General features: G+C 39.1%; 8 protein-coding genes, 1 long non-coding RNA gene, 1 other non-coding gene and 1 pseudogene across 12 annotated transcripts; 6 read left to right on the plus strand and 5 right to left on the minus strand.

Annotated features, from left to right (window-relative positions):
* Positions 1–12388: 12388 nt before the first annotated feature.
* Positions 12389–12495, minus strand: LOC147948564 (small nucleolar RNA R71). Its single transcript, XR_015585943.1, has one exon. It is a non-coding gene; the product is annotated as a small nucleolar RNA R71 (small nucleolar RNA).
* A 2981-nt stretch (positions 12496–15476) lies between these two features.
* Positions 15477–21142, plus strand: LOC104749281 (uncharacterized). The gene is made up of 14 exons (XM_087482869.1): positions 15477–15691; positions 16159–16224; positions 16696–17549; positions 17665–18030; positions 18108–18242; positions 18336–18410; positions 18504–18596; positions 18683–18922; positions 19000–19158; positions 19251–19538; positions 19652–19941; positions 20029–20107; positions 20249–20645; positions 20735–21142. The coding sequence occupies exons 3-14, from the start codon at positions 16698–16700 to the stop codon at positions 21028–21030; spliced, it is 3270 nt and encodes a 1089-aa protein (XP_087338995.1). The 5' UTR covers positions 15477–15691; positions 16159–16224; positions 16696–16697; the 3' UTR covers positions 21031–21142.
* Positions 21143–22566: 1424 nt separating this feature from the next.
* LOC104749272 (uncharacterized) lies at positions 22567–24400 on the minus strand. Its single transcript, XM_010470867.2, has one exon. It carries the CDS (start codon positions 24397–24399, stop codon positions 22567–22569), a length of 1833 nt encoding a protein of 610 aa, XP_010469169.2. The 5' UTR covers position 24400.
* A 1343-nt stretch (positions 24401–25743) lies between these two features.
* On the plus strand, positions 25744–29957 carry LOC147948565 (RNA-dependent RNA polymerase 2-like). Its single transcript, XM_087482883.1, has 4 exons — positions 25744–26484; positions 26772–28681; positions 28774–28924; positions 29012–29957. Exons 1-4 carry the CDS (start codon positions 25927–25929, stop codon positions 29801–29803), a joined length of 3411 nt encoding a protein of 1136 aa, XP_087339009.1. The 5' UTR covers positions 25744–25926; the 3' UTR covers positions 29804–29957.
* On the minus strand, positions 29899–30547 carry LOC109128206 (uncharacterized). Its single transcript, XR_002034747.2, has 2 exons — positions 30410–30547; positions 29899–30263 (listed from the first exon to the last, which is right to left on the minus strand). It is a non-coding gene; the product is annotated as an uncharacterized LOC109128206 (long non-coding RNA).
* Positions 30548–34983, plus strand: LOC104719237 (putative cyclic nucleotide-gated ion channel 20, chloroplastic). Of its 3 annotated transcripts, XM_087482887.1 has the most exons (12): positions 30548–31137; positions 31234–31413; positions 31513–31680; positions 31788–31886; positions 32558–32695; positions 32785–33036; positions 33164–33415; positions 33548–33693; positions 33807–33884; positions 33978–34107; positions 34286–34523; positions 34649–34983. In XM_087482887.1, the coding sequence occupies exons 1-12, from the start codon at positions 30958–30960 to the stop codon at positions 34900–34902; spliced, it is 2115 nt and encodes a 704-aa protein (XP_087339013.1). In that variant the 5' UTR covers positions 30548–30957; the 3' UTR covers positions 34903–34983. The 3 variants fall into 3 exon arrangements, with proteins under 3 accessions (XP_087339013.1, XP_087339016.1, XP_087339012.1); XM_087482890.1 differs by lacking the exon at positions 31788–31886; XM_087482886.1 differs by having other exon boundaries at positions 30859–31413.
* Positions 34984–35381: 398 nt separating this feature from the next.
* Positions 35382–36513, minus strand: LOC104719227 (methyl-CpG-binding domain-containing protein 1). Its single transcript, XM_010437094.2, has 2 exons — positions 36337–36513; positions 35382–36000 (listed from the first exon to the last, which is right to left on the minus strand). The coding sequence occupies exons 1-2, from the start codon at positions 36379–36381 to the stop codon at positions 35521–35523; spliced, it is 525 nt and encodes a 174-aa protein (XP_010435396.1). The 5' UTR covers positions 36382–36513; the 3' UTR covers positions 35382–35520.
* Positions 36514–38818: 2305 nt separating this feature from the next.
* LOC147948566 (RNA-dependent RNA polymerase 2 pseudogene) lies at positions 38819–39548 on the plus strand (annotated as a pseudogene).
* Positions 39549–46818: 7270 nt separating this feature from the next.
* Positions 46819–48366, minus strand: LOC104719218 (ethylene-responsive transcription factor CRF1-like). The gene has a single exon (XM_010437083.3). The coding sequence runs from the start codon at positions 47943–47945 to the stop codon at positions 47034–47036; it is 912 nt and encodes a 303-aa protein (XP_010435385.1). The 5' UTR covers positions 47946–48366; the 3' UTR covers positions 46819–47033.
* A 10760-nt stretch (positions 48367–59126) lies between these two features.
* On the plus strand, positions 59127–61065 carry LOC104719204 (V-type proton ATPase subunit E1). The gene is made up of 6 exons (XM_010437071.3): positions 59127–59436; positions 59587–59687; positions 59883–60039; positions 60270–60466; positions 60593–60692; positions 60797–61065. Exons 1-6 carry the CDS (start codon positions 59335–59337, stop codon positions 60830–60832), a joined length of 693 nt encoding a protein of 230 aa, XP_010435373.1. The 5' UTR covers positions 59127–59334; the 3' UTR covers positions 60833–61065.
* A 322-nt stretch (positions 61066–61387) lies between these two features.
* Positions 61388–65903, plus strand: LOC104719197 (uncharacterized). The gene is made up of 9 exons (XM_010437062.3): positions 61388–61674; positions 62082–62127; positions 62852–62984; positions 63095–63164; positions 63284–63641; positions 63779–64261; positions 64410–64979; positions 65070–65216; positions 65307–65903. Exons 2-9 carry the CDS (start codon positions 62101–62103, stop codon positions 65739–65741), a joined length of 2223 nt encoding a protein of 740 aa, XP_010435364.1. The 5' UTR covers positions 61388–61674; positions 62082–62100; the 3' UTR covers positions 65742–65903.
* Positions 65904–69415: the final 3512 nt, after the last annotated feature.

Genomic DNA, 69415 nt, shown 5'->3' on the forward strand with positions numbered 1-69415 from the left:
TCAAGAAATGAAGCAGATGATTCAACAAATTCTTCAGGGCCAAGCTAGCGGTTCCATGGATACTGCAAAGAAGTTTGCTGACCTTAGTCAGAGGATGGAATGTTCCTATAATGATCTGAACGTCAAATTTGAAACTCTGAATTCGAAGATAAGGTACATGGAGGGCTAATCGGCTTCTACTTCTGCCCCAAAGCTTGGCCAATTCCCAGGTAAAGCTGTTCAGAACCCCAAGGAGTTCGCCAATTCCATCACGCTGAGAAGTGGGAAAACATTGCCTCCCAGACAAGGAGTTCCAGACGTCACTGAGGACTGTGAGGAATTAGCTGGGGAGGATTTTGGTCAGGATGACGCTCAGATGGAGAACCTAGACGAAGCAGTCAAAGACTCGGTTGAACCAGTGATGCAGTCCGAATATGAAGCGGTTAAGGAGCCTGTTGTTTCTGAAGACAGACCTGCGAGGTTCATCCCTCCACCGTACAAGCCTCCTCTACCATTTCCAGTGAGGTTCAAGAAGCAGCTTACTGAGAAATACAAAGCCTTGTTCGAAAAACAAGTCAAGGAGATTGAGTTGAGGATGCCATTGCTGGATGCATTCGCACTTGTTCCTCACTACCAGAAATTCCTCAAGGACTTAGTGATGGAGAGATCAAAAGAAGTTCAAGGCATAGTTGTACTAAGTCTTGAGTGCAGTGCAATCATCCAGAAGAAGGTTGTACCCAAGAAGCTCAAAGATCCTGGATCATTCACTCTACCCTGCTCCATTGGACCTATGTCTTTTGAGAGGTGCTTACGTGATCTTGGCGCTTCAGTTAATATGATGCCATTCTCTGTGGCTAAGAGGTTGGGTTTCACAAGGTTTAAGGGATGCGACATCTCCCTCATCCTTGCAGATAGATCAGTGAGACTTCCACATGGTATCTTAGAGGACTTACCTGTTAGGATCAGAGACGTGGAAGTGCCAACCGACTTCGTGGTTCTGGAGATGGATGAAGAACCTAAAGATCCTCTGATTTTAGGAAGACCGTTCCTAGCGACTGCTGGAGCCATCATTGATGTCAGAAATGGCAAGATTGACCTCAATCTGGGCGACGACTTCACTATGAAGTTTGACATCAAGGATACCTTGAAGAAGCCAACGATAGGAGGACAAGTCTTCTACATTGAAGAGATGGATAAATTGGCTGATGAGTTGTTGGAGGAACTAGCTGAAGAAGATCATCTCAAAACTGCTCTAACCAAGGATGGAGAAGAAGGGTTTCTGCATGGGGAGACCACTTGTTACAAGCATCTGCTAGATTCCCACAGAGAAACGGATGGATCAGAGGAATTCGAGCAGCTATCTAACGCAGAGGAGTTACGTGCAGTTGAGACAGAGAGTTCAGAACGTGATATGTCCCACTCGACCGACGTCAAGACCCGACTCGAGACACCAATGTCCCGTTCGATCGAGTCGCACCCCTCTCACTCGACCGCGATCATTCCAGACTCCCATGCTGACGACTGGTCGGAACTGAAAGCTCCAAAGGTAGAACTCAAAACTCTTCCTTCCGGGCTCAGGTACGTCTTTCTGGGAACCAATTCTACTTATCCTGTTATAGTGAATGCTAGGTTGAGTGATGATGAATTAGGGATGCTAGTAACTGAGCTAAAAAAGTATAGAAAGGCTATTGGTTATTCTTTAGATGATATCAAGGGAATTTCACCTAGTCTTTTCACCCATAGGATCAATCGTGAAAATGAATCATATGCTAGTATTGAACCCCAAAGAAGATCGAATCCTAATCTGAAAGAGGTAGTTAAGAAAGAAATCCTAAAACTACTTGATGCTGGAGTTATCTATCCTATCTCCGATAGTACTTGGGTATCTCCAGTGCACTGTGTACCTAAGAAGGGAGGCATAACTGTGATCAAAAACGACAAAAATGAGTTAATCCCAACTAGAACCATCACAAGACATAGGATGTGTATAGATTATAGGAAGTTGAATGCTGTATCTAGGAAATATCATTTTCCTCTTCCTTTCATTGATCAAATGTTGGAAAGACTAGCTAGTCATCCTTATTATTGTTTCCTTGATGGGTATAGTGGGTTCTTCCAAATCTCTATCCACCCAAATGATCAGGAAAAGACAACATTTACTTGTCCTTATGGCACTTTTGCCTATAGACGCATGCCATTTGGTTTGTGCAATGCTCCTGCCACCTTTCAAAGGTGCATGACATCGATTTTCTCGGATTTGATTCAGGAGTCAGTGGAAGTGTTTATGGATGACTTCTCTGTATACGGTTCCACTTTCTCCTCCTGTTTGTTAAATTTGTGCAGGGTATTGATGCGATGTGAGGAGACGAACCTGGTGCTGAACTGGGAGAAGTGCCATTTCTTGGTTGAAGAAGGGATCGTTCTGGGACACAAGATTTCTGAAATAGGAATTGAGGTTGACAAAGCAAAGATTGAGGTCATGGTTCAGCTTCAACCGCCTAAGACAGTGAAGGACATCAAAAGTTTTCTAGGACATGCTGGGTTTTACAGGAGATTCATCAAGGACTTCTCAAAAATTGCAAGACCTTTGACAAGGTTGCTGTGCAAGGAGGTTGAGTTCGAATTTGATGCAGCATGTTTGGAAGCCTTCAGCAAGATCAAGGAAGCCTTGGTTTCAGCACCCATAGTGCAAGCTCCGAACTGGGATCATCCTTTTGAGATCATGTGTGATGCTTCAGACTTCGCAGTTGGAGCAGTTCTCGGACAGCGTATTGACAAGAAGCTTCATGTCATCTACTACGTGAGTCGCACCTTGGACGAGACTCAGGGAAGGTATGCTACCACAGAGAAAGAACTCCTAGCAGTTGTGTTTGCATTCGAGAAATTCAGGAGTTATCTTGTGGGTTCGAAAGTCATAGTGTATACCGACCATGCTGCTCTGAGACACATCTACTCGAAGAAGGATACCAAACCGAGACTGTTGAGATGGATCCTGCTTCTTCAGGAGTTTGACATGGAGATAGTTGACAAGAAAGGAATAGAAAATGGAGTTGCAGACCACTTGTCAAGGATGAGGATTGAAGATGTTGTTCCAATAGATGACTCAATGCCTGAGGAACAACTTCTGGTCGCCCAGATTTGTGAGCGGATGCATGACACCGGGGTTGAGAACCTAAAAATCAACTGTATGGCAATTACTTTGGATATTGCACCATGGTATGCTGATTTAGTGAATTACAAGGTCTGTGGAGAAGTTCCTGATGACATGGATCCTTACAGGAAGAAGAAGTTTTTCAGAGAGGTCAACCACTACTTCTGGGATGAACCCTATCTGTACAAGAGAGGTTCTGACGGCCTGTTCAGAAGATGCATAGCAGAGGGGGAATTGAAGGGAGTGCTTGAGCACTGTCACGGTTCCACCTATGGAGGTCACTTCGCCACGTTCAAGACAGCTCAGAAGGTTCTTCAAGCAGGTCTCTGGTGGCCAACCTTGTTCATGGATGCTCACAGTTTCATCACCAAGTGTGATGCTTGTCAAAGAATGGGCAACATCACAAGGAGGAACGAGATGCCCTAGAATCTGATCCTGGAAGTAGAGATATTTGATGTTTGGGGGATAGACTTCATGGGACCATTCAACCCCCATCTAATGGGAATGTCTATATTTTGGTGGCAGTTGATTACGTTTCTAAGTGGGTCGAAGCCATAGCCAGCCCTACCAATGATCACAAGGTTGTTCTGAAGCTGTTCAAGAGTATAATTTTTCCAAGGTATGGGATACCCAGAGCAGTGATCAGTGATGGTGGAACTCACTTCGTCAACAAGGTGTTTGAGAGTATGCTGAGAAAGTATGGGGTCAAGCACAAGGTGTCTACTGCGTATCACCCTCAGACCAACAGACAGGTTGAAGTCTCGAATAAGCAAATAAAGGGGATCTTGTCAAGAATTGTTGGGGTTTCGAAGAAAGATTGGTCTGTCAAGTTGGACGAGACTCTCTGGGCGTACAGAACAGCATTCAAAACGCCAATAGGCAGAACACCATTTCAGTTGATATATGGTAAAACATGTCATCTCCCTGTGGAGGTTGAGTATAAGGCGCTTTGGGCAATCAAGTTGCTGAACTTGGATATTGATACGGCTCAAGCTAAGAGGTCTCTGGACATCCACGAGTTGGAAGAAATCAGACTTGAGGCCTATGAGAGCTCAAAGATTTACAAAGAAAGAACCAAGAATTTTCATGATAAGAAAATTATTGTCAAGGAGCTCAAGGCTGGAGATCAGGTTTTGCTTTTCAATTCCAAACTTAAGTTATTTCCTAGAAAGCTTAAGTCTAGGTGTTCTTGACCTTTTGACGTCAAGGAAGTTCTGCTATTCGGAGCCATCACTCTTCTGAACAAGGATGGTAGTGAATTCACTGTAAATGGTCAGAGAGTCAAGAAATATTTACCTGATCAAGTCCGACCAGAAGGGTCTTCTGTGCTCCTCTATGAACCCCCAAAAGCCTAAAAAGCTGAAAAGTCAAGCTAGTGACTTTAAACAAGCTCACTTGGGAGGAAGTCCCAAAGGTATCACTGTAAAAAAAAAATTTTTTAGGATCCTTGTGTTTTTAATTTTTGTTTTTGGTTTTTTTGTGTTCAAGAATCTACATAAAGGAATCTAAGCAACATAAAAAAATGCAGTCAAAAGAGTGAGTTTGTAGTAAAGCCGGGTATATTGAGTTTTACAGAAGAGATTGAGGATAATAAATATAAGAGAGAAGCATAGTCAAAAAGAGGGTGTCGGATTCAAGGGGAACAGAAGAAAATAAAAAGAGGGAATCTTTATTACAGCCCACCCCTTACTTTTTCTCACTCACCCACGTGAGTTTTCAACTCTCCTATCAACTCACCCCATCTCTCTTGCTCCCTTTCACCAAACATTTCATCTTTATGTCTCATCTCCCATCACCCCACTTGCCACGCTCTCTCTCTCTACTTAATAAACCTTTCCCTCAATCTTCACTCCCACCAACCAAACAAGCTTTCATCTCCACACTTCACTTTCGCTGACCAAAAAAATCCAGTTCACTCGACTTACTTCGACGAACCTTCAACACATTCCATTTGACCTTCACCACTACTCCACTCGATCGAACCTGCCGTGAAGCCCCCCCTCTCGCAGCTCGACTCGACCGGATCTCACTGTCATCTCATCATCATTGAGAAGTTCTCATTTAAGCTTCAGCTCAAGCAAGTTGTTCACCGTCTCTCTCGATCCACCCTCACGGTCCACCATCAGGCCAAACTCGACTCGATCGACCGTCCTGAGTAAGCTCCATAACACAAAAACTGTAACTCGACCGACATCCCTAGAAGCATTGCCGTGTCGATCCTCTCACATGAACAAACAAGATCCGACTCGATCGACGACGACTTAGAGCTGCTCCCGGAACCAACATTCTCTCCGACTCGATCCACCGTCCTAGAGCACCCGCTAAAACAGCCTCTTTATTCCGCTTGATCAAAAAACAAGGTTCCGACTCGACCAACGGTACTGCTTGCCGTTCTTACGACTCGATCCAGTATCACCACACCCCCATTCACGCTCTGCTGACACGCTCGAGTCACACCATTCATCAAAGTTCCTTTCGTTTGTCATCGTCATCACCACACAAAGTCACACGACCAGAGCTGCAATAGGTTTGACTCAGTCTAAGGCTGCTGTTCTTCAAGCAACTTTACCAGAATACTCCCAGATACCACCGTTTCACTCAACTCGATCCGTCCCCTGCGTGCTCCAACTCGATCAAAAACGACGAACGTCTCTTGACCTGCTTGACTCGATCTACCGATGTTGTTATTCACACGTCTTCACGCCCGCCACTCGATAGACGTTGCTTGCTTCTTCTCAACGACACCACTCGCCTTCTCCAACTCGATCAACGCTCGACTTGCCAAACACTAACACTTCAAACCCGACTCAATCGACCGTCCCAGAGCTGCCTTTCGAGATGCCCTTCTTCGATCCGTTGCGTTTGACAACTTCTAATACCATCCGCATTTCACCTAAACACGTCTTCTCTCTTAGCTCTCTCCTTGATTTTGCATTTGGTAAAATTGTTTGGTCACTAACCTACTAATCTTTGATTTTGAGTTTGAATTGTCTCAGCTTTACTATGTCTGGCAATTTTTGGGATGAGATGTATGAGAAGTATGGTTGTCAGGTCCCAGGACGTGCTGTTACTTCTACGCCGCCTACGGAAGGCGCTGAGTCAAGCAGAGCAGTAAAACGATCTAGTAAGGACAAAGCTCGTGGGAAAAAGCCAGTGAAACAGAGGGATGAAGGTAGCGATTATGAGATGGAGCAGGCTCGTGAGAGTGCATCATCAAGGAAATCTGTCAAGAAGAAGTCTAAATCAAAGCTGTCTGCCAAGGAATACTATGATTTGTTTCAGCAACATGAGTTTATGGGAACAAGATACCCCCACAGTCAAACCATGATGGACCTTGGTATTGCAGCGGATGTAGAATATCTTTTCGACCAATGCAACCTTAGCAAGCTTATGAACACGCCAAAGAAAGCTTACAGAGAGGAAACCATCCAGCTTTTAAGCTCCTTGCAAGTTCACATGTTCGCGGATGCGCCTGAGATGGAGTCAGATGGCAGTTTAGGCTATTTCACGTTTATGACACATGGTTGGACGTACAGCCTTACTGTGAAGCAGCTTGAGAAAGTTTTTGGATTCACTAGTGGGACAGGCACTGCAGCGGAAATCGACAAGGAAGAGGCGTCGTCATTATGGGCTTCGATTAGCACTGAGCAGCGCTTCAGTGCCTCAAGGTCGAAAGGAACGCTAATAAGAATCTAGTGTTGAGATACTTCCACAGGGCTATTTCGAACGTTTTCTACGCAAAGGAATTCACTGGCCTTGTCACCAAGGCAGAGCTTGACATGTTGGATTTGGCACTCAAGGACCTGCTAAAAAGACTACAGAAGGTGTTATGCTTAGAGGCAACGCTTCAGACACATCGTTCGCCTTCTTCCTGTTGAACCATCTGCTGACTTACAAGACATGGGTGGTGAGACTGAACAACACTCATTCACCCGGAATTATGTGTATGGGAGGGGTTGTAACATGGATTTTAGAAGCAGCAGGCATCCCTCTCCCTTCGGACTCGTTGCCGCCATGCTGGATGGATATGTACCACCTGAAACAGATTCACACTTTAGACTAGGAAAACAAGCGTGGAAAGTTTGTCTACGAATTCGTTCACCCAGAGGTTGAAGAAGCAAGGATCCTTCTCCCTTGTGCGAGTCTAACAACGATCCTAAATGGTGAAAACATTGAGTTTATCCCTGATTGAAGCGTTTTGTATGTTGAGGAAGAGGATCAGAGAATGGAGATCTCAGCAGAAGAAGACAACCCGATGGAGGAGGATTCAGAAGACTATCGCCCTGAGAGGTATCACTTTGACGAGTACAAAGCACCGAGACTAGGAAAGGGTGTTAGGGAGGCTCATGATCGTCTAAACAAGCTTCAGGATTGGGGCAAGGCACGGGACAAGTTGCTCAGTGGTTTCAAGAGGATGTTCATGAATTTCATGAGTTAATTCAGTTGTTCGACATCCACTGCCGCTATCCCAATGTCTTTCCAGGATGTCATGCCAGTACAGGGACGCTTGTCTACACGTCTCGAGCCAACTCGCCGAGCACAACCATCTCCAGCACGCCGGTCTGCTTACACACTACAAACGCAGAAACCCTCTCCAGCTCGACCACGGCATTCCTCTCATGAGCCCCGGGAGAGAGCGAGGAAGTCGTTGAAGAAAGCCAAGAAGGGACCTTCATCAAGTCGTCCAGCCGAGCATCACCAAGGCGGTCCTTCTGAGCACTTACCTGCACCAGTGGTTGAGCAGCAGTATGAGCCTCACGGTGACCTTCAGCATACAGAGGATGTTGTGATATTATCAGAGCATGGTGAATCTCGCGTCGAAGACATGCAGTGCGACGGACAAGAGAGCGTTCATCCAAACACACAAGCGATTGATGAGCAAGTCGACCAACCAGCTGAGGCCACTCCTGATGACCCTGAACAAGGCGAAGGACAAAGTCAGTACCACGCTCCTCCTTGGGCGAGCACCAACTCCTTCTTCTACTACTGAGGTACTCCAACATTTCCTTTGTACATATCATTTCATTCCTGCATTATTTCTGTTGTGATTCTTAAATTCTCCTGCAAATTTTTCTTACACAGGAGACTGTGTAATTTAAGTTTGGGGGAGGGTTTGAGATGATGTATCTGATGATATTTTCTGTGATTCTTGTTTCAAATTTTTGCATCATATCATGTTTGAGTCCGCATTCATCTATTTGCATAAAAAAGCCATAAAAATTTGAAAAATTTCGAAAATTTCCACAAAAACAGAGTGTTCATGTAGTTTGCATTTGCATATTTGGATTGAGTCTAGTGTTGTTCATTTAAGAATGTTGCATTTAGCATAGGGGTTGATGATGATTGTAACCTTGTTAACACGCTGAATTCAATAGGATAGGATCAAGGCCCTTGTTATTAGTTCTTTGATGCATGTTGATTGAACTTGAAATGTAAGACTGGACCAGGTTTTGAATTCTCAAAATTGCATTCTAGTCTTGATTGAAGCTTGTTTTGAATTGACATCATTCCCTATCTACCTGAACCTAATCCTGACTTGCAATTATCATGTTATGCATTGAAGTTGAACTCATGGATACCACATACATACTTGGATTATCTTTCTCCGTTTTACCACCCTTAATAATCCAAGTAGCTGATTCCCATCTTTGGAACAGTTTCCCGCACCCTTAACCAATCGTTCTATCAAGCCAATTGTATTCTTGAGTGTGAAGCCTTTTCCGAGTTGAGCTTGTTAGAAAGTGTTAGGTTCTAGCCGACAAGAGTAGGATCCTGTGTAGTTCTAGTTCGCACTATCCGGACTAGTAGGACTAGGTGAGAACTTGATTTTGGGTTTTGAGATTGGATTTGTTCTGAAAAGAGAAAGAAAAAATGGGTAAAGAGTCTTTAGGAGGGGGAATGTGTTTTCAAGGTTTACAAGTCTAGTAAAGGATGTTGGTTGTGCAATGTAAAAGAGTTATTGGTTCTGGGCATAGAAAGAAAAGTTTAGACAAGGAAGAGAAAACAAAACGCTTAAGAAGTCTAGAATTCTAAGAAGAAAAGAAAGAGAACCATAGTGATAAAAAAGTTTCCCATCCGCTAGATTGAAATCAAGTAACCTCCTCCTAAGGCTAAGTTAAAAGAATGAGAGAATGGGTTTTAGAGGAGATATCGACGAGGGGTAGAGATAGGACCAACTTCTGGGTTAGAAAGTTAGAGCTAAATTTCCTTAGGACCTTTGGGTAGACGGGGTACTGCTTTTGTATGTATCAGTTGGTTTCAACCTTTAGCCTTCTCTTAAGCTCAACTCATTTTTGTGAGAGATCCCTGTTCTATATTGTTAAAACCACTTGCAAAGGAGACCATTTTTGTCTCCACCCCTTCACCCCAGCCAAATGAGTTTGATGACATTGCATAGCTTGATTCATGGTTCTTTGTTAATGAATGTTAAAGGGAATGATAGAAATGATGGCATGTGTAGACTAAGGTTCGGAATCGTTTCAGGTTGTGATGAGCTTGTCTAAAGTTTTTAAATAGAGTTCCTTCACCATGCATCATAGAACTAATAACAAGGACCTTGATTCTAACTACTCTATTCAGCATGTTTTAGGTTCTGAGACCCCATCTTCAAACCCCTCTTCCATACTTTGTTCTTGGTTGTTTGCTTGAGGGCAAGCAAAGAATAAGTTTGGGAGAGTTGATATGTATATACTTTACACCTTTTCATGATGCATTTGTCATTCATTTTGTTCTCTTAACTCATTGCTTTGTATTGTTTTTAGTCTCTTTTGCATAACATGCATATCTAGGTAGTCTTTGCATTTGTCTTGCACGCATCTTGCATTTTGGAGTTGTTTCAGGTGTTTTAGGAGGTGTCCAAACCATCAAATGCAAACAAGGATCAGGAGAGCAGTTAAGCGACTCGATCTACACTACCCAGCGACGCAAGCTTCCACGTCTTTGATCGAGTCGAGTGAAGATTTTACTTTGGGATTCAGCTTTCGACGTCTTCATCAAAGGTGTAGAGAATTGAGTCATCTTTCCAATGCATTTTAATTCAAACCAATCGAAGGCGTAGTTCATGAGTTATCTCTGTTTTAGTGGATGCATGTACGTTCAGAAATCCGACTCGACCCGCACGCAAAGGAGAGCTCCCACTCGATCGGATGTTAGCAGCGACTCGACCAAGACGTCCTAGGATGGCTCCTGAGCACCCTCAAGACGCGACGCGACCAAGACGTCCCAGGATGGCTCCTGAGCACCCTCAAGACGCGACTCGATCGACAGTTTCTTAGCACCCTCACGTCGCGACTCGATCGACAGTTTCTGAGCACCCTCACGTCGCGACTCGATCGACAGTTTTTGAGCACCCTCACGTTGCGACTCGATCGACAGTTTCTGAGCACCCTCACGTCGCGACTCGATCGACAATTTCTGAGCATCCTCAAGACGCGACTCGATCGACACTCTCACGATGCGACTCGATCGACACTCTCACGATGCGACTCTATCGACTGTCTTAAACTGACGTCCTGGTTATGTCCCGAAGACGCATCTGAGAAGGATTCCCGAACCGACGTTCTATATTGTCGTTTTATGTTTTAGAGATTCCCATGTTTTTCCTATAAATACATTTTGTTAAGTTTTGACTCGGTTATCTTAGCTTTTATCTCGTTTTTGTTCTTTCCCTTAAGGTTTACCCTAGCCACCTAAAACGCTTGACACTTTGTATCCCGATACCTTTGAATTTATTCAGTATTTTGATTTGATTTTTTCTACAAACTTGTTCATCTCATTTTTATCTATCTTAGGATGCTTGATTTAATGTTTTTTGAGTTTGTATCTTTGATGACGATTTTCGGATCTGAGTAGTGTAGTAGTTCTTGAGGATGAGATAGATTAGGTGGAGGATCTTAGGATGTAGTGTGTTTAAGCTTTGATTGTATGATTCCCTTCTGGACTAGAGTTAGAAATACTAGTTTTTCTCTGATCAATTGGAACTGGGTTTTAGATATTTCCGCATCCAAAAGGTGTTCGATGAAATGTCTGACCAACTAGTGCCAGAGAGTTACGTTCCTAGCCTAAGAGATTAGTTGTCTAGGATGTTTGTTGATGTGAATGAACTTGTTTTTCATGCCAAGCTTGATCATGTTTCTCTAGCGAGAGCTAGGTTTGGAAGTGGTTGAGCTTGAGTAGCTTCTGTCAAGAGATTGGATTAGCTAAGAAGTGATGTGCATTGTTTAGGGATGGTTTGCTTGTGGCATGTTAAACACTTTATAGACTAGGATACTCCACCGACATCAATTACTCCCATCCTTAGGACCTCTTTCCTTCTGATATTTATTACATTCCTGAGACTGTTTTGTATCGTGCTTTTTAGTTCATGCTTAGACTCGTTTATGTTTTTATTCATTTTTGCTTCTTGTCATGCATTCCCGTTTCTAGTTCTGTGACTCATTCCCGTTTTTGTATTTTGACCGTTCTAGGACTGTTAGACAAACATTCTCTTTGAATTGTCTTAACTTGTGACTCCTTGATTGCATTTTAATTGTTAGTAAAGTTTCCCATTTGGATTGACACCTTAAGTACTACAACTGCATAAGGTTAATTGAGACCTGCTAGGACGCATAAAAAGCCTAGTATCAATTTGGCGCCGTTGCCATTTGGGATTCGTTTTGCTACATTTAAGATTTCAAGTTTTGCAAGATTAAGTTTCGTTACACTTATCATTCCGAGTAATGACTTGCTTTGGGTTTCTGCTTGCTTGTTTTGCATCTCAGGTACCTGTTGATTGCAACCTTGCATGCACACCAGATCAAGAGGGCATCAGAATCTCGTTCCTGTTATCGACGAAATCAATCGGTTGCAACGCCCACGACAAGCTCGTCAACCCAGTGATCATCCCGCACCAGTCACTATGGAACAACAGCATGAACCACATCAGGGACCGCGAAACATTGGTGTGGGGGACGCACCGAACACTCATACTCAGCGTGTTGGAATCGTCCCTCCCGCCGTTCCGAACTCATCCAAGGAAATAAGTTTCATGGGTTGCCTATGGAGGATCCACTCGACCACTTGGATGAGTTCGACCGTCTTTGTGGTCTCACTAAGATCAACGGCGTGAGTGAGGATGGTTACAAGTTGCGCCTCTTCCCTTTCTCCCTGGGAGACAAGGCTCATCAATGGGAGAAAAACCTTTCCAAGGGATCAATCACCACCTGGGATGGTTGCAAGAAGGCATTCTTGGCCAAGTTTTTCTCCAACTCTAGAACAGTACGTCTCAGGAATGAGATTTCCAGCTTCACTCAGAAGAGCTCAGAATCATTCTGTGAAGCATGGGAGCGTTTCAAGGGTTATCACAGCCAGTGCCCACACCATGGTTTCATCAACGAGTCATTACTGAGTACTCTCTACCGTGGTGTCCTTCCCAAAATACGTATGCTGCTTGAAACCATTTACAATGATCTGAACGTCAAATTCGAAACTCTGAATTCGAAGATAAGGTACATGGAGGGCCAATCGGCTTCTACTTCTGCCCCAAAGCCTGGCCAATTCCCAGGTAAAGCTGTTCAGAACCCCAAGGAGTTCGCCAATGCCATCACGCTGAGAAGTGGGAAAACATTGCCTCCCAGGCAAGGAGTTCCAGACGTCACTGAGGACTGTGAGGAATTAGCTGGGGAGGATTTTGGTCAGGATGACGCTCAGATGGAGAACCCAGACAAAGCAGTCAAAGACCCAGTTGAACCAGTGACGCAGTCCGAACATGAAGCGGTTAAGGAGCCTGTTGTTTCTGAAGACAGACCTACGAGGTTCATCCCTCCACCGTACAAGCCTCGGAGATGGCTCGCAATGAGTTGACTGCGAGCTGACGAGCATAACCTCCTTGGTCAGACCAGAAGGACCGGCTGGGATCATGGGAGCCTGGTTCACCTCTTCACTGCCTACACGAGATGGTGTAGACTGAACGGCGCGCAAAGCGGAGGCCAAGGCGGCATCAACATCCCCGGCTCAAACTCTGCGAGGTTGCTGCGATTATTCCATGAGCTCGCAAAGAGACGGTTTCCTAACCATGGCACGTAAAGGGGTGGAAGTCGAAGACGAGCTCAAGATATCTAGTAAAACAACAATAATAAAGGGAGGTGACGTTCAAAACCGTTCTCTTCCTCTAGAAACTTATGGCCACGGGAACTCTGTTGATAAGGAAGGGGTCGTTACCTCTACGGACGGGAGAGTTGTCTGCGCCTTCGCTCCTGGCTTGTTCAGCAAGGTTCGGCGGGATTCGATGCACAACGGGAACAGTCGGGATCGGAGCAGGAACGTCTCGGGCTAGCGGGGCGTTAAGAGCTGCTATGATGCGAGCACGCGTGAATGAACTCCACCTAACCTCTCCTTCTCGTAACCTTGCTACTAATGCTCGGGTCGCCAAAGTTTGCGGGGGTTCTCCAGAATCTGCAAAAACAAAAAGGGGAAGGAAACGTTAGCTTGGAGACGTAAAACGCGGCAATCGTGGCAACAAATGATGACTACAAGTGACCAAGAGGTCAGTCTGACCAACACAAACAGCCCACTTGGTCGGGAGGCGAGCAAAATTAAAGTTTCCCACCGTCGCTGGAGTGACGCGGAAGTAGAAATACTTCTCCTCCACCGCTCATCCTTCCCGGGAAGCACTTGGATTATCTCGGGGCCACGGTGGCGGCATGTATAAAACGTCCCCGGAAAACTGGAGTTTTGCTTGATGAGATATAACCGGAGGACATCGTCCACACCGAGCTCGAGCCCAAGTTCACGACCTCTAACGTATACCCCCATGAAATGTGCGGGGAAACGCCATCCGGAGGCGTTGAAGGATCCTTAAGATAATCGTCGGGATGGGGAACACAAGCCCGCATCGCTCGAAGTACGTGGTGTACGCGCAACAGTATCTTGGAGGAACAGTTTCCGAGGAAAATGGATCGTCGGAGCGGAGCATCATCTCCACGTTCGGGGGAACCCCGTGTTTCTGACGAAGGTCGGTCAAGTGTTTGTCCGACGTAATTGGTGGGATGTGATTCCCCCATAGTTCGAGAGAAGCCATGATAACAAAATTAAAAAGGCAAAACAATTGAGAAATGAACCAAGCTAAGCAAAGAAAACGAGATAGCGAAGCTAGCAAACCTAAAGATCAAAGCTTAGAAATAACTGAGCAGAGGAGAGAAGAAAAGAAAATTACCTTGAAGTAGTGGATAAGTGCGCGGTTATGACGAGACGTGTGATTTATGACTTATAAGTCATGATGACGTCGGTTTTCGAAATCCCACGAATCTCTCTCCTCTAATCTGGGCCGTTCAAACCTTTCGGCTCCACCGTCGGATTTTAGGAGAGAGGGGTAATCATCAACGGAGATCTCGGAAGCCGAGATTCATTGTGTTTTCCCCGAGAAGGATCGCGAAACCAAAACGACATTGAAGATTCTTTGGATATCCGCCTTTCAACCTCTCTAAATTAGGTTAAAGGGCTGGGGTCGCTCAACACAGGCCCAATAGATAAAGCCCACTAAGACGCGGGTGTCAATCAGGCAGTTGGGCCTGGCAAAGGCCCAGGAAGAGAGCTCGGGCTCTAGGAGGACGAAGTCAACCAAAGAGGAGTTCGGGATTTTATGGTGATGATCGAGAGCGAGATCGCAGGAGGAGATTTCGCAGGAGTCTCGTTAAGAATTTAGTTTAAATAACCAGCTTTTGTAAAGTGTTCCATACATGTAATTTTCTAACAATTCAATACACGAAATCAATACAAAAAATCCAATTCGCAGTTCTTCATTGTTCTTGTCGATTTGCACCGAAAGTCTGCCCAAATCCTGTTTCTTAATTTCTCTTTCTCAATTGTTGTTTCTAATTCCAACAAGGGTGAAACTTTACTTTTATATATATAATTTCATCTTACTTTGTATTCTAAATATTCAATATGAAAATAATTAAAAACAATTTTGACATCTCACTCTCTATCGTTGTGCCCAAATTTTAATGCCTCATCAGAGACAAATTTATATGGACTAATACAAACAGACTAACGATGGATCTCATACTTAATTTGATGATGTCTTATTGTCTCACAAATGGACCATTTAAATATATGTAGTCACAATTTGGCGGATATGTTTACATGTTTGTCAAAATGTTTGGAAAAAATTATAACAAAATTATGTTTAGGTAAACAATAATAAAATACGGTGTACAGTATTTTTTGAAGTTATAACTTATAATATGAAATGGGCAATTGTCATGGATACCATCATTTTTAGTTTTTGGGTCAAAAATACCACAAGGCCCAATAATTTCCATTTCTAACATTTCTAATTAAAACGTCTGACGAAAATACCCTCACATTCCTCAAACCCTCGTTCGCGTCTCCTCTCTCTTGAGACGAAAAGACTGATCATCGGACTCTCGTCGCCGGCATATCTCGCCGGCATATATCGCCATCTCGAGTTGCCGTTTCATCGAAATCGACTTCTTCTTCATCTCCTTCTGTCGCCTCATTCCAAAAAGGGTCTGATACGGTGGTTACTGGAGGCTCACCGCTTTATCGACCTATCTCCTCGCTGTATGTCGTCGCTGTTGTTCTTTTTGATCTAACCACCATTATCTCAACATATTTCGATTTGCGGTTCTTTTTGGCTGTGTTTATGTGTGTTTAATTTTGATTTTTTAAAAACCTAAATCAATTAGATGCAAGTTTGATAGGGTTGTGTGATTATGTGTTTGATTTCGTGTAAATCGATAGGGTTAGTGATCAAAGCAATCAAATTTCAAATCAGATTATATTTCTTGACTTTATTTATGTCTAATTTTGATTTTCTTAAACCCTAAATCAATTCGATGGGAAATTAAGTAAGATTCTTGTGGGTTATAATTCAATTCTTGTTGTTTTTTGAGTTTTTGTTGTAGATTATTTCAGTTTTCGGGTCTAAGATTATATTCAACAGTTACCTCACTAGATTAATCTAGATTAATTGTGATCGTTTGTTCCTATTTCACTTTGTTCTTATCTGTTTCCGTTTTGTGTAATAGGCTTCTCCTATATACTTGGGTGGAAGACAAGTATAGATTGAGGAAGGAAGTCCAAATCCAGAGCAAGTAAGTCTTCCTTTGAAGAAATTGTGTGATTTATGTGTGATATTATGTGTTTTGCAGCTTCCGGTAACCCTATTCATCTCATTAGTGATAAAGCAATTGAATTTTAAGTTGGTTTGTTGACAAGTTTACTCACATTCCCTCCATGGTTACTCCATTACTGCTTTCTCATATTTTTCAATCCCTTTAGCATAGTTAGGTTTGGTATACGGTTTCTAATTGCTAGAGTTTCAGTGATTACTGAATGCATATGAATCCGTTTAGTGAAAGCATAATTTAGTCAGATGACTAGTTTTTTAAAAAAAATTCATGAAAGCATCTATATAATTTAGGATCACTTTCCTGATATGATATGTGTTTCATCTTTACAGTCAGATGCTAGTTTTTTTTAAAGTTCATGAAAGCATCTATATAATTTAGGATCACTTTCCTGATATGATATGTGTTTCTTCTCTTTCTTTTATATGTTGCAAGATATGGGTGATTCTTTCCCTATAGATATAAAGCTTCCTGAACTTTGTTTCAACATTGGAGAGGAACCAAGATCAGATGTGAAGATAAACCAGTTTCCAAACTACGATGCTGTCATACAAGTAAAAAGCATCCTCTCAGTTGCGGAGTATGAGAGGATCAAGAATTCGTTCCTGGGACCTATTTTGAAGGTTATCAACAGAGGACTGATGATGTCTGGGAAGATGGTGCACTGTTTTCTGAGCAGGAGTTTAAAGGTATCAAAGGATAATGAACTATGGATGCATTTTGGAGGACAACCAATGAGATTCTCAATAAGAGAATTTCATATGGTCACTAGATTGAAATGCACTGAATGGGGAGCTAATGAAGATCAACGGCAGAATCGCTATGACTGGGCTAACACTGAAGATGCTCACACATATGAAGATCTTTTGGATATTCTACAAGAAACTAATCCAGAGGCATCAGATGAAAGATTCTCTCTTGCGATGGTGATCCTTATCGAATGCAACTTCTTTCAGAGGTGCAAAGGTAACAAGCTTCCTGCAAAAAACCTTAAGAGAGCTCAGCATCTGGATGTCTTGGCTAATTATCCGTGGGGGAAAGATGCTTATAATATTCTAATTAAGTCAGTAAAGAAGAATGTCAAATTAAATCTGATGAAGCATAAATATGACTTACATGGATATCCGTTGGCACTGCACTTGTGGATTCTAGAGTCTGTTCCTATGTTAAAGTCATCTTTCAGCACATTGAGTGTAATTGAGCGACCATCAGCATATCTCTGTGAAAAATACACATGTACAGTTAATCCATCGATTGCTCAAGTGGAGAACATTGAAGCATCAAACCATGTAAGTTATTCTCTTTAATTTAGGACTAAATCGTTTTAAAATATTGAATCGTTTTCAAATATAATCACGATCGTAAGAAGAACTAATATCATTTTCAAATATTGATTGTGTGCAGCTCAAGGTTATCCACATATTACCATCGATACCCGATGATACAGAAGATACAGTCTTCTTGGAAGACACTCCTGATCAAGATTTGAGTACGTTAACAGATGTACTGAACAAGGGATACAAATTGACACTTGAAGACTGGAGAAAAAGAGCATTGGATGTTGGTGCAGTGATGGAAGATATTGCTAGGAATTCTTACCAGTTACGTAACAAGCAGACACTAAAGCCATCCTCTTCTAGAGAGTCACTAATGGAGAAGCTAGATAAACTTTACAACATGGTTACGGATGGGTTCAGAGATATCAATTGCCGGTTATCGAAAATAGAGGAGAGTCTGAGAAATTATAAACCTACCAATACAGACGATCAGGTAAAACATTTTTTTTTTTTTATCAACTTCCAGCTTCCTCTTTATCAACTGGTAACCGTTTTTGTTTTGTGTTGTAGGAGCAACACCAAGATAGTGGAATGTCTCCAGTTGCCAGTTCTCCAATTACCAACCCTACATTCCCCAGTTCTCCAAGCGCTGAACAAAGTACAGATAATGTGACTCAAGTTTCTGCCTCTCAGATTCCTACGGAGGTAAGAATTTTTTTTCTTACTTGTAAATTAAATTTTAGGGAAAGTAGTCTTAATTATGTACTAATGCTTCCTAAAAACAATTTGTATTTGCAGAGTGGTAATGGGATCCGTCCAACTAACAATTCTCCCACTGAACAATATACATCTGAGACTCAGATTCCTAAGGAGGTAAGAATCTGTTTCTTATTTGTTGTTTGAATATTAGGGAAAGTATTCATAATTATGCACTAAAGCTTCCTAAAAAACGAATTATATTTGCAGTGTGGTGATGGGATCCGACCATCTAACACGTCTACCACTGAACAAAAAACAGTGCATGTGGCTCTGACTTCTGAGACTCAGATTACTAAGGAGGTAAGAATTGGTTTGGTATTTGTATTTTGAATGATAGGGAAAGTATTCTTAATCAATGTACTAAAAGCTTCTAATGTTTTTTTCAGCAATCATTGATTGACTGTGCACAGTTGCTGCAAGAAGTTGAAGTTAGGTGTGAGAACAAAGGGAGCAAAGGAATAGTGCGAGCAATTCATGATACAGGAATCAGTGTTTTAATGGACAAATCAAAGAAAGAAGAATTTTTTGGAAAAGAACAAATACTGTTTTTCCATAGAGAGAAAGAAGGTGAACTAAATCAGAAAGAGAAGGAAGGTGAACCAAATCCAGAAGTTTTAACTGTTGAGGTAAATGTAATGATTCTTAGAACTTTTTAAAAATATTATAACACATTATATTGACAAGTGAAATAGTTCATCTCTAGTTCTTTACTCCAAGCGAAAACCAAACAGAGAGGTTCACCCAAACCGAAAAGCTCGATTCAGAAGCTCAGATGACCCAGAAGCTTGATTCAAAAGCTCAGATGACCCAGAAGCTCGATTCAGAAGCTCAGATGACCCAGAAGCTCGATTCAGCTGTTGATGTATGTTTTATTATACAACTTTTTCCTGTTATTAATTTTGTAAGAAAGTCTTCTTAAGCTAAAAAAGGTTCTAAAACGTGTTTTGCTTGTAGGGCGATGAGGAGAACCTTCCTCAGGAAGGTGATGATGAACTGAACCTTCCTCAGGAAGGTGAGAACCTTCCTCAGGAAGGTGATGATGAAAAGAACCTTCCTCAGGAAGGTGATGATGAAGTGAACCTTCCTCAGGAAGGTGAGAATCTAAATGATGGTCTTGATGAAGAAGAAGATCATGTACCAGAAGGAGTGAGCCCAAATGATGGTGATGATGAAAAAGAAGACAAACAGAATCCACAAGATGAAGGACCATCATTTGATCTTAAATGTTTTAGTTCACCTGAGGTATGTCAATTTAATTCAGTTCTTGTTTGTTTTGTATATATCATTGCTGATTTTTGTAAAAAGTACAAAGAGGACATTCATAAACACGTTTCTTTGTTACATCTTGATTTCAGGAAAAAAAAAAGAGAAAGCTGGATAAGAAAGATAAAATTGTTATTCCAAGAAAGAAGCAAAGAGTTGATGGTGATGGTGAGAAGCAAAAAGATGATGGTGAAGGTGAGAAGCATGTTCCAAGGCGAAGCAATCTGCTCACAACTCCATCATTTTCAACCATTACTCCATATAAAGCACCAAGAAACCCTGCCACATCTGTTATTCATCCAATGTTCAACCCTTTCCTGTCTCCATCTTTCAATGATATTAAAGAATTAAATTCTTGGAAGAGCTCAAATATCAGAACAGGGTTAGTGTGACGTTTTAACAATTCTTGTCAACTTTAAAAATTAAGTTTTTATCAAAGTATAAGAGAATATTTTTTTGATAATTCCAGGGTAATAACGGATACAGAACCATTAACCTCACATTGGATACATTTGCTGGGAAGACCAAAGAAGAAATTGCAAGAAACGGTATTGCTCACAAAATTTGTTTCAGTTTCGTTTGTGTTGGGTGGTTTCATGAATCTTATCCTGAATGTCAGATTATTAAATATTATCGTGTCTATTTCTCCTAATATACTAAAAGTCTTTTTCTTTCTTTTTTTAATGTAGCATATTGATGCAGCTTTGGGATTACTTTGGTTGAGAAGAAACAAGGATCCCATTAATTTTCACAACAAGAGACTTCCGAAATCAACCTTTGTGAGGCCAGACTTCTTTTCAAATTTGAAAGCTGGATACTTCAGTTTCAAGGAGGATAATTTTAAATCACAACACGTGTTTCCAAAAGAAGTCACTGATATTGTGAGTGGGAAGTTGCCTTCGGTTTGTCATCCTACTGAGAAGTGGCAGGATCTCGAGGGAGTTTATGGTATTGCCTATAACTCTAAATACAAACAGTACATTGGTATGGAAATAAGCTTCAAGTCCAGGAAGATTACTGTTTTTGATTGTCGAACTCATGAGAGTAAAGGTGACTTGGTGGAAACTCATGTTAAGCCAATTGCAGGTAAGAACTTATTTGATTATGATAATTTGATTATGATGTGAATTTTATGCTTGTGATATATTACTGATAACTATTTGTGTGTATTGCAGAGATGATACCTTATCTCTTACGCACTGAAAGAAACAAAGGAACAGTTGATCTGTCTCCATTTAAAGTCTTATGCCCTAAGAAGTTCTTTCGTCGCATTAAGAGTGAAGCAAACTGTGGATTATTCATCCTCAAAATGGTGGAATACCACTCAATGGGCGTAGAAGAGATGATGAGTAAGCTTCAAGAAGAGGTTTCAGAAGATATTAGAGCCAAGTTATGTTTTGATATATATCATGATATCATTCTTAAGAAGATTGAGATGTTTAGAGGTTTATTTTTTGTTTTCAGATGGTAGACTTTTCTTTGGATTTATAAGTTTACAATGGATTTATTCGAATCATATGTTGTGTGTTTTGGGATTATGATTTAAATGTTAAAATACTTAGTAAATGGTGTGTTTTGTGAAACTTTTCTTATTTTAGATGGTCTTTGTACAAATTAGGGAAAGAATGAAAAGTTATTTAGGAAGGGTTTATAGAAAATCAGGATGACTTTCCTCAAAAAAATAAAAAATAAGGATGACATTCCTTAAATGCGCACCCAGGAGGTTCGAACCCGCGACATCGAGAGTTTACAAGGGGGAGAGTAACCAGTAGGCCAAAGCCTGTTATTCGGTAATTAGTAATAAGCTTTATTATATATGATGAAACACTTAGGATGACATTTAGGAAGGGATTACAAAAAATAAGGATGGAATTCCTTAAATGCACATCCAGGAGATTCAAACCCGCGACATCAAGAGTTTACAAGGGGGAGAGTAACCAGTAGGCCAAAGCCTGTTATTCGGTAATTAGTAATAAGCTTTATTATATATGGTGAAACACTTAGGATGACATTTAGGAAGGGATTACAAAAAATTAGGATGGCATTCCTTAAATGCGCATCCAGGAGGTTCAAACTCGCGACATCAAGAGTTTACAAGGGGGAGAGTAACCAGTAGGCCAAAGCCTGTTATTCAGTAATTAGTAATAAGCTTTATTATATATGGTGAAACACTTAGGATGACATTTAGGAAGGGATTACAAAAAATAAGGATGGCATTCCTTAAATGCGCATCCAGGAGGTTCGAACCCGCGACATCGAGAGTTTACAAGGGGGAGAGTAACCAGTAGGCCAAAACCTGTTATTCGGTAATTAGTAATAAGCTTTATTATATATGATGAAACACTTAGGATGACATTTAGGAAGGAATTACAAAAAATAAGGATGGCATTCCTTAAATGCGCATCCAGGAGGTTTGAACCCGCGACATCGAGAGTTTACAAAGGGGAGAGTAACCAATAGGCCAAAGCCTGTTATTCGGTAATTAGTAATAAGCTTTATTATATATGATGAAATATATAGGCTATTTATTTTAGGAAGACTATTTTGTTATTTAGGATAGCATTCCTTAATAGTGTAGGTATGTAATTTAAGAAATAATGATGCAAAAATGGATTCACAACCTATAAAAACACACAAAAACAAGAATGTGTGTTAAAAAAACTGAAAGCTTTCATAAATAACAACATAAAGGAAAGACAAATTATATCTACTAAAAAACTTAATTATATTTAGCAAGGAGTTTCTGAAATTCAGGATGACCTTCCTTCACAATATAAAAGTATGTTGTCTTAATGTTTCACATAACAGAATGACTACCCAATCAAATGAAAACTATAAATTGAAATTAAAGAATAGAATACTGTAAAGTATGAAACACATCATCCTATTTGTATCATCCTCTACAACACCTACAAAAAAAAAATGAAAAATGTTAAAATACATATCCCAAAAATGTCGCAGATTCAACATATAGCTTTGCTGTATGAAATTTATAACTAACCGATAATCATATGGGAAGTCGGCATGTACTCTTATTGTGTCCTGCTGTGCCACATCTACTGCACTTGTGACTCTGAGACTTTGAACCTGGCACCCCAAATTCTCCAACAGATCGCTTTCTTTTTTTTGGTGGTCTCCCACTGTTTGGCTTACTAAATGGAGGTGCACAAAAGAATTCTTCTATAGAATCAGGGAAAATCCAATCTTTTATATCTCCATTCGGGTGTATGCTTTCAGCATATACTTTAGCCCATGTCTCAGTCAAGTAGCAAACATGAACAAACTTATTTTCATCCCTATTTGAACGCTTCGCAGCAGCAATGGCATGAATGCACGGAATTTTGTCGATGTCAAAAACATAGCAACTGCAATGCATGTTTTTCAAGTGAACAATAAACTTGTTAATGTTGTCCTTCACCTCAAACTCGTCTTCATCAACTTGGAAAACGTCAAGTTTCATTGCATCTAAGAACCTTGATACCAACTTCTTCACTACTTGCGGCGTGACAAGCTTGTCATGTTTAGCAGCCTTTTCACGTCTCTCATGAAACCACGAAGTTAAAGTTAACCTGATTGTCTCAAGGAGAGAAAGAACTGGCAACTCTCTTGGTTCTTTCAACATCGAATTAAATGATTCAGCAATGTTTGTTGTCATAATATTGTAACGATTAGAAGGAGCATAGGAACGAGCCCATTTTCTGAAATCAGCCTTTTGTAAATACTCAGCCAACTTAGGATTTGCATCTTGAATCTGGATTAATATTTTAGCAAACTCTTCACGAGTATAAGCAATGGCTGCAGATTCAACAAGTGGCAAATATGATTGACCCTTGAAACTTACTTTGATGTTGTTTCCAAGGTGGTATTTGCAGATTCCATGATGTGATGCTGGATACAACTCTGTAAGTGCTTTTGCAATGGACGATGCAAGATCAGAGACAAACACCAAATCTGGGGCATCAGGTATGATAGTACGGAGACACCTAAAAAACCAATTCCAAGATTTATCATTTTCTGAATCAACAATAGCAAAGCCTATCGGGTATAGGTGATGATCTCCATCTTGTGTTGTAGCTACTAATAAAGTTCCTTTAAATTTTCCCTTCAAGAAGGTACCATCTACTGCAATCACTCTTCTCAGCAAATCAAAACCTCTTATCGATGGACCGAATGCAATAAACACATATTTGAATTTAGTACCAGAATCCATCTCAAGATAAACAACTGATCCTGGATTTCTTTCCTTAGCCATGAACAACCATTTTGCTATGTTATGGTAACTGTCCTCAGGAGTTCCTCTAACCAAAATCTGAGCTGCCTCTTTTGCTCTCCAAGCTTTTTTGTATTGTATATGAACACCATGATCTAATCTAACTCTCTCAAATATCTGTTTTGGCTTGAGTCCAGCCTTCTTTTCTGCAAAATGACTGCAAATAAAAGAACCAAGGAGTTTTGCAGTGGCTTGCCTATGGTTCGCATTCCTGTACGTTGTATCACAATTGTGTTCTCCCATATACTTAATCACTACAAAGAAATCAGATGACTTGAGCTTCGTTGCACGCATCTTCCAGTTGCAACTAGGGTCGACACAACCCAATATCAATCTTGTTCTGTCTGACCATAAAGATCTGAACTCAAACTTGAACTCAAGTGCAAACAGCCGCATCTTCATCATCAACTCTGCTTTGTTTTTGAAATATTTCCCCTCATGTATATAATCAGTCCCTTGAGTGTGATGTGAAAAACCTCTAGGAATACCATCATAAATACACTTTTTCAGCAGTTGAACAGGTATCAGAATGTGATTCAGAAACTGTGGCGCCACTTCCACTTGGTTCATGAAACTCCTACATATAAAATGTAAACATTAGGGGATATCTGATAAAGACTTTAGGACGACTTTCCTAACATATAGATATCAGACTTGATTTCATCATATCCTTCTTAATGGTGTAAAAAGCACATATGTATTCTATCATTTGTAAGACATTGTTTTTTGAGTAAAAAAATAGAGCCAAGTTTACCTTGGTTAGATAACGAACTGATGCAACAGATATATCACTATTTGAAAACTGAAAACCTTGAATGCATCGGTTGTTCTCTAAAGTAGCTGACAGAGTATTACTTTCAACATTCCCAGAATCAATAGGCAACTACATAAAAAACAGAAAAAAACATCATATATAAGAAAGACATACTAATGCAGTAAGAAAACTACAGTGTATTCACTTACAGTCACACATAAACGATTCAACTCAGGGTCATCTTGAAACTTCCTGAAAAATGTCTGTACTTGACGATCATTTCGCAAATACATTGGTGGAGAATCTTCTACCATCAAATTCATCCTTGAAGAAAGCCTATAGCTAAGTTTGATATCATTCACTAAACAATCAAGTCTAAAATCTTCAATTACCATCTCAGCTAAAACCTTATATGTGATATTCTCATCTACTTCACTAAATGATCCTCCTTTTTTAGAATCAATTGCAAAATCCCATACTCCTCTATGGTTTTGTTTCCACTCCCCACAAACAGAGTATAACTCAATCATAGTCACTAAACAGTTAGAGATCACCTTGCGATTGAGGCTAGATCTCAATATGAATCGAGAGGAACCACTACCAAATTGAAATTACGAATCGAGAGGAACCACTATCAAATTAAGTAGGATCGATTACTAAACTGATATCGGAGCTAGACAAAGTTGACAGATATCGCCGGAAATGATGGAACACAACGACGGAGCTAATCGTTACCGGAAGATCTCGTTGGAGAAGTTGGTGCCATCGTATCTCGTGGAAGAAATAATTTGAGTTTATAAAATCTTAACACAATTTGGGTTTATAAAATGCAAGGATAAAAGAGTCATTATATTTATTAATGAATGGTATTGATGGAAAAATAAGGAATGTGTGGTATTTGAGGAAAAAAAACTATTTAAGTGGCATTTTAGGGCATTTCTCTCTGCAAAATGTTCTTTAGTTTTTGTTAAGTTTTTTTGTAATTTATGTCAAACTTTGAGTCTTTGATCACAATCTTATTATCCATTTTGTCCCATACACGTACGGTTACCAAAGATTGAAACCGGTTATAAGAAAAACCCGGTTAGCCTTACCGACTGTCAAAATCAACGGTGAGGATCAATCTAGTTTTAATCGTACGCTTTAAACTATGAAGCTGTACTGAATTACAGTACATCAGAAAACAACATAATAAAACCCAGTTCTCTTCTTCTACCTTTTGATTTTCGAAAAAAGCAAAACTTTTCTGATTCTCTCGGAATCACTCTTCTTCTTCACTCCCTCTCCCTCTCTCTCTCTCTCTCTCTCTCTCTCTCTCCGCTCACTTGCTCTTGGGGTCAATCATGGTATCAGAGGCGACGACGGCTTCGAACCGACCAACGGTTAAAGTCTCAAATGTTCCTCAAACCATAGTCGCCGACGAACTCCTCCGGTTCCTCGAGCTCCACCTCGGCGAAGACACAGTGTACGCTCTCGAAATCCCAACAACTCGCGAGAATTGGAAGCCACGAGACTTCGCTCGAGTACAATTCAGTACCCTCGAAGTCAAATCTCGAGCCCAGCTTCTCTCTTCACAAAGCAAGCTCCTTTTCAAAACCCATAACCTAAGACTCTCCGAAGCTTACGATGACATCATCCCTCGCCCTGTAGATCCACGGAGAAGGCTAGAAGACGTCGTTTTGACTGTTGGGTTCCCTGAGTCTGGTGAAGAGAGGTTCTGTGCCCTAGAAAAATGGGGAGGCGTGAGGTGTTGGATTCTGGAAGAGAAGAGGAGACTTGAGTTTTGGGTTTGGGAATGTGGTGAATGTTATAAGCTTGAAGTTAGGTTTGAGGATATTGTTGAAACTCTTGGCTGCTGTGTTAATGGTGACGCCTCTGAGATTAATGCGTTTCTTCTCAAGGTAAAAATCGTTTCTTTCCCCCCCTAAATTGCTTATCTAATGTGAGAGTCTGTCTTGAGTTAATTTAGGAGTTCAGGTTCTGTGGATGTATTTAGAAACTTGGTTTCTCATATGCGTTGTGGTCTTATGGAAGTTGTTGTTTGATGTTAGATTACTTACAATGTTGATGCATGATTGGTTCTTTGAATCTTTCTTTGATAGCTTTATGGTTTGATCAACCTGCATGATTGGTCTTATCTTGGTCTCTCTTCTGATTTCTTTTGTTTACCTGTTGTCTTGTTTTCCAGCTGAAATATGGATCGAAGGTTTTTAAAAGAGTGACAGGACCTCACATAGCCACAAAGTTTAAATCTGATCGGTACCGTTTCTGCAAGGAGGATTTTGATTTCATGTGGGTTCGCACAACTGATTTCTCTGGTTCAAAGTCAATCGGTATATCAACTTGCTTTTGTTTGGAGGTAGAGAATGGCTCAAAGATGTTAGACATTTTCTCAAGCTTGCCTTACTACAGAGAAGACACGTTGAGTCTAACCACTGTGGATGGGAAAGTGTTTGCCTCTGCATGTCAAATTGTTCCCCTCTTGAATGCTGCCAATCTTGGGTTAGAGTTTCCATATGAGATCCTTTACCAACTCAATTCGCTTGTTCACAATCAGAAAATCAGTATTTTTGCTGCGTCAAATATGGAACTGATTAACATCCTTCGTGGTTTGAGCTTGGAAACCGCATTGGTGATCCTCAAGAAACTTCACCAGCAAAGCTCTATATGTTATGACCCTGTCTCCTTTGTCAAGACTCAGATGCAATCCCCGGTTAAGAAGATGAAGCATTCCCCTGCATCAGCTATTACAAGATTGACCGAGCAGAATATCATGAGTTGTCAGAGAGCCTACGTTACACCCTCAAAGATTTATCTGTTGGGTCCAGAGCTTGAGAAAGCTAACTATGTTGTGAAGAACTTTGCAGAGCATGTCTCAGATTTCATGAGAATTACTTTTGTGGAAGAAGATTGGAGCAAGATTCCAGCAAATGCTTTTTCTGTGAACTCCAAGGAAGGCTATTTTGTGAAGCCCTTTAGAACCAACATTTATAACAGGGTGTTGTCAATCCTTGGAGAAGGGATCACTGTTGGGCCTAAGAGGTTTGAGTTCTTGGCTTTTTCAGCCAGCCAACTGCGAGGAAACTCAGTATGGATGTTTGCGTCTAACGAGAAAGTTAAAGCAGAAGATATAAGAGAATGGATGGGTTGTTTCCGTAAAATCCGAAGCATATCAAAATGTGCTGCTCGGATGGGTCAGTTGTTCAGTGCTTCACGGCAGACAGTTACTGTCCGTGCACAAGATGTGGAGCAGATTCCTGACATTGAAGTGACTACTGATGGTGCTGATTACTGCTTCTCGGATGGCATAGGGAAAATTTCATTGGCATTTGCTAAGCAAGTTGCTCAGAAGTGTGGACTGGATTATGTCCCTTCTGCATTTCAAATTCGATACGGTGGCTACAAAGGTGTGATCGCCGTTGACCGCAGTTCCTTCAGAAAGATGTCTCTGCGTGATAGTATGCTAAAGTTTGACTCGAACAACAGGATGCTTAACGTAACCAGGTGGACAGAGTCGATGCCTTGCTTCTTAAACCGAGAGATCATTTGCCTTTTGTCGACTCTTGGAATTGAAGATGAAGTGTTTGAGGCGATGCAAGCTATGCATTTATCTATGCTAGGGAATATGCTTGAAGACCGCAATGCAGCACTTAATGTGCTGCAGAAATTGAGCGGAGAAAATTCCAAGAATCTGCTAGTTAAGATGCTGCTACAAGGATATGCACCGAGTTCAGAACCGTACCTCTCAATGATGCTTCGTGTACACCACGAGAGCCAACTTTCTGAACTAAAGAGTAGGTGCAGGATACTTGTACCGAAAGGACGGATCTTGATCGGTTGCATGGATGAAATGGGTATCCTGGATTATGGCCAAGTGTATGTTCGTGTAACCCTGACTGAAGCGGAACTGAAATCTCGTGAACAGAGCTACTTCCACAAGATTAATGAGGAAACATCTGTGGTGATTGGGAAAGTGGTCGTTACGAAAAACCCATGTCTTCACCCTGGAGATATCAGAGTACTTGACGCTATATATGAGGTCAGTTTCGAAGAAAAGGGATTTGTCGACTGCATCATCTTTCCTCAGAAGGGAGAAAGGTATATGATAAATCAATCCTAAAAAGCTATGCACCAACAACATAGAAGTCATATAGATTCTAAGACTCCTTGGTTTTTGTTGACTCTAACAGGCCACATCCAAATGAATGTTCTGGTGGTGATCTCGACGGAGACCAGTTTTTTGTTAGTTGGGATGAGAAGCTTATACCAAACCAAATGGACCCTCCAATGGACTACGCTGCAAGCAGACCTCGTCTAATGGATCATGACGTTACCCTAGAGGTTAGTTTCTTGGAAAGGCTATGATGTTGTGAAAAGTTTCCTAAAGGTTCCTTAGCTGATTCTCTTTCTTTCACTTTGCTTTGTTAGGAAATACACAATTTTTTTGTGGATTATATGATAAGCGACGCGCTTGGGATGATCTCAACTGCACATTTGGTTCATGCAGACCGTGACCCAGAAAAAGCCAGGAGCCAGAAGTGTCTAGAGCTAGCACATCTTCACTCTAGGGCTGTTGATTTTGCCAAAACTGGAGCTCCGGCTGAGATGCCTTATGCCTTAAAGCCTAGAGAGTTCCCTGATTTCTTGGAACGGTTCGAGAAACCAACATACATCTCTGAGTCTGTGTTTGGGAAACTTTACCGTGCTGTGAAAAGCTCGTTAGCACAGAGAAAGCCAGAAGCTGAGAGCGAGGACACGATAGCTTATGATTCGACACTTGAAGAAGCTGGCTTTGAGAGCTTTATAGAGACAGCCAAAGCCCATAGAGACATGTATGCTGAGAAACTGACCTCGTTGATGATATACTACGGAGCTGTTAACGAAGAAGAGATCCTCACAGGCATTTTGAAAACCAAGGAAATGTATCTGGCTAGGGATAACCGGAGGTATGGTGATATGAAGGATAGAATCACGTTGTCTGTGAAGGATTTGCAGAGAGAGGCCATGGGATGGTTCGACAAAAGCTGCGTGGAGAAACAAGAGAAGAAGAAGCTAGCTTCGGCTTGGTACTACGTAACATACAGCCCGAGCCAGGTCGATGAGAAGTTGAGATTCTTGAGTTTTCCGTGGATCGTTGGTGACATTTTGCTAGAGATCAAGGCTGAAAATGCACAGAGACAGAGCGTTGAAGACCAAACAAGTGGACTTGTATCCATTTGATTACCCTATCCCTATCTATCTATCACTCGTTGCTGTTAGTATAATTAATTGCTAGATTACGACAATTGAGACCATAACAGAACGTCGCTTGTATATGCGTCACTCAAAATTAACTTGATTAGCAAAGACTAATGACTAATTATATTATGTGCCATTTTGTTATTTCGAATGTACAAGTAATAGTACAAATCTCCCACACACTCTTTCACCTTCATACAAAAGTAGATAGAAGGTGCTTTGTTAAATAGAACAGAGCAGCCAATGAAATAAAAGTCAAGTACTGAGCTTAAGCTTAACCTCTCAAAGGCTCAAGCTTCTAAGCTATTTGTCATCAACACCAGTTCACAGAAACAGAGAAAGAACGATATGGAGAGGAAGAAGATAAAACAGAGCAAATAAGAGGAGCTCACACAAGCGAAGCGATACATCCGGTTAGGATCTCTCGATCCACATTCAAACACTATGAAAAAGAAAGTGGGTTATTACAAGATGATACAAGTGAACATCTAAAACTCTTCCTTAGCTTAAGACTTACTAGCTCTCTATGTCTCATCTATTGCTACTAAAGAAACTATCTAAAGCTTATTACGTTACAGTTTCTCTCACCTCTTGAGATCTTATCTTCAAATAAAACCCTAATGAAGAGAGAGAGGAGCCGTTTGGTGACGTTGCTTGAACCTGAATAAAACATCTTGTAAAGAAGAGAGTTTGTGAAGAAGATTCCTACAATACTGTCTTTGGTAACTTTGTTCTTGTTTACGTACCTGATTAAGACTTGTGTGTTCTGTTGCTCCCTTAATATTGATTGCGGTTGGACAAACAAACCCAACTTCTTTGTCAGCAGACACAAGTAGACAAAATATCCTTTCCATGCCAGCTGCAACTTCTTTGTCGTCCAAGAAGCATCCAAGTTCTTATCTTGACAAGGTTTTCTTAATCACACATTTTTATTTATTTACAATAATTCACTTACTTGACTTGGGCTACGAAGACGAAGACCCTGAATACGAAGACCCTGACGACTTGGTCAACGTCTCCTTTCCCTATTTATTCTTCTTACCAATTTACAAAAACTCTCAAACTCTCTGCTTCATTCCACTTCTTCCCTCCGTCTCAGATTCTTTTGTTTCTTTCTTCTTGAACCCTTAAACAAAATGGCTTCGGCCAACGAAAAAGATGATATTCCCATGCTTCCAATTTCAGACTCATCATCTCGTACCAGAGCTCGTAGCGTTTCCATCTCAACCCCTACTTCCTCCTTTGACAACTCAACTGTGGTTTTAGGCTACACGGGTCCTCTTCGAACTCATCAGAGACATCTTCCTTTAGTTCAAGTAAGTGGTCCTCGTATACGGTATACCTCTTCTCGCAACCCTGAACCTCTCTTTCTTCCTCATCCTTCTACTACTTCTTCTGGTGTCTATACTCAGGTTGAGAGATATCCTTCTGACGTTCTCGAACATAAAAACTCCTCAGACAATGAAAAAGTTTTGAAACACGCGAAATTAGGAATGTGCAATGACCCTTACTGTACCATTTGCCCTTATAATTACAACCATAAGGCAGCTCAAGTTCCACATGCCAGAGTTTCTCCCGATGTTGATTCCACGGTGAGGTTTTGATTTTTTGTTTACTTCACATTAACAAAAAAATAGCATCAGGCTCAAGTAATGTTTACTAAAACAGAGTCTTTTTTGTTTTCTTGCTAGCTGTGTGATGGTGCTAAAGCTTGGGCTAGGCGATTTGCTTCCTCTGTTAATGTAATCGTGAATCCTCATAACAAACATGTTAAAAGATGGAGCAAATTTTTTGCCGTTTCATGCTTGTTAGCCATATTTATAGATCCTCTCTTCTTCTTCCTTGTAAAAGTCCACGAGGTATGTTTTTGCCTTGAGAGATATCTCTCTCTCTCTCTTATCTTTTGCTTCTCCTATGTTGTTATCTTTCCTTTTTGACCATATCTACGTACCTTTTCTTACTGTAGAAACACAAATGCATTATGATTGACTGGCCGATGACAGACGTATTTGTAGTTGTTAGAAGTTTAACAGATTTTGTATTTTTTATAAACATTCTACTTCAGGTATATTTCGTTTGCTTACATTTCTCCATGCTCTCACTTCTTCCATTTTCATCTCCATAAACTAATAAACACTATAGAATAATTAAAAAATTTATGTCCCAAATTGGACAAGTGTAAAAATTAGCAAAATTTGATAAAATAATAAGATAATAATTTTTTTTCAAATTTCTATGTAAATATATGGTCCCATTAATATCGTAAATTAATAATCATATAAAACTTACATATATATATATATATATTTGTATATTATGTATAATTTTTTAAAAATTGAATTTTTTTCTTGGAGTTCATCTCTATAAAACAATTGTTATGTTGTATATTCAAACTATCATTTTATAAAATATGACAATTGATAGTTTTATAGGCTATCAAAATATAATAATTTACGATTATTATTCATAAATTTGAAGTTTGTATGTTATATGTATAACTGAATTTATCTATAATATTTTTTAATTTAATATTTTTCTCCATTAAAATTTCAATTCCAAAATCATCCAAAAGTTTAATCTTATTTTTGTAAAATTGGCTCAATTCATAATTTTCAAAACTTTTAACAATTAAAAAATATATCTATAAGATAATACATATAAATTAATATTATTATAAATTATTAAAATTTCATGATCCCAACATTATTAATCTATAGAGGTTTTACTGTATTGCAGTTCCGAATGGCCTATGTAGCTCCTGAGTCTCGTGTGGTTGGTTTTGGCAAGTTAGTGAGTGATCCTCTTAAAATAGCCCTTCATTATGTCCGAGGGAAGTTTTTCCTTGATTTGTTCATACTGATGCCAGTTCCGCAGGTATCATTATGAATGTTACCGGTTTAAAGTAATGGTTATTATTTGAAGATTGCTCATTTACACCTCCCTATTTCTTCCTTTGTTTACAGATAATGATATTATGTATAATACCAAAATACTTGGTGAGCTCAATCAACAATAACCATGTGAAATTCCTTTTACGAGCTGCAGCTCTTTTCCAATACATTCCAAAGTTATGTAGACTTCTACCATTTCTTGCTGGACAATCACCAACCGGATTCATATTTGAGTCAACTTGGGCTACTTTTTTCATTAATCTTCTCACCTTCATGCTTGCTGGACATTTTGTTGGCTCTTGCTGGTATCTTTTGGGTCTGCAGGTATATATATATAAGTCAGATTGTTTTATAAGATTCTCTTTGAAAATTATATCTATCAAGTGAAATAAAGATTGATACCAAAAAACGGTGAAATAAAGATTTGTTCTCGTTGTTTTGCTCTTTGCAGAGCGTTAAGAGATGCATGCATGGTCAAATTAGGAATCTTCGTTGGGTTGATGAACCTAAAATTTTTATCGATTGTGCTCATAGAAGTAATGCATCGAGGTTACAACTAGCTCTCTGGAAAGAAAGTCCTGGTTTTGATGCTTGTTTCCAAGAAGATGGTTTTCCTTATGGAATCTATTTAAAAGTAGCCAATCTTACCTATCATTCTAGTATCTTCACAAGATACACTTACTCTCTCTTCTGGGGTTTTCAGGTAATTAGAATTATTATTTTTTTGGAGTAGCAAAACAAAAACAAGAAATATCAATTAGTAGTACTTTACATTGATTGACATATTTGGAACTCTTCACTAATGCCATATTTTAATTACTAATCATTCTCAAAGCAAATCAGCACTCTTGCTGGTAACCAAGTCCCAACCTACTATCTACCGGAGGTCCTCTTTACTATGGGTATCATCGGATTAGGACTATTGCTTTTCGCACTTCTTATTGGTAACATTCAAAATTTTCTTCAAGCTCTTGGTAAAAGGTAGACAATTAAATATTCCTTATCTACGTCACTATACATAAGTTGATATTTCAAGACATAATTGCATGGTTGGTCTTCTAAGTACTCTGGTGATTTTGATTTGTCCATCTAAGGAATTTGGAAATGACACTAAGACAGCGTGATGTGGAGCAATGGATGAGCCATAGACGGTTGCCAGATGGTATAAGAAAGTATGTGGACTATATCCCTTTTATATTGATCAGTTTATGTAGTGTCACTAGCTATAAAACTAAGTGAATAGAGTTTGTTTTCAACATTTTCAGGAGGGTGCGAGAAGCTGAGCAGTTCAACTGGGCTGCTACTAGAGGCGTTAACGAAGAATTGCTCTTTGAGAATATGCCTGATGACCTTCAAACAGATATAAGACGACACCTCTTCCAATTTCTCGAGAAGGTAAACATCAGACCCCAATTCTGTACGTAGTGTTTCAATGAGCTAGCTACTTGTACAATCTAACTGTATATATAGAGACTGCTGCTAAAACCAAAGTAATACATAGTTATGATATCACATACTAACCAAGCTAAAAGGGGCCGAAGTAGATTTATTAAAATGTTAATGGGGTTTGCAGGTGAAAATATTTTCTTCACTGGATGAATCAATCATAGATGCTATCCATGAGAGGCTGAAACTGAGGACATACATAAAGGATAGCAAAGTGTTACGAAAAAAAGGTCCAGTTAAGAAAATGGTATTCATAGTGAGGGGTGAGATGCAGAGCATCAATGAGGAGGACCGTTCTGTTCTGACATTATCGGAAGGCGACGTTTGTGGTGAAGAACTCCTCACCTTGTGCACCAAACGCTCCGGTACATATATCCCCTAATTTTGAACCTATTATATGTTCATAAATCTCAAAGATTTGGATTATAAACTTAAAGAATCATAAAAATTCAGATGACGACACTTAATATGTTTTGATGCATACCTTCAGGTGGGACGACAATAAAGATGCCACCAAAGGGATTGGTAATTAGCAACAGAGATGTTACGTGTATCACAAACGTGGAGGCGTTTTGGCTGAGTGTAGCAGATATTGAAGATCTTGCGAGCTTGTTCTCGAGATTCCCAAGGAGCCATAGAGTCCAAAGAGCCACGAGGAACGATTCTCCCTATTGGAGGCTACGTCAGATTCAAGTGGCTAGGAGAAACCGAAGGAAACAGCTTCAGAGAGGATACACTGCTTAGTCTAGCTAGTTACAGCCGTTGGATTTTTGTATAATAAAATAAGATGCTTCACTTGAATTCAAAAATTATTTTTCGTAAAAATGTGAATTAATGTCGTAAACCATCTCCAATGGCTAAAATGTGAACTAATGTAAGACCATGCATCTCCAATTGTCAAATGTGGTATATGGCAGGGAGAAAGTACAGGCAAGTCTCAGATGGCTTTAGAGAAGATTGTGGAAGGGCGTCTCCGTAAACATTTTGAAGAAGTTGCTCTAATGGAGCAAAAGTTTATTGTGAATGATGCTATAACATTAAGGTATGTAGATTTAGCTTATAACACCAAGTTTTGCCGCATGATTATCTCTGCATTGCTTGTCATCGCTTGTTTAATGGAACTTTTGAGTTCCTATTCCACAGACACTGGTGGATAATTTGTCCAAGGAGGGTTCACCTGTGATTGTTGTATTGTAAGAGTGATTCATGTAGGTATGACATAATGAAAAAAGGAGAAATGTCATCTTTCACAAGAAAAATAAAGATCCAGCCAGAGTCAGAGAGAGGTTTATAAAGCATATCAAATTAAGAAGTCCAAAGGCTAATAAAGTTTGGAGACTCGGAAAAGCTTGGTAGCTCAAATTACTCATGTTCCTTGGATGGCTTGGAGATCCTCTTACGTTTACCACCCGGTATAGTTTCTTCCATTATTTTTGGGGCTGTGAAAGTAAACTCTTCAAGCGGTGTATCCTTGAAATCTGGATTTGCATCGATGAAGGCTGCAAGTTCATTGAGAGTCCTCATCTTCTTCCCTGTTGGAGTGACGTAGAACACATCCACTCTCGAGTTGTCCTTCCTCAAAACTATCTCCCTTTCGAACCCTGTTGGTGTCTTTGCCACGCCAGGCTTGTCCACGACCCATATTCTAGTGGAGTCATATTCTAGCTCTGCATCATCAAGACATGACACACCTTCAATCGTATTGCACACAAACTCTTCTTCTTTTACTCTCATTCTAATCTCCTCAAAAACTTCCCGAGTATATATTTTTCTCCATTTGAAGCACCATCCACACTGTACAGCAAACGTATCTATCAACCCCTCACGAGTACCAGATCTTGTCTGCACAAGAAATTTTGAATCTCAGTCAAAAAGGGCATTTGTGAAACTAATCCAACATTAATGTTGATTACATATAATTAACTTAATCAATCAGCCAAGATCTGGCACATCCAAAAAAAAAGTTTTGTACCTATTAAGTCTACATCAAATGATTCACTAATAAGGTCTTAATCCACCTACCCAAGTATATAGTTCACAAGATTTTTATATTCGAAACGGAATTACTTGAAACCACATTAGACGAGGAACATAGTTTTAGAACACTGAAATCCACAAATGGTGACAGATAAAAAAAACCACAGAGTAATGTGTAGTAGAGTAGTGTAGTTTTTTTACCTTGGTAGTGGTTGATTGATTGGGTCTTCCCTGCTCGTCGTCCATCCTCACTTCTTTAGTTTTTTCGATAAAGCATATAGATATGAGATTGAAGGTGGCTTGATGATGGATGATAATAGCCAGCCACACACTTGCTTTAGGTTTTTCTTTTGTTTAACAGTAACAGGTTGTATCGTTAGAGTGTGACAGACCACTCTACGCTTAACACGTTCGTTAGCCGCAAATGGGCTGAAAATAGTATAAACCATATAATAAATGGGCTGAAAACTGTATAAACGATATAATAAATGGGCTGAAAACAGTATACACGATATAATAAATGGGCTGAAAACAGTATAAACGGTATAATAAATGGACCTTGGCTCATGCCAATGATATTTATTAGAGAATTTAGCACTTAGACATACTTTTACAAAATCTAATTGCACATACACAACTTTTTTTGTAATGACCCAAACACTTTCTAGGTAAATGCAGAGTTTTTTGGTTCTTACATGAATACATTGTTTTTTTGGTTGTAGTGGTCACTTGGACAGACAAACGATCAAACGATGGATCTCATATTAAGTTTGATAATGTCTCACTTAAAAACTATTTCCAAACAGAGTTTATTTACTTCTAATTTAGTTTTTTTTTTCTCTATGGGCGACGACTTCATTGTAACAAAAGCAATGTTTAAAAGGCCGTTAAACAAAATGTCTTCTGAGTACTAAAATATTTTAAAAAATCATTTAGTCTCACAGATGTATGGTTCAACTAAACATATTGACCATATAAATCTATGTTGTCACTATTTGGTTTGGTGGATATACTTAGATGTTTATTAAAATGTTTGTTAAAAATTAAAACAATATTACTTTTAGGTAAATAATGATAAATAAAGTTTATTTGTTCAAGTATAAAGACACAAAATCGGTTAGCCTTACCGACTGTCATGATCAATGTAGTTTTAATACTCCTTCTGTTTCAAAATATAAAATGTTTTAAGTAAAATTAGATTAAGAAAAATCTAATTTTAAAAAGTTCAACCAATCATAAATAAGACTACATAATATATATTTTTAAACTAATCTAAAAGTTGAAAACATTCTATATTATAAAACAAAATATTTTTTCTAAAACATCCTATATTATGAAACCGAGGGAGTATTACAGTTAACATCATCAAGCTATATTGAATTTCAATACATCGAAAACACCTAATAAACCCCAGTTCTCTTCTTCTACATTTAGATTTTCCAAAAACGCAAAACTTTTCTGATTCTCTCGAAATCACTCTTCTTCACTCCCTCTCTCGCTCTGTTCACTTGCTCTTGGGGTCAATCATGGTATCAATGATGAAGACGACGAAACGACCAATGGTTAAAGTCTGAAATTTTCCTCAAACCATAGTCGCCGACGAACTCCTCCGCTTTCTCGAGCTCCACCTTGGCGAAGACACAATATACACTCTCGAAATCCCAACAACTGGCGAGAATTGGAAGCCAAGAGACTTTGCTCAAAGACAATTCAGTACCCTTGAAGTCAATTCTCGAGCCCAGCTTCTCTCTTCACAAAGCTCCTTTTCAAAACCCATAACCTAAGACTCTCTGAAACTTATGATGACATCATCCCTTGCCCTGTAGATCCACGGAGAAGGATAGAAGACGTCGTTTTAACTGTTGGGTTCCCTGAGTCTGGTGAAGAGAGGTTCTGTGCCCTAGAAATATGGGGAGGCGTGAGGTGTTGGGTTTTGGAAGAGAAGAGGTGAGTTGAGTTTTGGGTTTGGGAATGTGGTGAATGTTATAAGCTTGAAGTTAGGTTTGAGGATATTATTAAAACTCTTGGCTGCTGTGTTAATGGTGAAGCTTGTGAGATTAATGCATTTCTTCTTAGGGTAAAAAAAATGCTTCTTCAGGTAGTTCTGATCCATCATATATTGTGGCTCCCTCGATGCAGCCGGGTCAGGGACCTTGTTGTCAGATAGACGGCTTTTGGAAAGCATCTGATCCCAGCTCAGGTTTGGGTTGGTGGTGTGGTAATGGTGGTGCTCAGACCTTTTTGTTGGGTTTAGATATCTTCGACGAAGCCCTTCACCGCTCTACGCAGAGTTGGAGGCTCTACTTTAGATCAGGGAGTGTCTCCTTGCAAATGGAGTTGTCTGTTAGTGTTTTGAGATGGACCGTGCAGAACTAGTAGCGATGATTCAAGCTCCTGTGGATTGGCCCGCCTTTTGTAATATCCTAGATGATTTCCACCTTCTGTGGGCCGCCTTTCCTCTCTTTTCCTTGTCCAAGTTATCTCGCTTGTCAAATTTGAAGGCGGATTGTCTTGCTCAGTTGTCTAGATCTTTAATTTCTGCAGTTTTTTTTGTAAATTCTTTTCCTCTAGTTTGGGCTAACAACCTTGGAGTTCTTTTCTAATTAGTATTTGATTAGAAAAGGTCTACATCGACGGAGACTACTTTTTTGTTAGTTGGGATGAGAAGCTTATACCAAGCTAAATGGACCCACGAATGGACTACGCGGGAAGCAGACCTCGTCTAATGGATCATGATGTCACCTTAGAGGTTAGTTTCTTGGAAAGGCTATGATGATGTGAAAAGTTTTATAAATTCCTAATCTTTGGAGAAATTAGCTGATTCTCTTTCTTTCACTCTGCTTTGTTAGGATTTCCACAAATTCTCTATAGACTATATGATAAGTGACACGCTGGGAGTGATTTCAACTGCACATTTGGTTGATGCAGATCGTGACCCAGAAAAAGCGAGGAGCCATAAGTGTCTAGAGTTAGCACATCTTCACTCCAGGGCTGTTGATTTTGCCAAAACTAGAGCTCCAGCGGAGATGCCTTATGCCTTAAAGCCCATATAGTTCCCTGATTTCCTGGAACGGTTCGAGAAACCAACATATATCTCTGAGTCTTTGTTTGGGAAACTATACCGTGCTGTGAAAAACTCGTTAGCACAGAGAAAGCTAGAATCTGAGAGCGAGGACAAGATAGGTTATAATTATGATGCAACACTTGAAAAAACTGGCTTTGAGAGCTTTTTAGAGACAGCGAAAGCCCACAGAGACATGTATGCTGAGAAACTGACCTCGTTGATGATATACTACGGAGCTGTAAACGAAGAAGAGATTCTCACAGGCATTTTGAAAACCAAGGAGATGTATCTGGCGAGAGATAAGCGGAGGTATGTTGATATGAAGGATAGGATCACGTTGAAGGTATGAGTGTATGGTGACATTTTACTAGAGATTAAGGCTGAAAATGCACAAAGCGTTGAAGACCAAACAAGTGGACTTGTATCCATTTGATTACCCTATCCTATTGGAGCCTTGGTGATCAAGTCATGTGGTCAAGATATCAATCCCATGATATCAGCATAGTTATACAAGTTTCCTTATGTGTACATATATGATTTGAGAGAATTTGTTCTCTGATGTATATGTGATTGTAAATCATCTCTTAGTGAATAGACCGAATTCTTTGGATCATTGAATTCTTCATGGTATCAGAGCGTGAATTATTCTACAAGCAGTATCGTATTTTTTCTTTTTTCACGACAATGGCTGACGGCACCACGAATCTCGACAACCACACTGCTGCGACCCTACCAAACCCGACGAACCCGGCGAACCCGATGAACCCGATGAACACCACGAACCCGATGAACACCACGACCCCGACCCACGAAGTGAGACGCACAATCTCACACTACGATCTGACCTCGGCTTATAATCCTGGTGCGGTGATCTCTCATCCCCTACTGAAGGGCGATAATTATGATGAATGGGCATGTGGAATGAAGACAGCTCTTTGTTCACGCAAGAAGTTTGGATTTCTCAATGGTTTTATTCCCAAACCTGCTGAGAGATCTCCAGATCTTGAAGACTGGTGGACTATCCAAGCCCTCCTGGTGTCTTGGATAAAGATGACGATTGATCCTGTTCTGCGATCGAATGTGTCTCATCGCGATGTCGCAAAAGATCTATGGGATCATTTGCAAAAACGTTTCTCGGTGATGAATGGACCAAAATTGATGCAGATCAAATCTGATCTCGCTGGCTGCAAGCAATGGGGTCTATCCATGGAGACTTACTACGGCAAGCTTATGAAGATTTGGGATAGCATGGCTGCGTTCCGTCCTTTGTGTACCTGCAAGTGTGGCAAGTGTGTTTGTGATCTTGAAAGCTTGCAGGAACGTGATCGTGAGGAAGATAAAGTTCAGTAGTTTCTGTTTGGACTTGATGATGCTCTGTATCGCACTATGCGATCTAGTATTGTTTCTTGCACTTCGGTGCCATCGCTTGAAGACGTGTACAATATTGTTCGACAAGAGGAAGACTTGCTCCAGCATGGGATCACGAACTCGACTCCTCACACCGAGGTGAGTGATTTTGTGGCCAACACTCGGCCTCGTTCTACCTATCCTCCGCTGCGGAGCGATCACAAGGAGAAAGGAGTGGTGTGTACTCATTGCAATCGTGGTGGTCATGCGTCAGAATCCTGTTATGCCCTCATCGGTTATCCTGAGTGGTGGGGAGAGCGTCCCCAAAGTCGTTCGGTTCCCAGTCGTGGTTGTGGGGGAGCAACCTCCAGTGGCGGACGTGGACGTGGGAGAGCAACTTACGCTAATCATGTGAGTGTCTCGCCGGTCGATCCAATGGCGCAAGCTAATCATGTCATCACTGATTGCGATCGAGAGGGTATCAATCTCACTGATGACCAATGGCGCACTATCAAATGGGTACTCAATGGTGGGAAGGATTCTCTTCCTGAAAAACTATCTGGTACGTCTACTTCTCCTTCATGGATTATGGATACCAGTGCTTCTCATCATTTGACAGGCAAGTTTGAGATTTTAACTAATGTGAGAGATATGGCTTCGGTGTTGGTTATTCTGGCTGATGGTAGAGAACGAGTTTCAGTAAAAGAGGGGACAGTTCATCTTGGTTCTGATTTGGTTATGCGTTCTGTCTTCTATGTAAAAGAGTTTCAGTCTGATTTGATATCTTTGAGTCAATTGATGGATGAAAACAAATGTGTTTTGCAAATGACTGATCACTTTCTTGTGGTCCAGGACTGCATTTCAAAGACGGTGATTGGGACGGGTACTAGAGCCGGTGGTACGTTTTACTTTCGTGGCATGGAGATCGCAACATCAGTCACAACAAAAGAGGACAAGGACTATGAGTTGTGGCACAGTCGGATGGGTCATCCAGCTACGAGAGTCGTTGGTTTAATTTCCCTAATCTCTGTTTCAGTTTCTTCATCTCATTTGAATAAGGCGTGTGATATATGTCTCTGCGCTAAGCAAACTCGCAACATTTTTCCTTTGAGTATGAATAAGACTTCGACAATCTTTGAGTTAATCCACTGTGATTTATGGGGACCCTATCGCACCACTTCTCATTGTGGGGCTAAGTATTTTCTGACGATAGTCGATGATTATTCCAGAGGAGTATAGTTGTATTTGCTGGTTGATAAGAGTGAGGCTCCTAGTCGTTTAAAGAATTTTTTGGCTATGACCGAACGTCAGTTTGGAGTTAGAGTGCGAACTGTCCGGAGTGATAACGGTTTGGAGTTCATGTGTTTAACAAACTTTTTCCAAACCCAAGGTATTGTTCATGAGCGTTCTTGTGTCTCCACGCCTGAACAAAATGGGAGGGTTGAACGCAAACACCGACACATTCTCAACGTTGCTAGGGAGTTAATGTTTCAAATGCATCTCCCATTGGATTTTTGGGGAGAGTGTGTGTTAACAGCGGCTTATCTGATTAATAGAACTCCAAGTGTAGTTCTTAACAACGAGACTCCGTACAAACGGTTACACAAGAAACCGCCTCAATATAGTCATTTACGAGTGTTTGGGAGCTTGTGTTATGCTCACAATCACAAACGACATGGTGACAAGTTTGAATCCCAAAGTCGACGATGCATATTCGCTGGCTATCTTCTTGGTCAAAAAGGTTGGAGATTATTTGATTTAGAAACGCAACAATTTTTTGTGTCTTGCGATGTGGTCTTCTCTGAAGACGAGTTCCCTTTTGCTCCGACCACGCCTCTTCGTGCCGACGATGGTGATCTCGGTCTTGCAGAACAATCACCAAAACTTTGGGCCTCCATTTCGAGTGGTCCACTTACTGAAGATTCTCTTCCTGGATCACAAGGCCCATTAACACAGTCCGGCCCAACTGCCCCTTCTGGTCCATGTGATAGACAGTCTTCTTCTTCGTCTTCCACGGATCCCGTTGAGCCACTGAATCCGCCGCCTTTACCTGACTCCGCGACTCTACCGACTCCTTCGTCGGATTCTGCATTACCAGCCTCGACTTCTGCTGGTCCTGCTCTGGTTCCCGATGCACCTTCTCGCCAACCAAACGCTCAAAACCACCTGCTCATGTTGCTTTGGATCCGCCTCCTCCTCGCCAAAGTACACGGCCTCGAGAAGCCCCATCTCGCCTCAAAGATTATGTTGTTAATTCTGCCTCTTGTGAATCGGAAGCCTCCACATCCGCTCCAGTACGTTATCCGATGTCTCATCATGATTCTAAGAAACGTTTTAGTGCTTCTCATGTTGCGTATATGGCTGCAGTGGCTGCAACTGTCGAACCTAAATCATATCGAGAGGCAGTTGCTGATAAACGATGGAATAAGGCGATGACATCTGAAATCGATGCATAAGAGGAAAATGGTACTTGGATTATCGAAGATCTTCCCCCAGGGAAATGAGCGATCGGTTGCCAATGGGTCTACAAGGTCAAACATCACTCTGATGGGATTGTGGAACGCTATAAGGCAAGATTGGTGGCACTCGGTAACAAGCAGAAGGAAGGTGAGGACTATGGAGACACCTTTGCTCCAGTGGCTAAGATGGCCACGGTCCGTACATTTCTTGATGTTGCTTCCAAACGACGATGGGAAATCCATTAAATGGATGTTCACAACGCATTTTTACACGGCGATCTTCGCGAAGAATTCTATATGAAGTTGCCTCCAGGGTTCTCTGCTGCTCACCCTAACAAGGTATGTCGACTTCGCAAAGCTTTGTATGGTTTAAAGCAAGCTCCTCGATGCTGGTTTGAAAATTTGACAACTGCTTTGAAGCGTTATGGTTTTAAACAGTCTCTATCCGATTACTCTCTGTTCACGTTGGTTCGAGGTGCAGTTCGCATCAACATCTTGATTTATGTCGATGACTTTATAATTTCGGGAAGTTCACCAAAGGCGACTCAAGATTTCAAGGACTACTTAGCTTCTTGTTTTCACATGAAGGACTTGGGTCCTCTAAAGTATTTTTTGGGAATTGGGGTAGCAAGAAATTCCAAAGGCATTTACATCTGTCAGCGCAAATATGCGTTAGACATAATCTCTGAAACTGGTTTGTTTGGGGCACAACCAGCGACGTTCCCGTTGGAGAAAACGCATTCACTGATGGTGTCTACTTCTTTTATTCTTCCTAACCCGAAACGCTACCGTCATCTCATTGGTCGTTTGATTTACTTGGTGGTCACTTGACCAGATCTTGCGTTTTATGTGCATATGTTAGCCCGGTTTATGCAACAGCCTCGTACAAATCATTGGGAGGCTGCATTACGTCTTGTTCGCTATCTCAAGTCCGATCCTGGTCAGGGGGTTCTGCGTCGTAGCACAGGTGATTTTCAAATCACGGGCTGGTGTGATTCTGATTATGCAACTTGTTCTCTCACTCGTCGTTCGGTTACTGGTTACATTGTTCAGCTCGGCGACTCTCCCATTTCCTGAAAAACTCACAAACAAGAGACAGACAGCAAGTCATCTGCAGAAGCAGAGTATCGGGCCTTGTCATTTCTCACTTCAGAACTCTTGTGGCTCAACCAGTTGTTGCTTACACTAGGGGTTCATCATGATCAACCAATGCTCGTACGCTGTGATAGTCAGTCCGCCATCCATATTGCCACAAACCCGGATTTTCATGAACGGACTAAACACATTGAGATACACTGTCATTTTGTTTATGACGAGCTTCTTCGTGGTGTCATTGCTCTTCGTCATGTTGACACTACACTACAACTCACAGATATTTTTACAAAAACTTTGGATGGGATAGCTTTGTTTCATTTCATATCAAGTTAAGAATACAAAACTTGTATGCTCCAACTTGAGAGGGAGTATTGGAGCCTTGGTGATCAAGTCATGTGGTCAACATATCAATCCCGTGATATGAGCATAGTTATACAAGTTTCCTTATGTGTACATATATGATTTGAGATCTGTTCTCTGATGTATATATGATTGTAAATCATCTCTTAGTGAATAGACAGAATTCTTCGGATCATTGAATTCTTCATATCCCTATCTATCTATCACTCGTTTCTCTAGCTAGTATAATTGCTAGATAAAAAACAACTGAGACCATAACAGAACGTCGCTTGTATATGTTGCGACACTCAAAATTATCTCTATCAGCAAAGACTAATGACTAATTATATTATGTGTCATTTTGTTATTTCGAATGTGAAATTACTAAAATGGGTGATTACCATGATTTATTGGACAAAAATTATTATTGATCGATTCTTGTGGATGTAATCTAACTACGGCACAAGTAATAGTACAAATCTCCCAGACTATCGTAATAGACGGAAGCTGCTTTGTTCAATAGAACAAGACTCATAAATAGCCGGGCATGTTTTCAGTAAAGTAAACTGTACAGAAGAGGCCAAGACAGTAAGGAGTTCGAGGAAGCCAAAATCGACAATATGCAAGATTCATGCTCATCATACAAATAATGTATGTAAAGGAAAACTCATAGTCATCAAGATGAATATGAATTAAATTTACGACACCGTGGAATCTGCTTACGTAGAGGCACAATTTTGTAAATTAGGATCAAGAGAAATTAATGTACATATATAGATCACGTGGTGCGTGTCTGCGTGACATATGTAATATGTTTCTTGTAAGGTCATGATGTACTATTGTCATACTTTTTTTACATAACATTAACATGGAGTTAATAATTGATTAGAATAAGAAGTCAAACCATAATCAAACGTTCCAGAAACTAGACTCAGTTTTATATTTGGTCTTTCTCAACTATGAAAACTAGACTAAACGGTCCTAGCTGGTCCACATCACTACCACCAACGTGGCAACACAATCCATAAAAACAAATGTCGTGCTCTCTTATGGGCCTTACCATTTGTGTGGGTTTTGTAGCTCTCAAATCACACTTGAAAGAGATGCTGAACTTCAACTAGAAACTTTTTCTCCCTTTCTGAAATTAACACTGACAATGATCGAAATCCCAATAACTTTTATCCAATATTCTATGATAAATCACAATGATACGATGAGATTTTTTGGTTGGCATTTCGGAAAAAGTAATAGTGATCATTAATCTTGCAAGGTTTTTAAAAGTTTAAAAACTATGTAAGAGACTACTAACATAAAAGAAAAGAAAAGGCAAAGAAAACAATTGAAGTGCATGGGAATGACACGAGAAGTGTACGTGAAGAGTGATAACGTTCAATAAATTTGTGAGTGGGATAGATATAAGATTCTATCTATCTAGTAGTATAGTATTTATTACGCACTGCAAAATTTCATGAGACCTATATTGTCCTAGTCATCCTCTACACAGTACGCATGTCTTGTTGCTTACCAGTTTTTTACGTTTATGATTTCTACCTCATCATTAGTAATTTAAAATCTTGCCGAAATGAACTAATGAATTGTTATACTTATACCCATTTTGAACTAAAAACCAAAACAATATAGTGTTGTTTGGTTCAGATAAAATCTAGTCTACCTCGTTGGTATTCATAATAGGGAAAGTTATTACGAAATATTGTTATAAAAATATTGTTATAATTCTTACTTTCAATTCTGTATGTGAATACCGAAAGCTGTCTGTCAATGGAAAAAAAAAGTTACCTACAGTATATACACACACTCTATACGACATTTCACATGTATATAGACAAAAAAGGAAAAAAGGAAAGAAATAAAGTTACGTAAGAGTTGAAAAAGAAGCAAGGTTCTCGTACCGGGTTTGTTCATCCTGGAGATCATTGTCGTTTTGGCACCATTTAAACTAATCTATATAATCAGTACTAAGTTATAAAAACCAGAAATTTTATGAAAAAAAAAATTGAAAAAAAAAGAAGCAAGGTTTTCTTTGTTTTTTGAAAGTTTTTTCACACATGTAAAACTAATTAGTATATATGTCTTTCTTAAAGTTCAAGAACACATGGTATGAATCAAATTCATTGTTTTGGTATAGACACTTGCCAAGATTCGATTCTCCCTCACGTGTAATTCTCTATATCCCCAAATGTAGAACTATATTATGGATTTGCTATTTGCCAAATTAACACATATTAATCATACTATAAGTAACGTTAAGTATAACAAAAATTAACCAAAGCTTTTCACTGATTCCTCGTCACGTGAGAGACAACACGTGATTCGTCCAAAAGACCAAAAGAAGAAAGTAAAAGTAAATAAAGCGTGAGATTTGACTCATGCGTGCGTGCGTGCGTGGCTTCACGCCGTTAACTCACAGACGTTTATTATTTAACCTTAAAAATTCACCATTAATTAAAGTTAAAACAAATTCTCATTAAAAAAAAAAAAATCGTCGATATTTTTATATCTTCCGCCGGTAACAAAACTTCACCAAACGCCGTTAACGGCCGGTGTTTTTTTTTTTTTTTAACGTCTGTTATTATTTAAACAGCTAAGAGAGGATCCGACCCGAATAAATCCCCAATATCTTGAAAATGGTCCTCCACGTGCCAGCTAGAGAATCCAGAACCATACCCTGACCCGGATCCAAACCCGAATCCGAAACTCATATCTTCGAAAAGATCACCCCCGAATAAATCTCCGCCGTAAGAATCAGTCATCGGCGTCGAAAATCCAAAAACGTCGTCGTTTGAGAACAAAGACTCAGAAAAATCCGTAAACGTACCCGAAAGAGTACTCAGCGGCTCATCTTTCACCTCAACCGTCGCCGATACACCGAAAAACTCCTTCTTAACCGCCGTAGACTCGCCGGAGAACGGAGACCGTAAAACAGAAACCGGAGAACCAAGACATTCTCCTCCGCCACTGATAGAACCAGACGTTTCTTCAGCCACCGTCGAAGCTTCTTCAGTGTTCTCCGTTACCGGATCAGGAGGAGGAGGAGGGAAGTTGAGGAGGGCGTCAGGACCACGTAGCTGAATAGCTGCGTTATCGTACACAACGGCGGCCTCCTCCGCGGTGCTGAAAGTACCTAACCAAACCCGAACACGTCGACTCGGATCTCTAATCTCCGCCGCCCATTTCCCCCACGGTCTTTGTCTCACTCCACGAAACTTTCTCGTTGCCGCCGGATTAACAACCACCGCCGGAGAAGCAGTATCAACGGTCCTCTTTCTCTTCTTCTTCGTTATCATCGACTTGTCTTTATCATCAGAAGAAACAGATTCAAGAACCACTTCGTTCACGTACTTCTTGACACGACGTCGTTTCGCTTGAAAACCTTGTTCTTCGTCTTCGTCGCTTGATGAATCTGTAGCGTAAGGATCAGTTACAGAGATGCGTAAGATTCTTGGTTGTGTTACGATGTTCTTGAGTTTCTTCAGCTCTGTCTCCATTTTAAAAACTCACTCTTTCTTTCTTGTAATAGTATTGTATTAACTTATGTGTTTCTTTGTTCGTGTGCTTATTTATATATATAAATAAAATTCAGGAAAAGTAAAGAGAAACAAAGAAACGAATAAAGATAGAGACTGATGCTTTGTAAACACAAGAAAATTTTCCCGGGAAAGATGAAAAAGAAGAAAGCTTTTTTTTGTTTTGGAGATATGCTTATGGAATCAGAGTTTGGTGATTTAAGCAAAAGAGGGAGATGCTTTTTTCTTGTTTAGGGATGAATGTTTTTTTTTTTTTTGTAAAGAAATATTCCTGGGAAAATTTTATGCAGAGAAAAGAAAAAGTTTTATGGAGATGGAGAGTGAGTGACAAAAGATGAAGAAGAAGCAGAGCACATGTAACAAGTGAGAAAAGAGAGAGAGACTCTGAAGAGAGCAGAGTCTTTTATAGGATCTTGAAACGGCGGTTGCGGCGTTTTACTATCCTGTTTTTTTTTTTGTCATTAGTGAGAAAAAATTGTTTTAAAAAGTTGAAAGAAATTAATAACATTAAAGAACACGGGAAAGACGGTTTTTAGTCTTATCTTTGACCATAAAAATTTAATATCAGTAAATTGTGTTACTCAAAATTTATTAGCTTAGCACTAATTAAGGGGTGATTAATTGCTGTAAATTAAATTTCTTAAAATCTTCCTCAAAAGGGTGTTTTCGTCATTTGCTAATCAAATATTAAGACCGTTGCGGTGTGTAGACTGCAGCAGTCTCAAGTCTTTTTCTACAGCAGGGTCCTGACGTGGCAGAGAGACGACAACATAGGATGTTACGTCAAAAAAACAAAAACATAATCTCCCATTCGACTTGTGTGTCTTTTTTTCACTTTTTGTTTTTGTTTTGTTGTATCATGGTATTAATTGAATTTCTCTTGTTTTCGACATGGACATTAATTAAAAAAAATTGTTTATTATTAAAGTTTACATTTGTCCTTTTTAAAACACTTTTTTTTTAGAGAAAAAACTCTCTCTTTTTCACTGCATATTTTCACGTGAGTGTTAAACCAGAGAAAAACAAAGTGCCTTTAATTTTTTTTGGTCTTTTAACGTGGAGAGTGTTTGGCTTTTTTCAAGAAAAAAGATAAAACTGTAATTACATTTTTTCTACAAACAAAATATAATGCTGAAAAACAGAGATTCGACATATATCTCTATATGAAATGAAATTTTGAATTCGACAAGCCACCAATATAGTTCAGAATCAAAGTTATTATAGTATAAAAATAAAAAAATCCTGCCAACTAATTTAATTGGGAAAAATAAAAAATAAAACTTTGATTTATTTGCAAATATACCGTGATTTAATAATCTCTAATCAAATCAAAAACTGTAATATATGAATTAGTGGAGTTAAAATATATATTATTGATTATTAGCAGTGCTTGTTTATGAGAATGAAGAGTATTTAGAGACTGCTTTGGGTGGAATTGGTAAAATGTGTTATGATTGATGTAAAGAGGTATGGATGTATAGCTCATAGTTAGCTAAAAAATGTTACTAATCAGAACTTGTTTAAAATTTATTGTGTTTTGTTGGATTATGGTTGGTCTACAAATATGACGTCTCATTCCTTTTATGAAATTGTTAAACCAATGTAATTTTTAAACTATTGTTGACATTGGGTGATACACTTATTCATGCCATTTGTTGACAGTTGGCCAAAAAAAATATTATTTATTTTGTTCTACATCACAAGTTCTACCCATTGCTGATTGAGAAAACAAAAATTTACTTCTTTTTGTAGTTTTTTTCTTTATTTCTAAATTACTTCTTTATGTTGTCAAAAGCCCTGGAAAATGATTTAAACATAATACAGTATAAATTATTACAACGAGGTTGAGTTGAGCGGCAAAAGCTAAAATCTTTGTTATTCTCTCCACCTTCACGAGGTACACACAAATCTGCTAATTCACGTAAAACCTTGAATCACCGATATGCACATGTAGCACTTATTCACTTATGTTTTAATATAAACATGTGTGTTTTGCTTTTTCTAAACATTAGTTAGTATCTCGACTAGATGAACTCTTTTTTCTGATCAAATTGGTTGGTAGGTACTAGGTAGTCTGACGCAATGGACATATTAGTTACATATTCACATGTTTAGCATAGAATTTTATAATCAGTTTGAAAAACAAAACAAAGCAAAACAACCCTCTAAGTCTCTAACATACTAGAAAAGAAATACCATTTAATTAAAAATTGCTTTGGTTCTAAACTTGTAATGAGTGATCTGATATATCTTTCAGGAAGTATATCGACTAGGATGCTCACATCACTTCGTTACCAATGTTACTTAAGGTTATTCATATAACATATTAATATTATATTATGCAATCTTATAGATTTTGGCCCTATTATCATGGACCGATTCCTCGTAAATCCAATACATAGAATACAATTTTACTATTTTCTCTAAAAAGAAAAGTTGTTAAGTTTAGCCTCATCACCCAAATCGAACCCTGGTGGTTGAAAAGAGAAATTTGGAAAATATTTGGATGATTACAAAATGGTAGATTTTGACACACACACACACACAAAATGATCTATTAAAACGATATTAAAAAAAATGTTTGGCATTAAACAGGCGCGCGGTAATCTTTATATATTTCTACAACATTTTAAATCACTAATAATAATGAAAACTGTGGAATACAAGTTAAATAAACATCAGACCTACACAATGTACATACAAACATGTTGAGCCACGTAATAATTTATGAATCCAATAAAAATAGTTTCAAGAAGTTATCTCAAACGAATTAAACTTCGTTTATAAGAATATGTTTACTAGTATATGAAACATTGAAAGTAATGATGAACCTTGGTTAATGTAATATCATCATAACATAATGATAGAGACTAGAGTGGTGGTAAATTAGCATACGTAAACTTTCACATAATAATTTTCATATCCCTAACCAAATAAACGCATTGGGACTTGTGACGTAGTTGGGTGTTTAGTGAAAGTTTTAAGTAAAATAAAGAGACCGTACGGATAAATGTCGAAGAAAATAAGGACAAGACTTGGACGGTAGCAAAGTAAGAAGCGGAGCCCACTCACCGCTCGCACCGTTTTAGTCCCGCAAACGGCGCCGTTCTCTCGTTTCGAGCCATCATCCCACTTGATTGTTTCAAGTACGTGACTTCGTCGTCTCGAGGCAAAACTCTTGACTCTTCTCTTTCGCTTGTTACCCATTTGTCTGCTTAACATCTCTTTTGGCAGCATGTTCATGTAACTCCAAAGATGAAGTTCTTTTTGTTTTTTTGATTGACCACAGAGTTCATGAACCGGATACCAGAAATGAGCCTTTTTACGTAACTAAGTTATGTTATACTCCCTCCGTTTCAAAATATAAGATGTTTTAGTAGAAACACACATATTAAGAAAAAGTTACTTTTATAAAATTTAACCAATCATATCCAAAACTGCATAATATAAGATATAAAATTAATCTAAAAGTTGCATAGAAAGTTGGAAACATCTTATATTATGAAACAAAAATAATCCTCTAAACATCCTATATTATGAAACGGAGGGAGTAGTAGTTTTGTCCAAAAAAAAAAAAAAGGTAATGTTATACTCCCTCTGTCTCACAAAGATTGATGTTTTGACACTTTCACACATATTAAAAAAAATTTTAGTTTTTATTTGTAATTTAATTTATAATTATTTTTTGGTAGAGAGAGAAAATATAAACTAATGACAATTCAAAATTTTAAATATTTTCAATGATTACTTCTTGAAGTTTACAAAACATCAATCTTTGTGAAACAAAAAAAATATACCAAAACATCAATCTTTGTAAGACAAAGGGAATAATAGTTTATACAAACGTGAATATAGTATATATCGACATAAATACATAAATTATGTATTTATGTTTGAAACAACGGTTATGCGATGAAACTAATATATAGAGCTTAAAAATTCTTTTCAAATATGATATGAAAATTCAGAAATATCAATAAGAGTTGGACCTTGGAAAAACGAAAATAATAAAGTGGTGTTTATTTGTTTAAGGCGGTCGATGACGTTGATGATAAAGGTCTCTTTTCTTGTAGAAGTATAAGACCCGTCCAATGTGCGGGTTTAGAGTTTTTAAAATAAAACTAAATGTAACAAATAATTTAAAATAAATAATTTTACTAAGTAAAATCTATCTATAAAAGTCAATAGATACACCGAAGTGTCTAAAGTGATATTTGGTGTAAAAGGTGTGATTCTGTGGTTGAAACTATTAATCACGTTTTCTTTGAATGTCCTCGCTCTTGTGAAGTTTGGGATTTATCTCACGTTTTCTTTAATCACGTTTTCGTTAAATATTTTTAGTAAGTAAAATCTATCTATAAAAGTCAATAGATACACCGAAGTATCCAAAGTGATATTTGGTGTAAAATGTGTGATTCTGTGGTTGAGACTATTAATCACGTTTTTCTTGAATGCCCTCGCTCTTATGAAGTTTGGGATTTATCTCCGACTCTTGTCTCGTCAGAGGGTTTTCCATATGAGTCAGTGTACTGGAATTTGGATTTTGTTTTATGGAGGGATGCCTCTCAACAGGGTGATCCTGATTAAATTTTTCAATTACCATGGATTTTGTGGACAATCCGGAAGGCCATAAATAAAAAAGTTTTTCAAGATTTAGAGATCGAGGTGAATGATAATTTCTCAGGCTTTGGGCGATAAGTTAGCCTGGAAAGAGGCGTTCTCTTTAATGGCGGTCATGTCAGATCCATCTCCGTCCTCGGATGTCCAGATTTCTTCACCTTGTTGTCAGATTGATGGTTCTTGGAAAGCAACCAATGTGCATTCAGGATTGGACTGGTGGTGTTGCGTTGGTGAGGAGCGAACCTTGTTGTTGGGGGCCAAGTCTCTAAGACGGAGCCCCTCCCCCCTCATTCGAAGTTAGAAGCGTTGTACTGGGTCATGGAGCAGATACGTGCTGCAGGGATCGCTTGTCAACATTTCGAGACTCACTATGGTTCAGTCCCCTAAAGATTGGCCGTCCTTCTCCAACATGCTCGATGAGTTCAACTCGCTGGAGTCCTTCCAACTATTCTCCATCTCTTGGATCCCGCGTGCGTTAAATACGAAGGTGAATTGTCTTGTCTGTGCTTGGCGTTCTCTTATCTCTGAAGTTTCTTTTGTATCGCGTTCACTTATCTCTGAAGTTTTTTTGGTAAATCCCTTCCCTCCGGCTTGGACAACTAACCAAAGAATTTTTTTTTAATTTATTGTTTGCATGAAAAAAAAAAAGTAAACAGATACACTTTTAGTTAAGAAAATAGTTGTAAATGAGTTCAAATTTATTAAAATTAAATTAAATTTAGCAAATAATATATATTTGTTTAATTCTTTTTCTAAGTAAAAACAATGTATAAAAGTAAAGAGATAAACTTTTAGTTACAGAAAATAATTGTTTTTTTTGCTATAATACACTAATGTATATCCATTTACAAATCTACTATCTATATTACCACTTGAAGTGTATTTGTACACACAAATATATTTTAACTAGATTAGGAGCCGCGCTACACCGCGGGGCAAAATTATTTATAACTAAAATATATAAATTATAAGTTGTATTTGTTGGTTAAATATATTATAATTATACAATTATTGTTAAATAAACGATATAATATCGTAATATAAATTTTTTTTTTAACATAATATTTTTTTAATCAATTTAATTAGATATGTCTATTCTCTGATATCGACAGTGTTAACAAAATAATGAAATGATGTTTTACCCTTGTAACACCAAATTAATGATATTTTTTAATTTATAGAAATATCGATAAACCCGTCCCGCTATATAACCCCGTCCCGAGATATTTTAACTCACACTATATCATCTTAATTTTTAATAGTTATTGTGTATCTACGGTATAATATTTATCATATTTAACTTTTTAAAATTTTTAAATATTTTCATATTTAACCTTTTAAAAATCTTTAAAATAAAGAACCGGAATAAACCAAATAAAGGTTTTAAAGTTTGAATGCCTGATAAATCAAGTTTTCTACTCATCTGTATTCAGAATCATTTTGGCTTTTTTTTATAGTATGACTCTAAACCATTGCCCAATTTTTTAGACGATCTAAGATATTGTACCCTTATTTTTTATTTATCTATTGAGTAATATATGTCCATTTTTAAAATTCTGTATTACATAATATGCAGGAAAAAATCACAATTTTATTAACTAAATGTATTATAGAATAATGCAAGATAATTTAAATATAAATCCAAATAAAAATGAAAGAGAATCATATATTTATGTTTGAATAAGGTATAAATATTTCCTTATTTTTTTAAATCTTACGTATAATTAATTTTGAAATTTTGGTAACTAATATTAAAGTCAATGCATTAAATGTAAAAACTTTCCAAAAAGTATTTTTGAGCAAAAACTGCTGCAAAAATACTAGTATAGATGTTAAAATATACTCATTGTTTACTACTACCACCAAATTGTTTTTATGAACATATTAAATAACCTATTATATGTCTCTTCATTTTAACCGTCATTCTCCAACATGCTCGATGAGTTCAACTTGCTGGAGTCCTTCCAACTATTCTCCATCTCTTGGATCCCGCGTGCGTTAAATACGAAGGTGAATTGTCTTGCCGTGCTTCGCGTTCTCTTATATCTGAAGTTTTTTTTGTAAACCCCTTCCCTCCGGCTTGGGCAACTAACCAAAGAATTTTCTTTTAATTTATTGTTTGCATGAAAAAAAAAGAGAGTAAACAAATACACTTTTAGTTAAGAAAATAGTTGTAGATGAGTTCAAATTTATTAAAATTAAATTAAATTTAACAAAGAATATATATTTATTTAATTCTTTTCGTAAGTAAAAATAATGTATAAAAGTAAAGAGATAAACTTTTATTACAGAAAATAGTTGTTTTTTTTTTGCTATAATACACTAATATATATCTATTTACAAATCTACTATCTACATTACCACTTGAAGTGTATTTATACACATAAATATATTTTACTGTTAAAATATACTCATTATTCTTTACTACTATCAACAAATTGTCTTTAGGAACATATTAAATAACCTATTATATGTCTCTTCACTTTAATATTTTTATAGTTACAAAAACGCATATGTTAATCTTACATACTCCTATCTTATCTGTTACAATAGCAGTCGTTTTAAATAAGTTATTTGATTGGTGAAAAAAATATGAAACAATCTATTTTTATTTTAATTCTTTTACTTCAACAATCTCTTTGTTTATGTAAATGTGAGTATTTACATTTTTCTAGAAACAGTAGTTTGTATAATTTTCACAATCATATTTTTTTTATTTTATATAAAAAGTAATCATTTTTCTTGTAAAATTAGCAACTTAAAATTAAAATAAGTAAACAATTATTACAATTTCGATTTTTTTGATATATATATATATATATATATATTTTCATTATAATGATATTTTCTTTTTATAGTAGGTTTTGAATTTTTATATTTTTATTTTTTAAAAATTTAAAAATTTTAAAATTGACATGTGTCAATATCTAAATAATATAATTGACACGTATCAAGATTTTGTTAATTAGTAATTTTGACATCAAATTTTATATAATAAGATAAATATATATATTATTGAATTATCACGAAGAAGAAACAATTATTAAAAATTCCAAATTCACTTATTTATCATATATGTTCAACCTTACTTTCACCGGTTTGGAGTTATATTAACGTAGCCAGCTAGCTACTATAACTATAGATATTTTTTTAATTGATCATTAAGTTGAAACGCAATAACGAACTTGCTTTTTTTATAACATGTGCACTTGCTTACCCAGTGATTTATATATTGTTTTAATTTTATTAGAAGAACATTAACGAGGCTTTTGTTTTCTTTTCAACAAAGTGAACGAATAAAATATTGGTAGAACAAAGCGATTCCAATAATGAAACCAATTAGGCCAAATGGCCAATTATAATCTAGCAATGGTGTACTTGAAAAGTGCTTCAACCACGCTGAAAATATGGGCATGGTCAGGGAACTTATGTTATGGTATATATTTTTTTCTTGGTCTGCCAAAATGGTTTGCTTTTCTAATTCATAATTTAAAATGTTAGAATGTTCACAATGAAATTGAGAAAGCAATAATATCCTTTATACTCTTATATAATATTAGTCATGTTTTCATTTCAGAAATGAAAATATAATAAGTGACACTATGTATAACTATGTATAACAAAGCTTTACCATTTTGACTATTTTCGGGTTAAGGTGTTTGAATATAATTATATAGGCACGGTGCTAAGTTAAGTGAATAACGTACCCGTCGACAATTTTAACATGTTTTTCTGCTTTTTTGGGAACATGCAACCCACATAATGTAGGGCCTATTGAAATTTGAAAATGAGTTTGTACTATTAAACAGTGCATTTATGATTAGATAGATGAATGATCGTAAGAAAGAATATTACTACTACTAATTAGTAATAAAAACTGATGATTATCAAATCATTGATTTCAAGTTCGTATATTTGACCCATGAATAATTCGACTTTTAACTTAAAAAGGTTTTAATCATATCTATGTGGCGACCCGACAAGGGCCACACCAAAGAACGAAGAAACCTACATATATGGTGCTCGTACACTCACGAGTTATGCTTTTGCTACTAAATATTTGTTTACGACATGACCCTTAAAATATGAGACTATACGTTATCTTTTAAACATAAAACAAATAAAACATATATGACCCTTAGCTAAGATATCTGATTTAGATAATACATTCCACATTTTGCTAAGATTTTTTCTTTTCAAAATATATAGCTAACAATTTTTTTTCCCTCGGCTTCTTAGATGAAGTCGGATTAGTCTATGTAAACATTTGATCGGTTACATATTTTTATAACAAATATACAATTGACCAGAGTCTAGACTAAAGGAAATTTATCATACTTTCATGTGAGAAAAAAAGGAAAATATATAGTTAGATGTTGAATATTGCTATCATGACATATTGACATTAATGCATATAACAAAACTAGTATCAAACCACATTTATCTACTCGATCGTAAGCACCGGAGATATAAAATAAAAGTCATGGTCCCTTGTACGTACGTAGTATTATAGTATAGAATAAAAATTTGATAGCAGTTATGATTTATTCCATTTGGGTTAGTAATTTTAAAAGTGGGGTGGACGTGTGGGATGGTGAGCCAGCAGGTGATTTTCACTCGTTGTCTTGTAGTGATATATATCTAAACAAATCTCATTAAGTACCCATTTTTAAAAGTTAACTAGGGGATGCATATTTTAGGGTCCTTTCCAACACTTTCTCACGACCTTATTGCCGGTTGATTACTTATAATTCGATTGAATAATACACACCACTTTTGGTTTACACGTGCATGATACTGTATAAAGTTGTAGTTAAGATCCTAATTTAATTTTAATTTAACTCAAACAATGTTTGAAAAATATACTTGTGGCAATAGTTTATTTTAAAACTGAAATGTCTTTGTATTTTAATATACTTTCTAAACAGGTTAACGTTAGTACTACAAAACTTACAACTATGATAAAAGAAGGTGAAGGTATGGGTCGTAGTGGCTCGTATAAATATTATTTTTCTTGCATATCAAATCCTCTCAGCTTTTATAATTGACCCTTCTAATTAAATACCGATTCTGATTTCAATTGTCGGCAAATCCGACCCCTTTTCGTGAAAGATATAGTCTGTTCAATCCAGTTAGTTTTGATGGTTTCTGTTGGATCAAGTCGAGTTCATCTCGGTAACAGAACACCTGACCTCTCTAGGTTGATGGAAACCCAATTGTGTCGAGACCAGTGTGTACCCGGTTTGGTCGAAACTCTACTCTGTCCCACCCTAAGCAAACCTTGGTTAGTTTAGTTGTTTCATTAGTCCGAAGACAGCTTCTGAACATTAAACCACCACTGTTGCTAGTTTGGCTCAAGAGTCCTTTGAAAACCTCTTTAATTGCTTACACTAGGGATGATCCCGCTATTGGAGTTTGCTTGGTGCAGCTTGGCATTATGATCTCAACTCTATGGAGTGGGGGTTACCGACGCTTCACCAACTCTCTACCTATACCTCACCATATTCCAAAGTTCTTTAAACCGCAACTCAACTACTTTATGAAGTCCTTGCATAATTCCTTGAAGACTAGTGGCATTATGACCCTCTCTCCAAGGAAGAGTGGTTACCACAACATCTCTAAGTCCCTCATTATCAACCGTGGACCATCAACTACATCTGTAGAAACCGGTTATCAGAGTATCTGCTCGACCCTTTGGCAACACAGCTTTGCCATTCTCTTTTCCGCCAAGTCTTCAAAATTGCAAGACAGTGGCTTCCTACTTCCTTGACTTGTTCATGGAGTCTGCATCGGTTGGTTTTGATCTCACAGGTTCCATGCTGCTTTCTAGCATATGGCTCATAGCTCTCAAGCTCTTTTCTTCCAATGCTCCTATCTATCCTTGTACCTGTATTGTTTCATGTTTTGTTTTAGCTTATCCTCTGTTGTACCCCAAACTATCCTGGCCTTGTATGTTACTTTCTATCTAATGGAATGATAACACCTCTTTGTTCAAAAAAAAAAAAAACATTACTTTTTATTTTGGTATGTAAGACTTAACAATGACAACCAAACTATTGTAAACTATATGTGAAGACTAATTTTCTTTTCCTTCTTCATCTTGATTGTGATAATTAAGAACGTGCCACGAGGAGATAAAAATAGGAGATCAATTTGCTACTCAAGGTATAACCCTAATTGATGGTATGTTCAGTAGAAGAAAGACAATTTGAAACTCTTAACAGTTAAGTCCTAAGACATAAGTGATTACCAACATTGAAGCAAATAATACTTGGAACATAGATTCAATCCAAATGAATAGATCGGATTCTTACATAGGTTATAAAATCTTTTCTCACTTGCTTATCACCATCATCCCAAGTAATGCATCTACAAACACATACAAAAACCAAAATGGTTCCCTTCGTATGTTATCCCTAAAAAACTTAACACAATATATTTATGCAATGGGTTTTTAAGGCCCATGAAGTGGCCCAGAAACAAACTCGTTCTTATTTTAGACGCCTTGTCGTTTCTCTTATCATCTAAAACACTGTATCCCGTTTTTTTTGTGTCTCGTAGTCATACAAACAGACAACTTCAAATTACTCATCACCACGTTGCCAACACCCCCCCGATCTACGACTCTCTCTCTCTCCAATCTCTCTACGCCACAGAATCCTCGATTTACCAAAAAAATCACAAAAAATCTCCGATCGTTAACGGCGACCGCCGATTTTCCCGGTAAAAGATGAACGACGGAGATGTATCTAGGCAGATCCAGCAGATGGTGAGATTCATCCGCCAAGAAGCCGAGGAGAAGGCCAACGAGATCTCAGTTTCTGCTGAAGAAGTATATGATCTTCTTTACTGTTTTCTCTCTCCATTTCTCAGATCTTTCTGATTTTGAATTCTTGAATTCAATTTGTGTTTCTCGATTCAATCTCGTAATCTGTTTTTGTTTTCTGATTAGCGTTTCGATCTGGATATTTATTTTTTGTAGGAATTCAACATTGAGAAACTTCAACTAGTTGAGGCGGAGAAGAAGAAGATCAGGCAAGATTATGAGAAGAAGGAGAAGCAAGCTGACGTCCGTAAGAAGATGTGAGTTCAACTTCAGTTCGATTTCATTAACCGATCGTTTTAGTTTCTGAATCTTCTTGATTTGATCTAAGTTGGATCGCGTTTTGTTCTGGAACTTAGAAATGTAGTATTTATGGTTGATCTTGTTTTGGGAGACTGAGATTTTAGTTTGACAGGAAATAACTATGTCATACTTGTTTTTTTTTTTTTTTCCAGTGATTACTCTATGCAGCTAAATGCATCAAGGATCAAAGTTCTTCAAGCGCAGGACGATATTGTCAATGCCATGAAAGATCAAGCAGCTAAGGATCTTCTCAACGTGAGTGCCGATGAGAGTGCTTACAAACAGCTTCTCAAGGATCTCATTGTTCAGGTACTCCCTCATTCATACGTGATACATTCAGATTATATTTGATATAGGAAGTTTGTTTTGGATATCCTAGTGGCTTATTTTGAGCATCTGATTACGTAATTGCTTTCTTTTCGTCGGATGGCAATCTATTCTTTTGTGATCTGACCCCTTCTGCTTATCTCTGCTGGTGTCATTTTTCATTTCTTTTACTTTTTGGTGTGTTGAAAGATTTTCTCTTGTTAATGTTGCAGTGTTTGCTTCGGTTGAAAGAACCTTCTGTGTTGTTGCGTTGTCGTGAAGAGGACTTGGGTTTAGTTGAAGCTGTGCTTGAAAATGCAAAGGAGACATATGCTGGTAAAGCAAAGGTTCATGCCCCAGAGGTTGCTGTGGACACAAAAATATTCCTTCCCCCTCCTCCTAAATCTAGTGACCCTCATGGTCTCCACTGGTAAAATTCCTGTTTCTCATCATTACCTTACATTGCAATCCTGTAGTATTTGTTTTAGATCTGTAGAAAAGGAAAGTATAGAGATCCGGCTTTGATATAGCTATATGTATTTGGAACTTGTTATAGCTCTGGAGGTGTTGTGCTAGCTTCTCGTGATGGTAAAATCGTGTGCGAGAACACTCTTGATGCACGTCTTGATGTGGCATTCCGCATGAAACTCCCAGTGGTATGAAAACAAATTCTTTACCCGCATAGATTGCGTTCTGTGATTCATCATTGGTCCGTTGTCTTGTTTCACTTTGGTTCTCTGATTCATTTTATTTTTCGCAGATCCGTAAGTCGTTGTTCGGCCAAGTTACGGCCTAATGAAAGAAAGGGAGATTGAGAGAGATGATGATACAAACCGGTTTGTGTTTGGTTATTACCCATTTTGGGAGAGATTTCTCTTTGTTGTGATTCTTTGTATTTTACAAACTTTACGTTGATGCCAAACCCATCGAACTCTTCGTTTTCGCATTTTTTTTTTCCTCTTTCTCGAGTGTGTTATTATCATGGCTATAAAAGATAAATAAAATGAAAGACATTTTTTTCGTTCTTAACATGTTCTTCTATAACATTCCCCAAGTAGGTTCAGCCTCTCTAAAAAAGAGTCTTGAATTTTTGTTGCAAATTGCAATCCTCGAACTAAACTTTAGTAGTATAACAGTTTATCTCAAGTTTAGTCTTTAGTCTTTAGGCTTATTTATATAGTGCCATAACTTGTCTAGCAAGTTCTTTAGGCCTATTTTGCAATACAGATATACACAAATATTAACTTTCTGTTTAATTCGATCTCGAAATCCCCGAGAGCTAAGGTATAGGTACCCATGTTTATTCGTAGTCAAACCAAGTATTAAATTAAACCAAATATTGTATTACCGTATGCAAAACAGCAATTTAACTCGAATAAGATTTTTTGTTTTGTTTGGGCTAAAAATGATATGGACTTGGGTTTTAGCCCAAATACAATTTAGGTATCAAACAAAAAAAACATGGGAGTAAAAAAATGAGGTTTTTGCGCATTTTGATCTTCATTCATCCTTCGCTTGTAACAAGATTTTTTCTTCTTCAGACTAATCTCTCTCTTCCACGATTGTCTGAAGACAAGACAAGAGTTCAGAAGACCGGAGAGATTCACCGTTCGATAATACTTTCCTTATCTTTTCAAGGTTAGATGTACTTGCGCGGCTTAATCTGATTTGTGTTCTTTAGTGAATTTCGTATGCGCGCACAAGGTGTTTGTTCATTTGCCTAGACCAAGTTGCTGCGTAATTTTGTGAATTTGATTTAGTCATGCTTCTCATTCATCTACTCTATTTTTTGCACTTCATGGTGCAATCCGACTCTGACATATGGGATCTGTTTTATTTTACTCCTTGTTCGAATATTTGTGTTAATTTGTGGAGAAGACGCAGAATCCAATGTGCAGTGACTAGAAGCTTCTCTTTAGGGTTTTGGGTTTGATAAGAATCATTTAGGACATGCGTTTTATTCTCAAGTTTTGATTTTTTTTTTCTCAGTTCTTCAGTTTTCAGTCTGATGCTTATCAAATTGAGGGTTTTTGGTTTTGATGCAGAGACTGATTTGACATATGAATGGCGTCCAGGCACTTAGGCAAGAAGGTACCTTTTCCGTACTTTCCTGATGAATTCGAGTAAAAAGCTTTTAGATTTAGCTTCCATTTCATACTATTTCCGTGTATTTTCCCAATATTTGCATACCTCTAGTGGAAGTTCTTGTTTTCTCCTTGGGGAATATTGTAGTCATGTTTGCTGGTTTGGTTAGAAGTTATATGGATGATTATTAAATGTTGGATTCTTGGTTCTCATACTGTTTATCTCTAAAAAGTTGGGTTTATTAGGCCCTTTAGCTTTTTCTAAGTCTATCTGACATTTTCTTAGGGAAGGAAATCTGCATATGCATGAATGTGATTAGGCGTATGAGTATGTATTTATCACTTCATTGTCTAAGCTATTCGAACTTTCAAATTGTTGACTATAAATGTATTAGAATATTAACCATACGTTTCGGCATGTTTGAGTCTGCAATTTTTTCCAGTTTGTTTGGTTTGGTGATTAGTTGCACATTTTTTGAATTGGTTTGCGTATATATCAGCATCTCGGCCGTCTTTCGAATTCTTGATTTGAAATGTAGTGATTATAATGATTCGTTTTGTTTTACATAGCATAATCAAGTCTTTGTTTTTGCGAGTTTGTTTGGTTTGGTGAGTAGATACAGAATGTTTGAGTTGCTTTGCATATATATCAGCATTTCAGTCTCATTTTTATAAGCATTTCACATATGTTTATGGATTCTTATGTCTCAAGTAAATTTACATATTTTCAGGGTATTCAAGCCTCTTTTAGAATAGGTTTGGTGCTTCCACGAGTAGTAGCATCTACAGAGAGGCAGATTTCCTCGACGACTTTTAAACGAGCTTCTGAAAGTCTCTCTTTTTCATTCGCTCGGTACCTAAATGGTAAGTGTTTAAAGAGTGTTCACTCACAGTCACAGGCGATTACCATCTTTCTTCTACTTTGTTAGAAAGTGAATTTGGATAACGAGTATCTCACCCTTTTTCATGTTTAGGATTTGGTTTTAGCTCGCTATCAAATTGGTCCCGTAGTGATGAATCTTTCCCTAATGAAACATCCATAAGGTAAACCGTTTGCATAGTCTTTTTCTTTGTCAATTCTCTCTTAGATATTATTCTCCTGAGAGTACTCCGAGTATCTATCTGAATGTTCGCTGGCTTGGATTGGATTGTTTTTTGAACAGGTATTTTCATGCCAGCCGAGAAACATTGGCGAAAAGAAAAGAGGATGTTGATCGGGGTCTGAGTCATCGTGAACGCAAGAAACAGACTGTGAAAACAAAAGGAAAGTTTTCAAAACGGGAGAAAAAACCAGATATGCCACCTGTTGAAGCTCCTTATGTGCCTCCTAGGCTGAAAAGATTGGCAAAGGGATTACCTGAGAAGACGGTTGATATATTCGAAGGGATGTCACTACTTGAGCTCTCAAGGCGTACTGGTGAGTCAGTGGGGGTTTTGCAGAGCATTCTCGTCAATGTTGGTGAAACTGTTAGTTCAGAATTCGACACAATCAGTGTTGATGTCGCCGAGCTTCTTGCAATGGTAAGGTGATTTTACGTCTAGTTCCAGGATAATGGATTTGATTCGGTTTTAGAATTTGTTATCCTGGTTTGAATCGCATCAGGTTAGTCCTCCGGATATTAGTATAATTCTGTTTGTGTGTTTCTCATCCTTTGTAGGAAATAGGGATCAATGTAAGGAGGCAACATTCAACAGAAGGATCTGACATTCGTCCACGCCCTCCAGTTGTAACCGTAATGGGCCATGTCGATCATGGGAAAACCTCGTTGTTGGATGCTTTAAGAAACACCTCTGTTGCTGCTAGAGAAGCTGGTGGAATCACTCAGCACGTTGGTGCTTTCGTGGTTGGCATGCCTGATTCAGGCACTTCAATCACATTCCTCGACACACCTGGCCATGCTGCTTTCAGTGAGATGCGAGCTCGGGGAGCCGCTGTGACTGATATAGTCGTTTTGGTGGTTGCTGCTGATGATGGGGTAATGCCGCAGACACTTGAGGCTATTAAGCACGCTAGATCAGCGAATGTTCCGATTGTGGTTGCGATCAATAAATGCGATAAACCGGGAGCTAATCCGGAAAAAGTTAAGTACCAGCTCACGTCTGAGGGGATAGAGCTTGAGGATATTGGAGGAAATGTTCAGGTGAGACTTGAGAGTCTTACTCTAAAATTTGTTTTCTCTGAGCCTAGTCCAGTGACGCAACCTGGATTCAGCATTTTTTGTTTTGTTTTGAGTTTTGACTCAGTTTATGATGGTTACTTTAACAATGGTGATTGACTTGTTGTTTCAGGCTGTTGAGGTATCTGCAATGAAGAGTACAGGGCTAGACAAATTAGAAGAAGCTCTGCTTCTCCAAGCTGTTGATATGGACCTTAAAGCACGTGTGGATGGACCAGCTCAAGCATATGTGGTGGAGGCTCGGCTAGACAAAGGCCGTGGACCGTTAGCCACCATTATTGTAAAAGCCGGAACTTTGGTGAGAGGTCAGCACGTAGTCATCGGGTCTCAATGGGGAAGACTCAGGGCTATTCGGGACATGATTGGTAAGACAACTGACCGAGCAACACCAGCGATGCCGGTTGAGATTGAAGGGCTTAAAGGTCTTCCAATGGCTGGCGACGATGTCATTGTGGTGGAATCAGAGGAACGTGCGAGGATGTTGAGTGAAGGGCGTAAAAGGAAATATGAGAAAGATCGGTTGTTGAAAGCAGAGGAAGCCAGAACAGAGGAAGCAGCTAGAACAGAAACAGAGTCTGAGGAAGGGTTTGTTCGGGTTGAGTTACCAATAGTAGTGAAATCAGACGTGCAAGGAACCGCACAGGCTGTTGCTGATGCGTTAAAAACATTGAATAGCCCACAGGTGCGTAAAACCAATATGTTGATATAAAGGTGATTGTGCCTTATTGGCTTTTTTTTGTTGTGAATTTGCCTATTGGTTTATATTGGCTAGGTATTTGTGAACATTGTTCATAGTGGAGTGGGAGCTATTTCTCACTCTGATTTGGACTTGGCACAAGCTTGTGGTGCGTGTATCGTTGGGTTTAACGTTAAGGGTGGTAGCTGTGCTAATCTTTCTGCGGCTCAAGCCAGCGTCAAGGTGCCCCGTTCTGTTCCAAAACATCGTTTCCTTTCACATTTATATCTTGGAGATAGCTTTTAGCATTGTAACCAATGGTAAACTCTTTAGGTATTCCATCACCGTGTGATATACCATTTGCTTGAAGACGTCGGGAACTTGATCGTGGAGAAAGCACCGGGAGTATCGGAGATGGAGGTGTCTGGTGAAGCGGAGGTGCTTAGCATATTCAAGATCTTAGGAAAGAGAAGGACAGAAGAAGATGGAGTGAGCATCGCAGGTTGCAAAGTGATGGACGGTCGGGTATGTAGAAGCGGACTGATGAGGCTGTTACGGAGCGGAGAAGTGGTGTTTGAAGGCCCGTGCGCGTCGCTGAAACGTGAGAAACAAGACGTGGAACAGGTTGGGAAAGGGAACGAGTGTGGGCTTGTGATGGGAGAATGGAATGATTTTAGAGTCGGAGATGTGATTCAGTGCATGGAGCCAGTCATTAGGAAACCAAAATTCATTTCCTCTGAGAGTGGAGCTGTGAGAATTGAATGCTGAGATTTACTAAACCACAAAACTCCTAAATCAATTAAATCTGATTGTTTAGGATATTGATTTTTGGTATTTACCGGGATGATTATTTATTTTGTTACAGCAGAAAGTGTCTTATTCTAAACAAAATTAAAAGTCATAGGTAATAAAGTTTTGTAACTTTGTTTACACGTTTAGTATGAGGAACCCTTGATACTTATAATAAAGTGCAGTTCAACGTGGGCACATAAAGAACATTAGTTAAAGCAACGTTTGCTGAGAGAGGAAACTCTCCCATACTCAAAGCAAACGTTTTTATACCATCCGCAAAACTCACCTGTTGATGTCCAAATCGGTCACAATTAAAATGTTTTAATTCGGTAAAAAAGAGGTCGAAGTTCTTTTTTATTGATCGGTGTCGGGGCATAAAAAGACGGGTTACAACGTAACTTAGATGAGTTAAAAATATCGGACGAAAAACGATAGACGAGCTGCAAGCTCGTCGATTCTAACTTTGGACGAGAGAGAGCCTGTACTTGCTATCCATATTCTTTCCCTTTTTGTGCAACCCCTTGTTTCGAACGCGGTACGCCAGTATTTATAGGGAATTGTGTCGGTTCGTCCTCCGAAAGGACCAAAATACCTTTCCTTCTTTGGAGGTTTATTTGGGCCTTTTATGGGCCGGGCCTTTTGTTGGGGTGAGGATCTACCCCTAACAGTATTCCCCCCTCATCACCAGTTCGTAGCCTTTAGACGGAGAACTTTGTCCGAAGGACTCGTCTTCTCCCTGGTGGCTCGGCTTGGGAATTTAGCTCGTCTGAATGATTTTGGAATTTAACTTTCGATCGTTGGGGTGGTAATTCTGGACAGGACTTGAGGAAGTGAAAGGACGCGTGTGAGATTCCTCGGTTTTTGATGCTAGGGGTCGAATATCGTGTGCAGTTCTTGACGCGCGTGAAATCCGGAAGTCGTACCGTCACCCAACGCGTGCTGTAATGATTGCGTCTCGAGAATCCTCCGTCCCTTCCTATAAATACTTCCTCTCTTCTTCATTTTCTTCATCCTGTCTACGAGTCATCCTCTGCTCTCGAGTCATCAGGTATAGTTCCTTCTCTTCTTTCTTTAAATCGTTTGTCTTCTCTTTTTTTTTTGTTCGCCTTCGATGACTTCCCCCGGATCTGCTTCCTCTGACTCTTCTGCGGCAAGTCACCTCCGACAAGCGACCTCCTCGGATTCTGACGATAACAACGGGCCGAGTCATGGTGGGCCGAGGTCGTCAACGAGCCCCCATTCCGATGCGTCTTCTGATTCAGCTTTATTTGCTGAACTTCAACGCCGGGCTTTCTCTCACGTGGCGACTACGAGTTCATCCCATCTCCCTTGTGCGATCCCCTCTCTGATTGATGAGGACCTGGACGACTCTTGTATTCCCGAGGACCATGTCGTTGTTTGTGGGTCATTGCCGGTTATTCCTCGCGTTTCTAGGGTTAGGAGGCACGTCCTCTCACACATTCCGCAGAAGACTATTAAGCTTGACTCGGCTGAGAGAGCAGTTAGACTCGGCAGGTTGTCCCCTCTTGCTCCTATTATTATTCCGGATGAAAGTCAACGTCTTTGGGATGCTCCAGATGGTTACATCTGTCTCTCGGAGAATCTTTTCACCGAGTGTGCAATCACAGTTCCCCTCCCTGCTTTCTTAATGTCGTACTTGGCCAATCGTAAGATGGCGATATCCCAATTTGCGATGGCGACTTTTCGTAATGCGGTCGGCATCTCTATCTTGGCCGAGGTAATGGGGATCAATCTTTCGGTCGAACACTTGGAGGAACTTACCCGGTTTATTCTCATAAACCGAAACAAAACACCGGGCACCTATTACGTTGGTTCGAGGAGGCCGATACTTGTTGAGGGGATGAAGGGGAAGACTTACAACTGGGCCGGCTCGTATTTCTTTATGAAAGTAGTTCCGGGGGTCGTCAAAGATCCTTCAATTCCCTTATACTCTGGGTGGAATTTTTCACCCGGTAGCCGACTTGCTCTGTAGCTTTTTTACTTTGGTTTTCTGATATCGTGATTAACCCTGTTTTTGTCTTGCAGTTTCTGTGCCATGGTGTCTGCTTCCCTATCCTGCTCCTTTTCGTGCTGAGGATGACAAGATCAAGTCGGTTGGTCCTTACGTTTGACCGGGGACGACTCGAGCGACGAGAAAGACATCAGTGAGGAATACTTTGTCATCGAAAGCAAAAACTTCCAGATCGACAAGTAAGTATCTAAGCGAGTTATGTGTGGCCGAGCTCATCTTTATTTATTTATTTATTTATTTATGTTTTTGAAATATCTCGTCGAAGGAATGGGGCGTCTAAACTTGGAGGTTCCTAATGTGTCCACTCGTTTCCGTCGATCTACTGGGACGCCGTCCACTCCGCTTTCCGACCCTCCTCGTCCACGCGATCATTCTGAGGATCCGTTGCCCGAACCGTTAGCGGGAAAGAAGACTGTTTCGTCGCAGGAGGCCCGTCTCGCCGAGGCACGTGCGGGGAAGAAGGCCGTCGTTCCTCCTCCACCTCCTAAGCGTTAGGTCGGCTCAGCTGGAACACTTTCCTTAGGGAAAAGGAACGAAACGTCTGGTCGTTCAGACGCCGTTGAACGGGCTGGGGCGAGTACTCTGCAAAAGAGGAAGGACGGTGCGGGTTCGTCTGTTCCCGAGTCAGCTAAGAGGCAGAAAAAGGGTGACTATGAGTGGGACTTCCGCTACTCCACGACAACTCGTTCCTTCCCGACTGACTCTCTTTCCTATGCTCAGCTTTTCCGCAAAATTCATTTTGGCACGGGGAACCTTATACCGGTTTACCGGATGTGGGAGAAGGACTCGGTCACTGATGTTGCGAAGACGTCGTTTGAGGTTTGTTTTCCTATCCTCTGGATGTGTTTACGGTTACGGCCATCCTTTTAAATATTTTGACTGAGTTTTCCATTTTGCAGCTTATTGCGACAATCAATCAGGCGGTTTCTCGTTACGAGCGCAACATCCGCGAGTTAGAAGCTGCTGCTGCCGAGCGTCCTGACCCCTCTGCTGAGAAAGTCTCTTGGCTCGAAAATCAACTGGCGGAGGCCCTACGTTCAAACCGAAAGCTGAAGGAACAAGCCGCGAAACTCGAACATAGTCATGGCGGGTTGGTATCCGAGAGGGACGAGCTTCGTGTCAAGCTGGGGACTGCTGAGTTGTCGCGTGTATAGCTGAAGATAGCCCTGGAGTCTGAAACGAAGAGGTTGCGGGTGCGTCGAGAAAACTATGGTCTTTATATGAAACTTTTCGCATATCACCATCTTGCCGGTCGTGCTCAGAGGCTTTTATCGAAGCACAAGAGTTATGCTGATGCATTTGAAGATTCTCGTCCGTAGTTCTTGGAGTATAACCAGGCCGTCGGGAATAAGTGTATATTGGAGGCACTCGTCACAAATGGTCAAATCTCTCTTCTGGCTGACGGGGTCATTGAGAGGGTTGATATTGTGGCTGCTCAGCTTAAGGAGGAAGTTGAACAGGTCTTCATTCCCGATATCATTGATGGCGACTTTGACATGTCCTCGTGTTTTGCTACTCCCCTTCCAAAGGCGGAATGGGTCAGGTCGCCGGGCTTCGAGGAAGTTCATCATGAGTGCAAGGATGGGACGTCCAGAGACGAGGAAGAGGAGACGACCGA

Source organism: Camelina sativa, chromosome 2 (assembly GCF_030686135.1).
Source record: "Camelina sativa cultivar CO46 ecotype springtype chromosome 2, ASM3068613v1".
NCBI lineage: Eukaryota > Viridiplantae > Streptophyta > Magnoliopsida > Brassicales > Brassicaceae > Camelina > Camelina sativa.

Coding starts and splice junctions, on each gene's coding strand:
- LOC147948565 (XM_087482883.1), top strand. CDS start 25,927: ATGGTATCAGAGGCGACGACGGCTTCGAACCGACCAACGGTTAAAGTC. Junction 26,485..26,771: donor TTAATGCGTTTCTTCTCAAG/GTAAAAATCGTT, acceptor CTTGTTTTCCAG/CTGAAATATGGATCGAAGGT. Junction 28,925..29,011: donor ATCATGACGTTACCCTAGAG/GTTAGTTTCTTG, acceptor TTGCTTTGTTAG/GAAATACACAATTTTTTTGT.
- LOC104719237 (XM_087482886.1), top strand. CDS start 30,958: ATGGCTTCGGCCAACGAAAAAGATGATATTCCCATGCTTCCAATTTCA. Junction 33,694..33,806: donor CTTCAAGCTCTTGGTAAAAG/GTAGACAATTAA, acceptor TGTCCATCTAAG/GAATTTGGAAATGACACTAA. Junction 34,524..34,648: donor CTTGTGCACCAAACGCTCCG/GTACATATATCC, acceptor GCATACCTTCAG/GTGGGACGACAATAAAGATG.
- LOC104719204 (XM_010437071.3), top strand. CDS start 59,335: ATGAACGACGGAGATGTATCTAGGCAGATCCAGCAGATGGTGAGATTC. Junction 59,437..59,586: donor TCTCAGTTTCTGCTGAAGAA/GTATATGATCTT, acceptor TATTTTTTGTAG/GAATTCAACATTGAGAAACT. Junction 60,467..60,592: donor GACCCTCATGGTCTCCACTG/GTAAAATTCCTG, acceptor AACTTGTTATAG/CTCTGGAGGTGTTGTGCTAG.
- LOC104719227 (XM_010437094.2), bottom strand. CDS start 36,381: ATGGACGACGAGCAGGGAAGACCCAATCAATCAACCACTACCAAG. Junction 36,001..36,336: donor ATCAATCAACCACTACCAAG/GTAAAAAAACTA, acceptor TTTCTTGTGCAG/ACAAGATCTGGTACTCGTGA.
- LOC104749281 (XM_087482869.1), top strand. CDS start 16,698: ATGGGTGATTCTTTCCCTATAGATATAAAGCTTCCTGAACTTTGTTTC. Junction 18,031..18,107: donor CTACCAATACAGACGATCAG/GTAAAACATTTT, acceptor TTTGTGTTGTAG/GAGCAACACCAAGATAGTGG. Junction 20,646..20,734: donor TCATGTTAAGCCAATTGCAG/GTAAGAACTTAT, acceptor TGTGTATTGCAG/AGATGATACCTTATCTCTTA.
- LOC104719197 (XM_010437062.3), top strand. CDS start 62,101: ATGGCGTCCAGGCACTTAGGCAAGAAG. Junction 63,165..63,283: donor CCTAATGAAACATCCATAAG/GTAAACCGTTTG, acceptor TTTTTTGAACAG/GTATTTTCATGCCAGCCGAG. Junction 65,217..65,306: donor CGGCTCAAGCCAGCGTCAAG/GTGCCCCGTTCT, acceptor TAAACTCTTTAG/GTATTCCATCACCGTGTGAT.
- LOC104749272 (XM_010470867.2), bottom strand. CDS start 24,399: ATGAACCAAGTGGAAGTGGCGCCACAGTTTCTGAATCACATTCTGATA.
- LOC104719218 (XM_010437083.3), bottom strand. CDS start 47,945: ATGGAGACAGAGCTGAAGAAACTCAAGAACATCGTAACACAACCAAGA.